Source organism: Gymnoscopelus braueri (genome assembly GCF_963280865.1).
Source record: "Gymnoscopelus braueri genome assembly, chromosome: 8".
Taxonomy (NCBI): Eukaryota; Metazoa; Chordata; class Actinopteri; order Myctophiformes; family Myctophidae; genus Gymnoscopelus; species Gymnoscopelus braueri.
Window position 1 is genome coordinate 21889967 of NC_137609.1, and position 72089 is coordinate 21962055.

The 72089-nt window shown below is 40.3% G+C and overlaps 4 protein-coding genes across 4 annotated transcripts in view; all 4 read left to right on the plus strand.

Moving 5' to 3' along the window:
- ripk4 (receptor-interacting serine-threonine kinase 4) overlaps window positions 1-13998 on the plus strand; it is a 16718-nt gene extending 2720 nt beyond the window's left edge. Inside the window, exons 2-9 of the mRNA XM_080435428.1 lie at window positions 1-363; window positions 3665-3956; window positions 6162-6310; window positions 6531-6580; window positions 8297-8455; window positions 9334-9440; window positions 10548-10788; window positions 11874-13998. The exon at window positions 1-363 is cut by the window's left edge and continues 37 nt beyond it. Coding sequence (XP_080291554.1) covers window positions 86-363; window positions 3665-3956; window positions 6162-6310; window positions 6531-6580; window positions 8297-8455; window positions 9334-9440; window positions 10548-10788; window positions 11874-13126 — 2529 coding nt within the window. The 5' untranslated portion in view covers window positions 1-85 and the 3' untranslated portion in view covers window positions 13127-13998. The remainder of the gene's footprint in view (window positions 364-3664; window positions 3957-6161; window positions 6311-6530; window positions 6581-8296; window positions 8456-9333; window positions 9441-10547; window positions 10789-11873) is intronic.
- An 11313-nt stretch (window positions 13999-25311) lies between these two features.
- cUnh21orf91 (chromosome Un C21orf91 homolog) lies at window positions 25312-47629 on the plus strand. The gene is made up of 5 exons (XM_080435251.1): window positions 25312-25415; window positions 27611-27759; window positions 42520-43008; window positions 43748-43810; window positions 45309-47629. The coding sequence occupies exons 2-5, from the start codon at window positions 27633-27635 to the stop codon at window positions 45476-45478; spliced, it is 849 nt and encodes a 282-aa protein (XP_080291377.1). The 5' UTR covers window positions 25312-25415; window positions 27611-27632; the 3' UTR covers window positions 45479-47629.
- Window positions 47630-52329: 4700 nt separating this feature from the next.
- On the plus strand, window positions 52330-59086 carry btg3 (B-cell translocation gene 3). Its single transcript, XM_080435493.1, has 5 exons — window positions 52330-52409; window positions 53989-54190; window positions 57140-57277; window positions 58130-58301; window positions 58542-59086. Exons 2-5 carry the CDS (start codon window positions 54009-54011, stop codon window positions 58722-58724), a joined length of 675 nt encoding a protein of 224 aa, XP_080291619.1. The 5' UTR covers window positions 52330-52409; window positions 53989-54008; the 3' UTR covers window positions 58725-59086.
- Window positions 59087-60239: 1153 nt separating this feature from the next.
- cxadr (CXADR Ig-like cell adhesion molecule) overlaps window positions 60240-72089 on the plus strand; it is a 45433-nt gene continuing 33583 nt past the window's right edge. The window contains 1 exon segment of the mRNA XM_080434893.1: window positions 60240-60407. Within this exon segment, the coding sequence (XP_080291019.1) occupies window positions 60356-60407 (52 nt within the window). The 5' untranslated portion in view covers window positions 60240-60355.

Sequence of the window (72089 nt, forward strand, 5' to 3'; positions counted from 1 at the left end):
TTTTCACCTGAAGAGGAGGGGCCACACAGAGTTAGACCAGAGGGGAAAACAAGGAAGAGCTCTCATATTAGCCAGGTTAGTGTGTATGTTCATTTCTAGTGCTGGTGTGTTGAAGACGACTAAAAGGAACTTAAACAGGGCTCAAGCTTTAAACAGGGCTGAAGTTTTTTCAAACAGGGAGATGGATGTTCAGGACTCCCCCCATGTTAACATGGGGTTATTGAGGACCTTTGAATCCTCTGAGTTTGGCAGCTGGGAAAAGATTGGCTCTGGTGGCTTTGGACAAGTATACAAAGTCCGGCATGTACAGTGGAAAACATGGCTGGCTATCAAGTGCCCTCCTTGCCTTCATGTGGATGACAAGTAAGTGATACAGCTGTTAATCTGCAGCTTTGGTTACATGATACAGTATTTTAAAGAATGCATTTTATTATGAGTTATGTGAAGGGTTATGCGTGGTTTATGCCTATATTTAAACTGATATGGTCACACTTCTGTGTACTTACACTAATATGTGCTTTGTGAGTAGCATATGATACATTCTCAACTGTTCCATCTCAGGCTTATTATTTGATCGCCTGTTTTATGACAACACAGACAAAAGCTTGTTTGTGGTGGTAAAGATTGTGGGGTGAAAAGTAATCCACTCTTACTGTGTCCTTGAACGCTACATGCATGACTCATACTCATTTCTAGTCAGAACACATAGTGATAGTGCAGCAGTGAAGTTGAGAGGCAAACAAACTACTGCTTCTAGATATTTTGTAATTGTTTCAAATGTTTCCTTTGTTATTGGAATTATTGAGAGGATTCTCATTTCTGATTTAAGAGAAATGAAGTCTGCATTGCTTGGGGGCATTGTTATAAATTAACATTTTCAATGCACCTAAACAAGTATGGTTCAAAGGAGCTTTCTCTTATCAGACATGCAAACGTGTAGCTTTTCAGCTACAATAGCCGTTTTGAATCCAAACAGGACAATTGTGTGACACCTGACCTGAAAAAAAAAACATGTTGTCACCTTTTTCACCTCGGGGCTGTTTGCATGCCTGATCTACAAAGAAGTTAGCCACCAGCTCGGCCCCCGGGAGGGTCTCCCTTAAATTAGGGATTTAAATCAGGGAGCAAGCCATTCTTTATCTTTAGGCAACACTACACATTGCACAGCACTGTGGTATGCTGTAACATGCTGCAATGGATAATGTAGGATAGTCATGAGTATGGAAAACATTTGTTACTGCTTGCATCTTGTAAAATGGAGCATATTTTGGAATTGTGGTGAAATTATTAGCTTTCTTTCCTTTTCTGTGTGTGGGGGGGGGGGTGTATGTCAGCTGCAGGCTGACCTGTGTCATATCACATGTACGGTATGTGAACGAGTATCAGGAACAAGCAGAGAATGTCAGAGGGTCAGGGGCTGACTTTTCTAAAAGGGGACTTTTGTCGAAAATGGCAAAAAATTGCAGATCTACAAGCTCACAACGCTTGTGAGCTTTCAGATCGGCTATTTGCGGTGCACGACCACGCTCAATTAAGTATAATCAAGCCTTTACAGGAGATGCAGTGAACGACATGGATTCCTACATAGAGAGGGCAATTCTTTCAACATAAAATTCTGCACTCAAGTTCATGAGAGTTGGGAAAAGGCAATTATCTCGAATGCTGCCTTCGGGTGCGGCATGCCAAGGAAACATTTGCATTTCTTTACACCATAATAGTAAAAGCTGCATTCAGTCTGGAGAGAGGGCACTTTTTACAGACTGGTAAAGGGGCAGGGGCTGAAGCCCCTCTCAGCAGTACGGTAGACCTGTCCTCAACCCTCACCTTAATAGAAGTTTCCATTCACCATCAAATCTGGAATGTTAATTTAATCCTAAAACGGCTAAATTAAAGCCATCTCAATAATCAAATTAACTATTATTAATTACCTTGAGAGGTGACATGAACTAATTGATGGCAGAATGCCCACCTTTTAAGAAGGTCCTTCAGCACGGTCTAGCTCATAGATATTTGAGATCTTTTGCAGAATTGAAAACGATTAAGTGGATCAGGTTGCTTTTAACCTTCCTTGCACTTCAGGCCACCTTCTCTCAGACGGACATGCAGCCCACCGCTCTGTTTCCTCTTGTTCATTACGTAGTCAAATAGCATAATTTGTCTTTACCTTTTCTAGATTTTTTTTAAAAATGTTTCTTGAAGTTGTGACAGTCTTTTGTCCAACCTTGCTTATCTTACAAAACAAAACATTGATGAAATACAACTGTTAGACTGACTGAAGGCAGATGTAATCTTCCTCTAAAAGAGGTATGCCATCCTTCCCTAACCTGTGGCTCCACTCTTTGCATCCACTGAACCTGAACCAGAGATGTTATCTTTTCCAAACATCTGCAAACTAAGTACATAGGCAGTAAACTGCCCCCTGGACGTACACACACACACACACACACACACACACACACACACACACACACACACACACACACACACACACACACACACACACACACACACACACACACACCACAGTGACTCAAAGCAACCTTTGTCTGCTTGGGTTGGAGACAGCCGCTGTGTCACAGAGACAATGACTGAAGTTGTAAAACCGGTCTTACCGGGCCTCTCTGCTAAAGACGGGGCATTGTTTGGTGCTGAGGAGCTGCTGAGGAGTGCTTCGGGTAAAGCAGGGGATTTAGCAAACAGTGCCTGCCCACTGTCCTTAATCCACACCTTTGATTACTGCTGGATGTAATGACGTGAATGTGCTTCATTTGGTTTTGTAGAATCTGAGGAACTAAAATGACAATTGACCGTCCCATGAGTGAGAAGTCTGACACAAAGTGCACATTGTGACCGTGTCAGCTTTCTTTATGGTATAAATCATGTTTTACTTCTCAGAAACGGTGGAATGGTGCCCACGGTTGCCCGTGTCTGCAGTGGGCTGCAGTTTGCAAAGCATACTCAACCTCTTTTTGTAAAGTAAACTCCCGTGAATGCAATCATTTGCTGATCTGTCTTGCCCCAGTCTAGGTGAGACCCATACCGTTGTGTTTGTGTTACCTTTGTTGTGTGCCAGTGCAGGTCTGATAAAGGGAATTGTGCAAAGGTTGAGCAAGAGGCCTGAGAACAAGAGGTCTGTTCAAGTTTACTGATGCATTCCAGGCATGGTTGGGATATAATTAAGGCCTTGTTTTTATCAAGCAGTTGCACAGTTATGCTTATGGCCTGCATATTTGGGGAAGCACTGGTCAGGCCTTTATTCGTGTTGACAAGGGTCACTTCCTACTACCTGTAACATTCCCTGTAGCCAACATTTTGTATGCACAGCTGGTTTGCTGAAGCTTGGTCTACACAGTGTTTTAGCATTTGGATTGAATCAAAAGGTGTACAGAATACTGCAAGTCAGTGAACACGTCTTGACTTAGAAACCCATCGTTGAGATTTTGTAAAAGGGTCCATGTATGAAACATTCGATTTTAATCATTTTTTATTTTTTTAAAGTCTTAATTTTTAATTAAGTCTATTGTTGGTTCTAAATATCTGTTTTGATGTATTTTGGGTCCACTCCTGGAGCTTTTTTTGTGACTTTCAAATGCACTGTTCACCTCAGACTCAACCTAAAGCTCTGTAGAGCCTCAGCCTGAACTAACATTGGTGTCCATCACAGGGAGCGAGAAGAGCTGCTAGAGGAGGCTAAGAAGATGGAGGCTGCCAAGTTCCGCTATATCCTGCCTGTGTATGGGATCTGTGGAGATCCACAGGGCCTGGTGATGGAGTATATGGAAACTGGCTCTCTGGAAACACTGCTGGCTACTGAGCCGCTGCCCTGGGAGCTCCGCTTCCGCATCATCCACGAGGCAGCCGTGGGAATGAACTTCCTGCACTGCATGAACCCACCCCTGCTGCATCTAGACCTGAAGCCAGCCAACATCTTACTGGACGCACACTATCACGTTAAGGTAGAGTCGGTTTGTTCTAAATCATTTTATTGAATTTTATAGGTAGGTTTACAAAGTATACCGTATTATATAAAAGGTGCGCTGGTACAGCCTGGTAGATGACCGGATAGTGTGTCAGCCACATAATTGCAATTGCTGCTGGTACGGTTCTGGCTGGAGACCTGTGTGATGCATGTCATTCCCTCTCTCTACCCCCAGCTTCCTGTCTCTACTCACCCTCCTAACTAAATATAGCTAAAACAAAAGAAATCATCACAAAAAAAAGGAGTGGATTCGTATCTCTCTCTCTGGGTTCTTGCCTATGTGTACCGCCGAGCTAGAAACATGGGAAGTAGAGTATTGCATAACAATGATTGCTGAGGAAGAAGATGCATTAGTTCCTTTAACCCGGTGTTGATTTCGTTGACTAAAACTATGACGAAAATTTTCCGTCGACTACTTTTTCACTCACAAAAACTAAATAAAAACGAAGCTATGGTGACTAAAACTAAGACTAAATATATTGACAATTTTGTCAAAAAAATAAAAACTAGACTAAAATGTTAGGGAGTGACTATTGGAGAAGAGATCCAGTAGAACTAAGACAAGTCATTTTATGTTTGGTTGTGCTCGGGTGTTGCGCTCTGAAAATAGCCGATCTACAAGCTCGCAACGCGTCGTGTTGTGAGCTTGTAGATCGGTTATTTTCGGCATGCAACCAAGTGTAAAATCAGTCATCAAGTCATTACGCCATCAAGGCACCGCCAAAACACATTTTAGTTGACTAAATCCACTGTAGATTTATTTATTTGTAGACTACAATCTTATGATATTTGGTCGACTAAAACTAGACAAACTAAAACATTTCAGATGACTAAAATATGACTAAAGCTAAATGGAATTTTATTCTAAATACTATGACTAAATCAAAATTTGCTGTCAAAATCAACACTGCTTTAACCTCCAAAACCCTATATTTCGTTGTCCCCCAGGGCTCTATACTAGGCCCCCTCCTATTTTCTTTTATACAATAAATATCTTTGCCGAAAATAGCCAATCTACAAGCTCACAACACGACACGTTGTACATCTGCTATTTTTGCTAAATGTTTGCCACATAATAGGGACTAGGGTTCAAGTTGTTAAGCTGAACATTTAGGGACAAGCAGAGGAGACGGAAAAAAAGTGAATCACTCGGTTGATATCTATGAATGAATTGTCTCAGTGATGGATTACCTCATACTTTACTGTGTTGAGTCATGCTCTTGTGAAAATGTAACACTTATGAAATGGAGGAACGTAGAGTTTGGCTGTGTTTTCAAAATGACTTTAGACTTCAGGGTCCAGCTCTACTTGATCCTGCTGTAGTAGTGATGTTGCTGCATTCACTCGTGTGATTAAATTGGGCAGTGGGCACCGATCCACATTTTGCTTTGCTTTTATACAAGTCCTTAAACCAGTCCAATGTCAAAGGGTGAATAGTGTCCTTTACAGCAAGACGGCTGCAATCATTTTGTTATATTACTGGTCAATGCCATTTAAAATGGAGGGTCAAATATTGAAAGGGGGTGGGGGGGGTTCTCTTTTGAGTAACAACTGACACAAAACATAATGCATTTCTCGTGAAGTCAATGTAGGGTTGTAGTGTTTTACAACCATATCTCTATAACACTGGAGCGAAAGCTTTAAGCCCACGTGAGCCTACAGTACCTTATTCTACACTGGCTTAGAATCCGTTTTTAGAGCTCCTTTAAAGGGAATCTCAGCTGTGAGGTGGTTTGTTAAGCCTGCACATGCTCTGGGCTGAAAGGTGTCTCCCAGCCTCCATCCAACCTCTAAATAGCTAGAAGGAGCTGTAGGGAGAGCAAAGAGGGTGGGAACCATCATTTCTCTACTTTAATACCTGGATGTAAACACCTCACCGGGACCTGTTCTGACAGGATTCATACAGGCCCTGTCAATTCCCTCCATCTGTGGCTATGTGCGCACATGCAAGTGTGTGGGTGTGCACGCCTACACAACTTTGGAGGGCCTCTCCTTTCACAAGAGGAACGCATCTACAGGCTAGGACATGGCTGGGTTGCCCTCATCATGTCACTGGGTGCATAAAATGAGGGCTTAGCCGCTGCTCACAGAACATACAAAATTAGTCATCATTGTCAATGCTTTTATGGGAAAGCCAGGATTTCATGTGTTTGAAGGTCTTATCTGATCTCCTCCCTCACAGATATCAGATTTTGGCCTGGCACGGTGGAATGGGCTGTCGCGGGCTGATGACATCAGTAGAGATGGGTTCTGTGGAACCATTGCCTACCTGCCCCCAGAGCGCATCATCGAGAAGGACAAGATTTCTGACACTAAGCATGATGTCTACAGGTTGGTCTCAGCAGTATGTGGTAGTATGTATGTATGGAAGGGCCGTGCGGATGCATGCGTGCGTGCATGGTACTGTGTTGTGTGTGCACTGTGCACGCATGTCGGTGTGATTGTGTTTAATACGACTAAATATGAAATGTATCACATCAGTCACATGTTGATTTGCCATCAGTCATTTCATATTCGTCTGAATAACTGTATGATCGCCCACTTGTTGCAGCTTCTCCATTGTCATCTGGGGCATCCTCACACAGAAGAAACCTTACCAAGGTAAGACGTGGGAAGAGAAATGATCCTTGTAAGAATTTTAGACGTACACTTGGAAGCATTTTTACAGGGTGTTATCTCATTATTTTAGTTTGAATCTAGCTCTTAGTTTGAAAGTATTTCTTTATTTCTTGCTTGCTTCTGTTATTGTTGGCTTTTATCTTTGTGTTGGGGATTATTCTGTCAAGCACTTTGTGACATTGTTCTTGAAAGATTCTGTACAAATAAATATTAGTATTATTATTATTATTAAGAAAGTGCATGTATTTGACAATGCAGGTGTGTGTGTGTACAGCTGCTGTATATGTGTTTATCCAGTAAATTCCATGGCCGACAGGTGGACAGTCAGGCATAGTAGGCGGGCAAATGGAGTGGTTTGTTTCCCAGGGTTATCAGGTGGCATTACAGTTAGAGGAATTTTCTTCCTTTTATGAAGCACACGCTGTGGATCATTCAGGGAGGGTAGCCAGGATGGCATTGGCCAACTTCTGCTGCTCTAGATTTAATGACACAGTAAGAAAAAGGCCCCTTGCGTCCGGGTGGCACAGGGGTCAAGTTACTGCCCACCACCACGGAGAACAGTGGTTTGAATGCTCCACGGTGCATTCAGCTTGGCCAGGTGTCCCAACAAACACAATTGGCCGTGTTAGCGGGTGGGAAGCCAAGTGGGAGGACGGTTGGTCAAGGGTGCCTGTTCAACGTGGAGCGAAACTGAGAGGAAATGTGTGTTCTTCTGCATGTGTTATGTGCTCATGATAAAACTTCTCACAGTCAGGTGAAATATGTATTGGAGGAGACACGTGGTTGTCTACAGTGTAGACTCTACACCCTCCCACATGGCCAACTGTAGGGGTTGGCACTGGCAGTGACAAACCCTACACATCAGGGGGAAAACTGGAAATTGGCATAACAACTAAACTGGGAGGAAAAGGGGAAAATGGAGAAAAAAGAAAAGGGCCTCTTAACTCAACCCTTAATATTTTCTGTCTTCTACAAAAGGCTATTATGGCTATAGAAGGAGCTTAAGTACTTGTTATTAAGCCCTCTCTACCTGCTTGCTTTGAATTACTGACACGGCTGATCATGCAGCCCGATACAGAGGAGCCAGACAAAAAGCTTTTCCACTGCTGCTCCCGTGGGAAACCACATACACCCTTATCTGAACTCTCAGGACGAGGGTGATAAAGCTAGGCCAGATGGATGGTCAATATTGATGCTGGACCCTCCCAACCCCTAGTTTATGTTGTCCCTCCATAATGCCAATAGAATTAACATTTTATTTGTGCATGGCTTTGTACACAAACTGTACACGATTCAAATATCATTACTGTTGGGCAGAAACCTTGTATCTCCATTTTTTTTACTTTTAATATTTTTTCCTTAATTGAATGCCCTACTTCATTGTACAAGAAGTGTTGCACAAATTAAGCGAAAATAGCAGATCTACAAGCTCAAAACGCAACACTATTTTTGCTTTGAAAGATTTGGAAAGTGACAGTGAGTGTTTACTTCCGTTAGTTTTCTTAACCAATCAAAAGTGTGAGCTTGCGACTAAATCATATCTACAGTGGATCCATTGGGACATAGGTTTCTTTTTCCCCATTTCCTGAAAAGTAACCGTTTTGGACATTCCACCCGGGAGCAAGGATAATATGTAATTATTAATGTAACTCATTGAGTTTCTTAGCAATAACATCAATCTCATCTTTTTTGTCTTAGGAGAGAACAACATCCTTCAGATCATGGTGAAGGTTGTGAAAGGGGTGCGGCCGGACCTGGCTGCGGTACCACGCTGTCGACCCCTGACCTGCACTGGCTTCTTGGGTCTCATGCAGCGCTGTTGGGCGACCTCCCCTGATGCAAGACCTAGCTTCCAGGGTGAGTAGTAATTCACCACACTGGAAGATCACGAGTGTTCATTTAACCCATTCAAACCGGGAACACATCCGTGTAACCGTTTTATCCATATTTTATACTTTGGCTATTTTTGAAAAATCGTGAAAATGTGTGCAAATCTTTGAATATATATTTTTTGAAAGCAAACATTTTTAACTCAAATCTTTGCTTCCGGGGGGTCCCTGGAACAAAACATTTTGAGATAGGCGTCCGCGGCCAAATACATATCATTTTGGGGGTCCTTGACATGAAAAAGTATGAGAACCACTGATATAGCAACATAAGTTTTTTTCAAACAACTGAGGATTTAGAAGAATATAGTATTTGTACCATAGCTCATAGACCCCTTCTTTGGTATGAATTAAGCCACAGACCCCATTACTCTGATGGTGTACAAATGTTTGTACACCGTCACAGTTACAAACCTGAGTGTCCATTTTGGATCCAAAATATCAATAATTTTGCTGGGGACCCCCTTGGAACCCTTTTAAGGACCCCTGCGGGTCCCCGGACCCCACTTTGAGAACCACTGATTTAACCAATAAATCCCTAGACTATGACAAACAGCGATCTACAAGCTCACAACGCAACACGGTGCGATGTGTTGTAAGCTTGTAGAACTGCTAATTTAACTATTTTTGGAAATGTTTAATATTTATTAGAAACGTTCTCCTAATATGACATGCCCGAAATAGGGACAAAAAAATAGGACCACCAAAATGGTCAGTTCAAATTTAGATGAATACTGCGCATTTTATTATTAATTTATGAATCATTCTAACACAAGAATGAACACACATTGTCAAATAGACAGCATTCACAAAAATTGCTAAGAGTTGCTAATGGTCATTTCCCCACAGAGATCACATCTGAAGCTGAAGAGCTCTGCTCCAAACCTCAAGAGGAGCCCAAGACTCCAACCCCAGAGACGGAGCACAACCTTTGCAATGGCCTCACTAATGATCAGGTATGACATATGGCTCTTTTCCACTATGAAGGGTAAACTAGAACCTTCCAGAACCTGTCAAGTTCACTGATTACCTTTCCATTATAACCAGAACCAAATCTGTGAAATACGTTTCACGGCACAGGTCACTTGGTTCTTGTAGTCAAAAAGAGCATATAATGGTGACCACTTCATATCCCTGCTATTCAATGAAATCCCCATAACTCCGAACAACATTTTATAATCGCAATAATGAGCAACTTGGGAGGGAGGGCCAATGGCTCTGTGTTTCTGAAAATACTGAAGTTATTTTAAGTGGTTATCATCATCATTGTTATTGTCATATCATGCAACCTTGAAATCAAGCAAGGAAATCTTAAAAACATGATATTACATGGTGTTCATGTGATGGCAGCAACGTCTTAGTTGTTTTTCTCCCCTTTTAGCTGATTACCCCTTTATTTTCATACATTCATAGCAGCATGCATGTGCTCCCATCAACATCATATAACTATGCAAACTCGCAGTAGATTCTGGCTGCTTATCTCATATGGTCATATGTCATATGGTAAATGTTTGATCCTGACAAACAGTTGCATCAGACCTGAAGAATGCAGACCAGCGGGTTCAACCTGTGCTCTTTGCTTTGCCATATCCGGTGTGTTTGTTGTACGTGACTACAAATGTTCACTTACAAGAAATGGCAAGTGTTCCTGAAGGACACAAGGAAACAAGGAAATCTTAATCAGTCAGTTCACAGACAGTTAATAGTTAATCTTCAGTTCATAGATGATTTATCTCAATATCATCATTGAACACCCATTGTAAGTTGCCCTCACTCATGTCAGTCATGTATGTTACATTTGGTTAACGGATCAGACAAATGCCTAAAATGTAAACATAAAGTAATTTATGTTTCGAGGAGGTGATTGCACTTTGGTCATACAGAATAACTTAAGACCGCTGAAGCGGTGCTCAGTCCTTGGAATCACAATAAATTAAAAACGAAAAGAACAGGTTCAACAAGCTGCCGTCCTCCTGAGCTTTTTCTTTTCTTTTGTAATATAAAGTAATTTATATGAAAAAGCTGTTTGTTCTAGTGTTCTAATCTAGATCTGTGCTCTACAGGTTAAAGATAACAAGCCAGTGAGGCCCAAATCAGCCATGTTGCCAGAAAAAGACTACAGTTTATCGGAGCTGTTGAGTCAGGTGGATTCTGGGATCTCCAGGAGCTTTGACCGCGTGAAAGAGGACTGCTGCCATAGCAAAGAAAACACCTCCAAGAGGCTGTCGGGAATCTCCTCAGTAGATTCAGCCTTCTCCTCCCAAGACTCCATTACTCTTTCATTTGAGAAAGAAAACACATATGGTAAATGCTGTCATTAGACAAAACCAGAATGATTATCAATTCCAATATGAAAATATAACTTAACAAAGTTAGATCAACATGAGTTAGTTTTCTTATATGTTCCTGTGTGTTTGTGTCAACGTAATCCGTGCTGTTTATGGTGTTTATTTACTCCATGGAGAGGTTTTGTTCACTCGCGAGTCGCAACGTCAATGTCGGTCGTGTGCACGCGTGCGCAACTGGAGTGCCTGTGATCCGTTCGCTTTGCAGGTTGCAGATCCGGTCTAGAGCGGATACGGAAATAGCCTTTGTGCGTCTCTATGTGTGTGCGTGCAAATTACCGGCTACAGTAGGCAGACCTACACCGGATCAGATCAATGAGCAATAAATAGATTACAGCAAAAACAGACGTGTTTGGAAAGGGTGCGTTTGATTTATTATTCCTGTATTATCGATTATTTCCCCCCTCACAACCAAACCACACACTCTTGACATCAGGAGCACTGGTAGAGACGAATTAGCCTAAATTTCATCAACACACTAAACATTTATGTGAGTTATAATTATGTTTAATTTCATTTCAGACAAAAGACTTTGAAGTTTTGTGTTAATTTAGTTATTTTTTCTTTACATTATATCGTGCTTTATGTGCTTGTCATTTCAAAACAGTTTAATTTGTAATTTCAAACAAAAGTAACATTTGAGTTTCATATTGACATATGGAATGTTTTTTATACATTTTTTTTGTCTAATTGTTGAGTTTGAAATGATATTGAGGTTTTGTGTCAACATTAATACATAATTCTGTGGTACACACCATTTTATATATTTTTTAAAAATCATGTGCTTGTAATTTCTAAACCATACTGTACAGGCATAAATAAATTGAATGTACAGTATGTGTTCAGGGATGTATGAATGTGGGGGGGGAAAACTAAAAACATGAAAACATGAGCAGCTGAAGGTTGGGGTATACATTAATCACAATTACACTAACTGCATCCTCAAAAACTTTAGATGACATCATATCATAAATGTGTGATGGGTAAAGATTAGTATTTGTGATGTTTGCTTTCAATCTATCCCCTCTCTCACCTTTTGTCTAGATTCTTCTGAGGTCCAGAAACGGAAACTGTGTGAGGCCATCAGGACCAAAGACATTGCCAAGCTGATGAAGATCCTCCAGCCTCAGGACGTTGACCTTCTGTTGGACGGAGGAGGCAGCCTGCTCCACCATGCTGTCACCCTGTCCAATGAAGAGGCGGTCAAATTCCTCCTCATGAACAACGCTAACCCCAACCTGGCCAACGACCGTGGCTCCACTCCGCTCCACCTGGCCACCGAGAAGCAGCTGAAGCCCCTGGCGGAACTTCTGCTGGGCAGACGCTGCACCAATGTCAATGCCAAGGACGAGGACCAGTACACTGCCTTGCACTCTGCCGCCCAAAACGGCGACGAGGCCATCACGCGCCTGCTGCTGGACCGGGGGGCTGCCATCAACGAGACAGACGGCCAGGGTCGCACGTCCGCCCATATTGCCTGCCAACATGGCCAGGAGAATGTAGTTCGGGTGCTGTTGAGCCGCGGTGCTGACGTCCGAGTCAAGGGCAAGGACAACTGGACGGCGCTTCACCTAGCTGCCTGGCAGGGTCACCTAGGTATTGTTAAGCTCCTCATCAAGCAGGCCGGTGCCGACGTGGATGGGCAGACGACAGAGGGGCGCACACCTCTACACCTGGCGTCCCAGAGGGGGCAGTACAGAGTGGCACGTATCCTCATTGAGCTTGGGGCAGCTGTCCACGTGACATCGGCGGGGTTGAACACGCCCCTGCATGTAGCGGCTGAGACAGGACACACTAGCACCTCCCGTCTCTTGGTCAAACACCGGGCAGACATCCAGGCTCAGAACTCCCACGGTCTCACAGCTCTTCACCTAGCGTCCCAGCGAGGCCACCTGCCCACAGTCAAGATGCTGATCGAAGAGGGGGCAGACCCTTACAGCACCAACCAAGCTGTACGGACCCCTTGCCATCTGGCGGCAGAGGGTGGGCACTGTGAAGTTGTCAAAGAGCTCCTCCTACACTGTCCTGATGGTGGAAGTGGATTGGACGAACAGGGCCTAACGCCTCTACACTTGGCAGTACAAGGTGGTTACACGGACATTATAACTTTTCTGCTGGCACAGGGAGCGAAGCTGCCACAGGACTGCCAGGACTCTGATACTGAGAGTATGGAGCCACCCGTGACTGACGACCCCAAGCCACCGGCAGCCAGGCAGCTCCAGCGGAAAGTTGTTATTCTCAAACTGACAGAGCATGAGAGCAAACCCAGCTCACTGTACGCCTCAGCCCCGTGCTGAGGATAACACAAACATTATTGACGTTGTACAGAACTTGCACAATAAGGTCCTGAGTGTGAACTTAACTCTGAGAGTGTACAGATGTAACCAAACGGACCCATAAAGGTCCTTTTGGTTACATTTGCACACTATCAGAGTTACTAATGTATAAATTCAACATGGAGGATTTTACTGTGTATTTTTTTTTTAACTTTTTTATTCAATGTCCCATTTGTGATATGGGGAGGTATTCCAGACCAGAAAAAACAGCTGTTTAGCTTTTTGTAAATATTTTTATTGTGCTATTACAGCAGCCAACAATCATTCATTGGTAAATGGTATGATTCTACTGTACAGTATGATGTGGGCTTCCAAAAGCCAGGTTAGCCAGGCCTTTCATCACTATAGTGTTATTATGAGATGGATGTAAATATGTACACTGTAAATTCAACATATAAATAGAGCAGAGTAGCCTCTCTTCTTCTGGTAAAGTGTGGATATGTTTTGCTTTTACTTTTATAATTTACAAGCACATTTGTGGTTACCAGAGTTGTAACTTGTCATTTGCCATGACCCGTTTTACCCATGTAATTCTTTTTTTTAATGTAACTGTTCATAAATTATATTTAAACAATTGGAGAAAGAAAAAAAAAGATTTGATGGTAGCACAAGCCATAGTGTTTAATACCTGTTACACAGCAGTGTTACAGAGGCCTGCAAATATTTTTTGAACCATTTAAATTAGTTGTTTTCACGTATGCTCACAGGAAATGGACCTCCAAATGTTTGGTAGGTACAGTAACACAGAAACGTGGTACAAATTTTAAAAGCTTTCTTTTTTTTTTTCTGTTGACATAAATACTGAATGACAATAAAAATTTCACTTAACAGAATTTGTGCATCGTGTCATACCAGTATAACCCTACCATCTATCTCATGATTGTTTTTGTCTAACTTTAAACATTAAAGGGATAGTTTACCCAAAAAAAATCTTTTTTTCTATCGATTAGTGAACAAAATCAATAGCCAAAAACGATGTAAATTATTTCCAAACATTTTCCAAACCTTTTCCAGGACTTGAAAACTGTTTTTTGAATTTCAAAATATTTCAAGGAAATTCATGACCGTGGGAACCCTGGTACTAATTTTGTTCAATGTAGCGTCTCAGGTACATCAACTCGAAACATATTCTTACACTAGCTATAAATATTGACAAATGCCCGAATTTAAATGGATAGCTCACCCCCAAAATAACTTTTTTTTTATCGATTGGTCACCCCATGGAGACTTGAATTCATGGATACTTTTTAGTTTTTATCGCATTCCTAAGCCAATAATTTGATGACCGGCAGCGGTTCCGGTAGGAGACACAAAGAGTCTCCTTCGTGTCTCCTACCGGAACCGCTGCCTACCGGTCCGCTGGTCAAGTCTCCATGGGGTGACCAATTGGAAATTCTGGGAAATATTTTGAAATTCAAAAAACTGTTTTCAAGTCCTGGATAAGGTTTGGAAAATGTTTGGAAATAATTTACATAGTTTTTGGCTATTGATTTTGTTCATAAAAACATGTCCCAAAACATGTCTAGCATTACGTGAAATACGTGTGGCCTAATGTTTGCAGGACGTCACGTGACAAAAATAACGTTGTTAGCTTGTAGATCTGTTTTTGTTACGTGATGCCTTTGCTCAAGTCTGTCTTGGGGCATTGATAACACACTTGTGTAAGAGCCTCACTATTGCACCATTGCTTTAGGTCTGGAAATGGGGTAAAATAGTTTGGAAAAGTTTTGAGAAGTTTTGTTAACTAGAAAAAGTGCTCCTCGGAGCACAGGTCTCTGCCAGGTCAGGTAGGTTGTTGTGGGGCAGCAATGTTCGAAATTCGCCAATCAGGATGGAATATGACAGATCCATCTTGATCACATGACTATAGAGATAATGTGTACCGATTTGCATGATGTTTGGACACAATCTGTAGGAGTAATATAAAACAATTTGTTTAGCACAACTCTGCCTCCTGGTTGCGCTATAACAGGACAATGTGAAAAGGCCTAGTGGGAACCGACGTTGCATTTATGATTTGAGGCATTTTGTTCAAAACAAGCCACTCCTGCAAATTTTAGATGCCAATCTGACAGAACCGTATGGTTTAATAATGACTGAGATGAGAGATACTGTGTACCGATTTACGTGATAGGAGTAATATAAAAAAATATGTTTTGCAAAAATTGGCCTCCAGGTGGCGCTGTAACAGCCCAATCTAAAAAGATCGGGGCAGATGTTCTGCTGTTCTGGCATCCAGGGAGTGTGTGTGCACAGTTTCGCTGCGATCGGGCTAACGGTGCCGGGGATTAGCTGCTCACAAACGGACATACTACACACACACACATGCAAGCACGCACGGACGGACGGATGGGGTGCAAAACATATATAGTCTTGGCCATGCCTTCGGCCTGGCGGAGACAAAAATGTGTGGGAACCCTGTACTTACGGCTCATGTATGAATGTGTGCGTGCACATGCATGCAGACAATAAGTATGACAAGTTGATGCATACATGCATGGATTATTATTGTAAGTATGTGTTTCAGGTGCTATGGATACCTGAGGTGCAGCTATATTTTGCTGGTCTTTAGCTGTAACTCGAGCTTTTCTAATAGAATAGAAAACAATTGCTCAGTATATGATTGTGTAGCAGGAAGAATGCTTTGTTATGTGCAAACCCAAAATGTTAGTGTATGTTTAGGCCCTAACTTTTTTGTTTCGTTTTTTAAGAAAGGGGGAGTTCTGAGGTTTTCTCGATTTCTGCAAAAGAGCCTTTGCATGTCACTGATACACCTGCATGTGTTTAAGATCTGCCTGGCTTGATGCCAGGCCGAATCGGCATGTCTGCATCTGTAGCGTTTCTTTTAAATGTTATTGTTATGTCTCTGCCCCAGACCCCAGTGAGCACGCTCAGATTGGCACAGTCCATGGGAACTGCCCTCAAGGGGGATCGCAGGGTGAACGATGATGGGCGTGGAGAAGGGGGCTGATGTTCTACCTGCATTTCCAGCCTGTTGGCTAATTCCTTAGACCACTTTAGCTTTTCATCACTCACTAAACCAACACGCCATTCTTGACGCCTGAAGGGCTCATCTTTTAGTAACCCGAGACTTGAGCCCTCTGAACTGAGTGCTGGTGGTACTTGTAATCACCCTGTTTTCATAGCTAATGTTTGCAGAGACCCACAAGATGACTGCCAAAATCTCTGTAATCAGAGACCTGTGTATTTGTATGCAAAGTGCACTCTCACTTGCTGCTTGGTGATCCTTCATGTGGAAGATAATATGCTGCTGTTGCCCAATCTTAGGTCTCACTTGTCATGGCTGATATATGGCTTAATAGGTGGGTAAGGGAAGAGTACTTTATATAGTGTCATAGCTACCCTGGTCTACTATTGTCATTTGTCTTAAGCGAGCTTGTTACATTCAACACTTTAATATTTGGATCAGGATCATTGTGTGCTAGAAGAATATTTTTCATGGAAGAGATTCACTGTCATGAATCATTTCCTTATCTTGTTACAGCTCAACCCTTTTTCTTTCTTTCTTTCTTTTAAATAGTTCAATAATGAAACCTATATAATAACCATTATTATTATTATTATTATAGTTGTAAGTAACCATTTAATATCACAATGCATGTTAAAACATTGTTAATGACAGTAAAACGTATCAAAATATGACTAAATGGCACATGAATAACTTCATGTACAGTATAACTCCAATTCTCCATGGTGCCTACAGGCCATTCCTACAGATAAGGGTCACCCTGGAACTGGGTTGTCTACCTCAAGGACAAAATCCTCAGGCTGGTTTGTGTTTGAGTCACTCCTGATCCGACACCACACCAGATGCTGCACCGAGGCCTTCATGTTCTCAAAACTGAGTTAAGCACGCTGGTGTCATGCACGGAAAATCACAAACGAGGCACTGCAATGCGCTGAGCTTCTAGAGCTTCTAGTTTAGTTGTGCGACACTGGCGCGCAATAAAACAGTCATTATGGTGCCGAGAAGGCTCAGTAGCTGAGGCTATAAAAGTGAAGTGTTCCATAAAATATAGGCAGTATGACTATGAGATATTAAGTTGTTCAGTGAGACATGTGTTTATGATGAGCACTCTTTTTCATCATACTTGTAGTCTGGGTAGGATCAGATCCAGTCCCAGGTTCCTGTTTGTTGTCCTGGGTTCTTTCGAAAGCGTTCTCACATACAGTGAAAGACCTTCATTGCTTCATACAGGCTCACCACCACCTCTGGGAAGATGTTATTTTCTACAATCCTTAGATCGGCCTAGTGACGTTTGTCGATGAGGCAGTAGAACAGTAAAATCCTCATTGTTAATTTAACTCTGGGAGTGCAAATGGACCTGTAACACGGTCTGATTTAAATTAACAGTGGATTTTACTGTGCAGAAGCCAGGTGCTACTGCAGGGCCCTAGCTCATGCCTCCAGGGTGCTGATGGGTTGCCACACAGGTGCAGGGGCCAGGCTGAGGAATTTGATTGCGAGTTGCCTGTGGCTTCAGCGGGATTTGGCATATCCTACTGCTGCCCTTGGTGCAGTGGTGGTTAAAGTCACTTTTTAGTGTTACTGTTGGGCATGTTGGCCTACTGTGTGTCACACATTCTGTGGGGCATTGTGGGCGAGGATGTGGTAATACAGCATGGGTATAATGTGGATGTTTGAAACTGTTGCATTGAGGGCCCTGCATGTCAACTGGTGCCCAGTACAACTGAAGAGGTTGTTTTTCTCATGGCGTTCTATGGACACAAAAATAATGAGTAACACTGTAATATTTTTGCATACCCATTAGCAGCTAGTGCAAACATAGTATGTTATTGTTAATCTGATAGGGAGTGTTGAATAGTATGGTCTCTGCAAACAGTAATGAAATAAACTTTATTTTATTTTAGACAAATGTTGAAATGTGACAGTTGTTTTCAGAAGGAAAAATATAATGCAGTGTTTGGTGGTGATTCAAATTGCGGTTTCTATGGCAACCAAATTCCATTCATGTCTATCTATGGAATCCTGTGAGGGTTGAGAAGTTTGGCATGTGTACAATAAATCAAATGGATCTCCTGCCAGTTTATAACTTAGATTAGTTTAGGCTAAAACAAAAATATTTATGTTTAAAGGTGCTGTAAGTGATAATTGTGATATGTGTTAAATATATACTGATTTAGATTTAGTAAACAGAAATTAAATGTTCACATCGGGATACCAATCTGATCAGGAGAGAGAACTCATACAGGATACCAGACAAACAAGCAAAATTGGAAGTGAATAGACAAATAAATTAGCAGACAAAAGTGGAACTGAAACACAAATTGACAAATGATCTTTGTAGGGTACTCTCTCCTGACTCAATGAAATTGGTGACCCACCTGAAAATGTACCTTCTGTTAACTATAGAGCTGGAGACCCCTGTTACTGAACAAACAATCCATAGCAGTGATTACTATCAGGATATAGAGCTTTAACTTTTTAACACAATTTTTTTTGTTTTTAACAAAACAAATCGAAAACACTTACAGCACCTCTTAAAGTGCATAGGAAATAAGGGGAACTTGTTACAGATATGTTTTCCTGGTCTTAGATATACCGTAGATATCATTGTCTGCGTGACTATCTGGTGAGGTCATGGTTTATGATTGTCTCAAAGGTTAGAAGACTTCCCTGTTAGCAGAAAGGTTGCCTGGTGGCTCCTGTGTACCTAACAGGGACTTTTCAAAGCACTGAGTCATACCTCACAGCTGAGTGATCACCCATTAAGCCCTCATAAAGTTGAAAGGCTGATGTGAATCAAAACCCTTGTCATCGTCACATCAAACGCTGCTCTTAATTGTTACACATGGAGTGGGAACTGTCCACAGACAGATGTGCTTTGATTGAATCAATCATTTCATGGTCAGATTATGTGAAACGGCGGCAGTCAAACGGTTACAACATCTGCTCTATTCTCATTTACTGGTTGCTTCCAGCACAGATATCATAATCACAGAATGCTGCAGGCTGTTTTTCTTCACACTTTTTTTTCTCTCTCTCCTTTTTAACCTCACATAACTAGTCGAACGAGATCCAAGACCTTGCATCTGAACGCAAGAGGCAAGCTGCAACCTGTGGATACAGGTCCTCAGAGCTAACATGTGGATGTGGGCATACTAAAGTCAGCCTTGACTTCTTAGATTGATGACCAGTTATTTACTGGATAAACACACCATGGAAAGTTACTCATCCATAGACTTGAGAGGCAGAGAAATCAATGATGGGGTGTTGAGGATCTTAAACACATGCAGGTGTATCAGATTCAGTGGCATACAAACTCTTTTACAGACATCAAGAACATCTCCCCATTTCTTAAAAAAACTAAAAACTAAAAAAGTTAGGGCCTAAACACACCAACATTTTGGGTTTGCACATAATCACTAGTTTCGATTCCCCCTCTCAGTTCCTGTCACTCTAGCCTACTATTCTAAACAAAGCGAAATACAAAAAAGAGAGAGAAGAATTTGGTTAACATTCATTAAGTAATGTGTTAAAACTTGACTGGAGTCCTCCAGGGGTCTTTCATAGGCCCTCTCCTGTTTAGTGCTTGGTTTATTGTTACACTGGGAAAAGCTGTTTATTTGTATAGGCTACATAATACAAAACTAAATGAATGAATGAGAAATAATAATAAAAAATGATATAAAAATATGGTTGTGTAAGGTGTTAATAAAGGTTAAGCATACATTCGTCACTGTGCCAACAGATCCCTTTGATCCTTTCAAAGGGCCGTTCACACTGAGCACTATAACTATAACGATAACTATAGGTCACCATTGTATTTTTTTTACAGTGGGTGTGAACTCTGCCATCCACTTGACTTGATAATGATTTTTTAAACTACGTTTTTATAGTTATAGTTATAGTGCTCAGTGTGAACGGCCCTTTAGGCTGGAATTGCAGGTAACTGCCTCTGATGAATGATGATGATGATGATGATGATGTGTCTGTATGCACACAGAGAGCTCTTCAAAGACTTGAGAGAGATTGGGTAGATGTCAACAATGAAGCAGATTCAGGACTATCATTCACTGAAGGGAAAAAGTTCTGCCAGCTACCACTGCCAACTTCATAGGCAATATATCACACAGTATAGCCGTAGCCTACTCCATAGATGGTGCCAAATAGCACATGTTTTCACACTTGGACCATTTCAGCCCCTGAAGTGGACTCAGACCATGACTCAGCTATTTTTTCGTACGTGAACCCTCTAAAAGGACATACCCCTCTGAAGTGAACCGGCGTAAGTATGCCGGCACAGTTCACTTTTGTTTTCACACATGGACCGTTTCAGCCCTCCATACGAACGTAGGCCATTTAGGGAGAACTTTTTGCACATACGTATGTGAACACTCCAAAAGAACTCAGACCCCTTTGAAGCGAACTGAACTCAGACCACCTTGGGAAGTGGTCTGATATGTGAAAAGGCCCTATGTGTTGTGGTTCGCATAACCTGTGCGTTGAGAACACAAAGCAATCCAGATTCACTTTGCCGTTTGCCATCGTATTGTAGCCCTCTAGGCTTGCCGTAGATCGGCTCATTCGCCTGTGCCAAAGTAGCATATTTTGTCGGATGAAGAGAACAGAAGACTCTCCTCACTTATAGGACTCGAGAATAAAAGACTCTCCTCACATAGGCATTTTAGCGTGGAAACTTGGGTATACAGCTGTGGTCAAAATACCTCATTTAGAAGGTCAGAACAGGTCATGGTGACCCTGTCAGAGATGGAAACACAAAGACAGATGGACAAAAGTGGAGCTCCCTCCAGCACAAATTACATCCTTGTGTGCTGTGTCCCACAAACTACTCATACTATAACTACTCAAATGGGCCTCATGGCTCGGCAAGGCTTGTATAATATATAAACACATCACATATTATAAGTACACAAATACACCAAAATAACTACAGTATAGTGTGAACAGAAAGAGGTCTGAGGCCCCATCAGAGCTGAAGTTGACCAGAAAGATAATTGAGTCCTCTTTCACATTAATACTAGCCTCGGAAACCCATGCCTTCTTTTTTTTTCAATACTGACAAACGCAAAATAACTATTTACTGTTGGTCCGCTTGGGTTTCACACTTGGACCCAGCCCCTGAAGTGGACTCAATAAATAAAATAAAAAAAGACCATGACTCAGCAAGTCTTTGTGCATACGTATGTGAAAATGCGAAAAGAACTCAGACCCCTCTGAAGTGAACCATTCTCAGAGTCTGAGTACGGTTCACTTCTAATCCACGTCGTTGTGGTTCGCTTAACCTGTGCATTGTGAACACAAAGCGCTCCAGGTTCACTTCTCTCTCTGCCATTGTGTGTTTGTCCTCTTTAACTGGACCATGAATGTTGTATCTACAAGCATTCAATGTAGCCTCAGAGCACAGACCCTCTTCCATCAGGAGTTCATGCACACTGACTGATTGATTGATTGATTGATTGATTGATTGATTGATTGATTGATTGATTGATTGATTGATTGATTGATTGATTGATTGATTGATTGATTGATTGATTGATTGATTGATTGAATGAATGAATGAATGAATGAATACTGGACTCAAGTAAGGGAAGGGGGAGGGGGTTGGGTCCATTGTACTCAATTCATCATCATGACATTGACATACAATTATACATTAGGCTACATAATATTTGGATAAAGATATAAGAGACAGACAGATAAACACACTGCTATACAGAATGTCATACAATCAGCTTACAGGTTGCTGGTATGAAGAGTGAAAAAAAAGTACCAGAGAAGAAAGATAAATGGGGGGGGGGGGGGGGTAGGGGGGTAGGTTAAGACTTAGACAGGGGCCATTTTCGAATTGCAGCCTCCTGAAGGTGTATCTTTAGGGCAGTTTTGAAAGTGAGTAGGGCTTTACACTCCTTTACTCCTTTTGGTAGGGCATTCCACATTTTTGATGAATAGCATAAGAACGAGTTCATTCCCTTTGTTGAGCCAAATCTGGGTTGAACATGATTAGTAGAGCTGCCTCTGGTGTTATGATCGTGGAATTCATTAACATTTTGGAAGTATTTAGACAAATACAGGGGGATCCCAATGTTGTGGTGTATCTTGAAGACCAGGCCCATAGCAAGTTTCTGTACTCTGTCCTCAACCCTAAGCCATCCAATCCTAGCAAAATGAGCAGGGGTTAGATGGGTTTTGTGATTGAGGTCAAGAAGTAGCCTTACTAGTTTGTTTTGGGATGTTTGGAGCCTTGTTTTTAAGGCCTTGGAGGTGTTGTGATACCATGAAGTGCATGCATAATCATAATAACCTTGTATGAGGGCCCCTGCAAGAATCTTCAGAGTATTCTTACTGACTAGACGTCCAATCCTATACAAGAAGCGTATTCTTTGGTTAACCTTTTTGATCACTCTTTCGGCATTTTTGTTACCAGAGAGGTTTGCCTCCAAGATGGAACCCAGGTAGGTAATTTCCTCCTTTCTTGTGATAACATCATCACCCACTTTGATCGTGAAGCTCTCAGCCTGGCTAAGGTTAGAACTGGACCCAAAGAGGATGGATTCACTGACTATCCCTTTAACAAATTGCCAAACATTTCACAAATTAATGATTGCCCATAACCTACTAGTTCCAGCCTATACTGGGTTAGACCCAGTTGTGTTGTTTTTGTCATTGCAGCTCCAGTAATTAACAGGTCTTGTTTTTTAGATGACATCATCTTGGGAGAGATTTGATGCATTATTGAAATAAAAGCTGATCTGTCTGTCCAAGATTTTAACAGCATTATGCGAATTCTGGTTACTTTTTATGTACATTTTTGGTACAGCTATGCTAAGTGGGTGCAAAACTATTGTGCAAAACTATCATCATTACTAAATTATATAATGAGACTGTCACTGCAAACACACTTTGTTTGCCCATTTGCCCATTGCCCATTTCTCCACCAGAGGGGGCTGAAAACGCGTCTTAGATATGCACACCTGTAATATTCTTTTCGTTGATTGATTGATTGATTGATTGATTGATTGAATACTTTATTTAGAAAGACATGGTAAAAGTACATGGAAGTACAATTCACAATACAAGGTCCTCTAAACTGGATCGCTCATAAAAGCACTTATACAATTTAAAATGAGATCCCCATGCACTCAAATCATGATGACATTTAAGAAGACATACAAATATACACTACTATGCAGAACGTCATACAATCAGCTTACAGGTTACTGGTATGAAAAACAAGAAATATGTACAATAGACGTTCTCTTAACTTTACCTGCTGCAACTGGACCACAGAAAAATGGGAATGGAAATATTCAATTATTGATTTTGAATATTTGATTTGATATAGATTTTTTAGGTGTTTGTGGAAATTGATTGATGACCAAAACATATTGTGTGGACATTGCTTACACGTATAACCTACTAATTTTCATGTTACATACAGACACTACTGTCCTTTCGCCAGGAGATGGCCCTACAAGCCTATCATTAATGTTAATGACCTATGTTTTCTTTCAAAAATGATAAGCACAACTTACAAGATTCGTGACATAAGAATATCTACAATAGCATTTGGTCGGGCTAGCTAGGTACATTCTACGATTTCAAGGAAAACTAAATATTACATTTTGTTACATTTGTATTGTATGTGAACTTTCAATACCGTAGGCGTAACTCTCTACCTCGAGTAGCCGACATAAAACCTATACCTGGTGTATAGATTTTAAAATTACAGTTCAGTAAAGCACAACAAAGGATACAATGCCTCTTGCATAATGCTGGCACTGGCAGCCTCATTTGAAACATAAACAGCAATGTAGCCTATTATAGTCTGCTGCTAGCTTACAAATACTACTTGATCATTTAATTACCACTAATTATCATGTCCTTGGTGTTGAAAAGCGCAGACATGTTGTAGGTCATTGATTGGGTATCGATTCTATAGGCTAATCGTTTGCATGTTTAAGACTTAAAAATAACAATAACAATAACAATAACAATAACAATAACAATAACAATAATAATTATAATAATAATTATTATTATTATTATTATTATTATTATTATTATTATTATTATTATTATTATAACAATTACGTCGACATTCTGACTTTTGCCTAGGACTAGGATATAAATCATGAATCCAATCAGTTTTGTTTTCCACCTTGTTATGGGTTGATTAGGTCGCGGGAATTTCCCACGCGTGCGTGACTCACTTCATGTGAAAGACAGTGAAAGGATCAGGAAACATCATGGTAGGATCTATGGGTATTATAGGTTGGAGGGTGTTGAATGCTTGTGTCTTCAATTCAAAACATCCCATAGAAAACGAGCTTTCAATCAGATGCGTTTATAAACCGTAAAATATCAAATATGTATCTCTTTTGATCTGTGTAAATGTTTTGATGACGCCAAAAATACGCACCATCTCTTGACTATGGGGGATATACGAAAATATATTGTTTTGAGTACGGGTAATATCGTCGAATTATAACTTTGTGCATAACAAAATAACGTTTTACATTCTTGTGCTTTGTCACAATATTTGTTTTCCTCATTCATTTTGTGTATAATATGTTCTTTATGGTGTATTGATGTGTCGCTGCACCCCTCTGGTAAACTAATGGGTCATTCCAAAAAGAGGTGGCACTTGTTCCGTGACGCTCGTCGTCATCCTGGCCAGCGTTGCCATGTCGACGTATTATAAGCGAATTTGGGCTTGTTTTTCTGTAAAGTCACTTGGTTGTGGGTTGCGTTTAAAGTGTACTTGCTTATTTTGGGCTTGTTTCCTAATGTTGTTTAAACCAGTGGTTCTTAAACATTTTCATGTCAAGGACCCCCAAATTAATATGTATTTGTCTGCGCCTCTGCGGACCCCATCTGAAAATATTTTATGCCAGGGACCCCCATACAAGATTTGTGTTGTTAAAATGTTTCAAAACATATTCAATTTTTTTGGGGGGGAAAATACCAGATCTACAAGCTCACAATGCGTCGCATTGTGACGCGTTGTGAGCTTGTAGATTGGCTATTTTAAAATAGCCAATGTATTACGTTTAAAGGGCGATGGGCTGGCTTCTTTTGGGCTTGTTTTCCTAGACATGGTTCCTTGTTTCTCTCACACAAGCTGGCAACACTGGTCATCCTGGCTCACATTATTGATTTGGCTTCCTACGGGAGGGAAGGACACGAATCGTTGGTTCGTAAGGAACCCCAACCTTTCTCTGAAAAGTGTTAATATATTTTAAGGTAAGTGTGAGCTTTTAGTCGATACCGAAACCATGTTTGACCTGACACTGGCATTTAGCTGGGTCTTTCTTTGTGGAGTATCGCAGAATAACGGGTCACGAATCAGTCAGAAAGGCAGTCAGCCTCGCTAGCTTAACTTCATGTATGGTTTATAACTGTTAACGTCGTCGGTTAGTGCGTGTTGAACTTTCATATTGAACTGGTTTATTATACATATTCATGTTCATAAAAGACACGTTTCACACGGAGTTTAAATGCCTGCTGGGGGGGAGAAGTGTACCTCTTTGGGGGACATATGTTAGCTGACATGATGGGCCTAACGTTGGTTGCATGTGTGAACAGAACAGAGCAGAGGGAAAGTTAGAACGCATGTGCTCGTTGTTGTTGGTCTTTGTTGCAGGTGACAAACCCCGCAGGGGTCCACGGCACCCCACAGGGGTCCACGGGCACCCCACTGGGGTTCCACCTCCAAACACCTTTGACTGACAAAATGATCAAAGCAATTAACTTCTAAAGAAGATCGTGTGTGTGTGTGTGTGTGTGTGTGTGTGTGTGTGTGTGTGTGTGTGTGTGTGTGTGTGTGTGTGTGTGTGTGTGTGTGTGTGTGTGTGTGTGTGTGTGTGTGTGTGTGTGTGTGTGTGTGTGTGTGTGTGTGTGTGTGTCAGCTCTAACCTTTAATTCAGAGGAACCAAGTCATTAAATGCTGCCCAACGGGAGGTAATCTCAGATGTTATTGCCTCCATTTCCAACCGTTTCAGATTGGCCAGATTCTGTTGCATTTGTCATGATGTATTGTTATCTTGGTGCAGACCGTCTTCTTGAGAAATAGACAAAGGTTAAAGCGATTATTTTTGACAAAGCAATCAAATGAGCTATCTGGCTGCAACAGCTCTGGAAATGAACCCAACCTATGTACATTGGAGTAGGGTTAAATCTACACTACAGTATCATGTGTAAATATTGTTCCAAGTTTGGACAGCCTTGCTGTCTTTCTCTGTAAAGATAGCTGTAGCTTTGAAACATGTCTGGAACTAAGCTAAGGATGGTGTTACATTGAAGACAATCTGGCAACCCATCGGCAAAAACAAAAACAGTGTTTCCCTTTGAATTTGCTTTAGTTGCTGGCTGCTGAATCTGTTTTGAGAGATTTTAGGCATACAGTAGTTGCTTATGTATAAAGCCAAGGATGACAATCTTTAAAAAAAATTAAAGGTAGGGTAAGTGATTTACTTTGGTTAAATTAAGTGTTAAATAGCTATATTCTGATAGTACTCATTGCTATAGAGTGTTTGTTAAGTAAAAGGAGTCTCCTTGTCTCTCCAGCTCTTTATAAAACAGAAATGCATTTTCGTTTCATTTCCAATTTTATCCAATTAGGATAGAGAACTCAATCAGGATATAGATTAAACAAGTGAAATTGCCAGTGATGACACTAAGAAATGAGCAGGCAAAATTTGAACTGGAACACTATAAAAATGGGTACTTTCTCCTGATTGGCTGAGATTTTGACACCTAGCGGAAAATATATTTTCCGTTTATTAAGGAGAGACGGGGAGACTCCTGAACAAACACTATAGCAATGATTACTATCAGAATATAGTGCTTTAACCTTTTAACAAAATACTTTTTGTTTTAACCAAAAAATATCACTTACCCTACCTTTAACTGTGCATTATCTGTCAAAACATAAATTACATATACTGCATACAAATGTACATGCATTTACTGCATGCAAATCTATGGTAATATACTGCATACAGTATATTACCATAACGAGTACTGTACATTGGCATAATTGGCATAAGTGGGAATTAAACCTTATAACTGTAACACAGTAAACCACTAATGTCCCTTTTCCACAGTGAAAAATTCAGCGTACATTTCGTATCTAAGCTCATAATGCGAACTGTTGTGAGATTGTAGATCTTCTATTTTTGCCAAAAGGATTTGGTGTTTTGTGCAAATTGCGTGCACCTCCTAGGTTAGATCAGCTAAGTATATAGGATTTATGCTCTGCTCTAGGCATACATACTTGTCACATGTCAACTGATCATGAACCAAAAAACATGTAGCCATTTTGGATTTTTATTCTCTGCAAATTGAGGCATAGAATGGACTGTTGATGAATTAATGAGTTCATTCATGAGTGTGACCTAGATGCTCACGTCTTGCCATGTGCTCTCTCTCTCCTACAGTGTTGTTTTTCCCAGAGACACTATGGATGAAGAGGAGCAGTTTGTGAACATTGACCTGAATGATGACAACATCTGCAGCGTCTGCAAGTTGGAGACGGACACTGGTACCATGTCCTTCTGCCATGTCTGCTTTGAACTCAGTATTGAAGGTACGTAACCTGAGCTCCCTCCGTCTCCTGTTTGCTCACAGCAGCAGCGAAGAGCAAACAAAGTGATCTTGTGAGCCAAGCGTGCTCTTCACATGCAACTGATGCATTCGTGCTAGCTTATGTTTCAAAGCAACGTGCAGGCTGTAGTCTTTGGCACACAGAGGGCTGTTTTCTTCCAACTCGGTGGTGACTATTATTATGATAATAATAATAATTTAGTCCCCTTTGAAAGACCTCTATATTCCTGCGGGGGGATTCAGTTTCAGCTTCACCCACCTATTTGCTGCTCAGATGGTTATGAAGAGCACTTCGGGGGTTAAGTGTCTTGCTCAGGGACATAGCCGGGGCCGGGGGGCGAACCGGGGAATCTTGTCCCGCCTCTACCAATTCAGCTATTGTCCGCCCTCCTTGTTGTTGGGATATCAATCACTGTACATTTGCACATACATTATGTGAAACTTGTCCTCTGCATTGTAGTGCCAGTGGATGCCATTAATATGGCGTCTGTCTCAGGGACACTTCAACACGTAGACAGGGCGAATTGTTGACCTTCCGATTTCCAGGCGGCCTCTCTACCCACTCAGCTACTGCTGCCTATGAATGAAATACTATATGCTCTTTTTAATGTCTTATTGGCAAGTTTGCAAAGTAAACGAGCACTCGTCAAACAACAGTCTTTTGCCGGATACACGGTTCAAATAAAGTATTTTAATAATCACAAGATTTTGACGTGAGCCCTCCTAGCATTTGAGATGCTGAGGAAGGCTCATGCCGAAACCTGTGCTGCCTGTGCCTAATTCAGAAGATTTTGAAGTGAGTGCTGGTCATCTTGCTTTTTTTATTGGCAAGTTTCCCTTGTGCTAGAAATAATATTTAGCTGCTTAGATAGAAGATGTAGGCAGCGTGGCAAACTGTTGTATAACACACTTAGTCTTTCGCATTTTCCAGTGACTTGGGTTGTTTAAGGTTCTTGTTCTGCCAGTTTGCGATGGAATGAATCCATAGAAAGGAATTGAAGGTTATTGCTGGGGATGTGGCTTGGATGTCAGTACCCCCATTGAACACCCATCACTGTATCTGTACTTTAACCATGTGTGAACTGTGTGTTGTCTCAAAATTGCTCACGCCAGTTGATATCATAATGGAGAGATTTGTTTTTCACCCGCTCTCTCTCTCTGCTCCTCATATCCTCTCCTGGAGGAATATGTCAGATTTCTGTGCTGAATAATTGGCCGCCTGAAAGGCCTGTTGTCGTCACCGGGGCATGCTACTATGCTGGCTCCCGTTTGATGTGTCACTCTAGCACAAGCGCCTGTGTTTGAAGTGCCTTTTTCTGCTTTTAATTAATGAGCAGCCTATTTGAACTAGTGTAGTGGCTCTGAGGGGATTAGATATGCTTCTCTCTCACTATTTGTCTCATAGATCCACAAGAGCTTTTTTTTGCGATTTGAGAGCAAAGCAGTGCATTTACACAAAAGGAGTGGGGGGAGATTGAAAATGGTATCATATAGGCTAGGCTAGCTGAGTAAATTATTCTCAGAATCAGACATCATCATTACCCTTGATAAGGAGAGGGAATTCATGCAGCAAATATTTACAGGACTAGAATGGTCAGTTATGACAAAGGCGAACTGAATGAGGGAGTATGGATTGTTTAGTCTGGCCTTTGTTTGCTTTTGAATTATTATTATTTTTTCTGATATATTTTAGGCTTTACGTGCTTAACCTTCTATATTTTTGTGCCGATCTAATCTGCAATAGCATATACTGTAGATAACACACACACACACACACACACACACACACACACACACACACACACACAGTATACACTCATACTGTAGGTTGGTTTGTTTACTATTGAGTGAGAAGATCATCTGAGGACCCCCAAAATCATTTGGGGTCCCGACTCATAGGTTGAGACTGAGAATCACTGGTCTAGAGGTACAGTAGTTGTGGTTTTGCTGCCATGAAGTAAGACTTGTGCGTCACCAAAATGTATCAACTATACGTTTCCTTCTATTGTTAATTACTATTTGTAGTGTTTTGTTGCTTGTTTAATTTAGTTTCCCCCAAATGTTAAGCCTAATAAGCAGAGGTGTGTGATCAACTATATTTGTTCCGATTGGTAATAGGATCATCAGCAATTAAAGGGAAGATCACCAATAGTTTTTTCCTATGCTAATATCAAGGCGAGCCAAAAGAAAAAGCTTTAAAATCTGCACCCTAATACTGTGTATTTAGATATGTTTCTGGCATGGCATTTCCACCCGCAGAACCCTGTTAATCTTTTTACAAACCAGCCATTTTCTTTGGATATGAAACCACTAATATCTGTTCTCCTATGCCTGCATAGGAGCATCTCCAAAACGTTGCTCTGCACTTCATACGAATAGTTAACATTAAGGATATGATTTGGATTGTGATATTAAAGATAAGTTAATAATATTAAAATTATGCTGCGATATTGTCTCATCCGGCACAGACATAGACTTTTAAAAAGAGCCTTTGTTTGAATAGAGGAGACATTGTAATTATTACATCAATCGTTTTAATATTGCAAGTTTGGCATCTGGGTAAAAACCCATGATATTCCCAAATACGAGATGTAACATTTTTCTTAGTTTTACACTAAAGATTGTCCATGCTGGCATTCATTTCACTGTGAGCTCTATGTTGTGACTTAACTACTCCTGTAAAAGACTAGGCTTATTTACTCAAATATTTTTATTAAACTTTCTCAATAACTGGTTAACTCCAAGTCTCAAATAAATATCTCCCCCTCTGCAAGCCATCCAACTGTGTCTCAAAACACATTTTCAATTCCTTTTCCCCGTTACTGTAATTCCTTGCACTCATGCATGGCAAGTCTTTACCGTATATGACCGTCGCCGTATATTTTGTTAAACTGTAAAACATTAACCGTTTGACATGAGGACGATTTCTTTGTTTTCTAAACACCAGAATTCTAATTCAAATTTGTAAAAAACAAACCATGTTGCCATATACATAGCAACATCTAAAATGACACAGATGCTTTCCTAGATTGAAGGGTATAACAACGTATAGGCTTTCTAGGTCTAAATGGGTTAAATAAAATACATGTATACATTTTTGATTGATCCAGAATTACTTGACATAAGCCTGTTGAGTCATGATTCATCAGCACTCTCCACTTTTTTATGTCACATAGAGTATATAGGGTCTTATGTAACAGTTGGGCAGCAGAGTTGAGGGGATAGCGGACAAATGTGTCGATGTAATAGACGAGGTCTACCCGGGTGATAGGGACGATAGCTCAGCTGACTGTGCTTAGTTCAGGCCTTGCTGATAGGAACCCCTGGCCCTCTTATCTGCCCACTGACTGCACATGCATAATGCCCCCAGTTCATCATGTGCCAGGATTCATTAGGATAGAAGTGAAGGGAACAAAAGGCTGCTCACTGTCCGTGCAAAGAAGGCAGACGAAGCATGCTGAGCAGTACCTAGACTCTGCCCCCCCACCCCAAGAGACGAGTCACCATCTCCCTAAAACCCTTTTCTGGAGAAGTTGGTTAGAATGATTTATTTATTGTCTGTTGCTAAATGAACGTGCAGCGCCTGCTGCAATGCAAAGGACGTCTCAAATCATCATTCATTAAATCATTTATGTCACATCTCCTGTAAATGGTGTAAAGGAAATCTGCTAATGATTACAGGACATTGGTAAAAAAAATGATAAAGGCCATTTTTACATGTGTCCTGGTTGAAACTTGAAATTAAAAAACAAAATATTTCCCTCGCATAAATATGTGACTGAGTGAACGCACTCAACTTCTTCTCATTCACCATTTTCCTTACCTCACTAATCTTTATGTATTACTGAACATGCATTGTCAAACTTGTATTGTTTTACTCAACTATAAAGTTTAATCTGTTATGTTTATATTACAAAGAGCATATTTAAAATGTGACGGCCGCAGACTATGATCACACATTGAATTCTGGATGCACACTTGCCAAGAACAGACCCAGATTTCACCATTTTCATTTCTACGCACGACCTCCCCTGAGGCCTTGCTCAAAGGTTTACATGAACTAGTGATGTTCACACGTGTATGTTTACACGTGAGCTGCTGACATTATGCACAGCTGAAGTCAGTCCTTACACCAACTCGAAAGCCTGATTTATACTTCATTGCATGCTGGTGTGGCATGCCGAAAATAGCCTTGTGAGCTTGTAGATTGGCTATTTTTGACACAACGTGCGGCTTCATATAATGAAGCATAGCAAGAAAAGACTGTACACTAGAGTTTTGTATTTTACATTAATCTAACAAAAGGCTTATGTCAACAGGATATGAAGTAATTTCTTTTTGTCTTGCAAATGGGAACATTCACCACCCGCCCATTAACCACTTGAACCCTGTATACTACATTGACCAGTGTACCCCCGGGACAAAAATTGCCAGTCTACAAGCTCACAACGCGTAACGCTTAGTGAGCTTGTAGATTAGTTATTTTTGCCGGACGTTCGCCCCATGAAAAGGGAAGCTAGGGGAGATTTACAGTAAGTAGAGTAGCGAAGCACTGCGTGGGGGGTGCTGTGTGTTCCGGAAGCACAGCCTTTGTTACACTGTAGCTGAATACTGTAGCTGAAGTGTTTCCTGTGGAGACCTGTATCCTTTTTCTAAAAGTAGCTTTTCAAACGTATGCATGACATGAATGGCCGCAACACTTTGAACAACAACAATGTGCTATCTGTTTATTACCCCGTTTTCACATAGCCAAAGTGCAGGAAGTATAGTGGAAATCCAACTCATGTGAAAACGGGCACTGATCTTGTTTGGTTTGATCTTGTTTGGCAGAGCAATAGATAAGAGCCAGCATGCTTTAATGCGGGTGCTTAATAACGAGACGAGAGGGCCTGTATACTCGACTGTAGCCAAAAACTGTTCAGTGACAAAATGCTTCAGAGCAATGTTGACAATAGGCTATGAGGAAAGATGAAACTTAAATATGTTGCATGAAGATGGCTTTTCCAAGATGTAAGTAAAATTATCTCAGTTTATAGGGAGAGGTTGGGTGAGAGCGAGAGAAAAAAGAGAAAGGCACACAGACACACTGAAGGGGCTCACGAAAGGGGAATCACTGCAGCGCACACACAGCTGTCTGTAATCTTAAGAAGTGGCTGTTTAAAAAGCAATGTTGCAATGTTGAGCAATGTTGACATTTCAAGATGTGTCGTCTTGGACATGAGATTTTAAAACTCCTCCTGTTAACCCCCGTGTCCCCGTGATAATGAATCATTGAGAGAGAGAAAAAGTGTGAGAACCATTTAGCTTATCCTCTGTTCTTCCGATGGATTAAAGTTACAGTCTTGCGTGCTTACTGTCACCTCTCGTGCGAGTATAAAGTACTATACTGTTAGAAAATATACAAATGAAAACGCTTATCAGGCAATACCAGCACTTATGCTGCCAAGGAGGGCATGTTAAAACGGTCTCTCCCATTGCCATTCCAGCATGTTATGCTAATTCGTTTGACGGTACTGCAGTGAAAACAGTCTATTGTCGTCACATACTAAAGCATTATTCATCATTATCATTATTAGTAATAATGTACCAGGAAAAGTTTAGGAAATAATAAAACCCCCAAAGTTTTTTCAAAAGTAGACAATATACAATCTCATTCATTTTCGATTAATTTGAGGATTGAAATGCCTAGTCTCCAGTGGTGGACAGAAACCTGCACCATGTACAGATATCAAAATGACTCCCAATATGTTGTACCAATGTAATGATGCATTCATTATGTGCCAACCTCATTGATGCATTGATAGGAAAACTTAAATTATTAGTCTCTGAAAGTGACAACAAATTTGCCATTTCCATTTAACTGTTCAGCTTCTACAGTTCTGCTACAAATCTGATTAACACAACATACTAAACGTGACATGATACACACCTATGACACACACACACACACATGCGTGCATGTGCACCAGACAGAGAGAGAGAGACTGCGCATGGGAAAGAGACATCATTCAGTTAAAGCCCACATCACAACAACAAAACACTAACATGTCAACATACCTGACCGGACCCAGAGAGAGAAAGCGAGAGAGACGCATTTTGACATTACTGTGTCAGACTGTGTAATTGAATATTATTATTGAGGTGAGCCTCTTCAGTGAGTGGCCCTTTTTAAGTCAAATTGTATGATGCCCACAAAAGATTGGAATATATTGCTATTAGTGCTATAAGTATGATACTGTGTACCATAGTGTATTGCTCATTCTTAAAAAAACATGTCTGTTGAGCTGCCAGATTCAGCTGAACCCAAACAGATTCCTCCATGTCCTTACATAATGCAAATGGATTTTTTTGCTGAGTCCTGTGATGAGGGCAGAAAATGCCTACAGCTAGAGGCACAATGCCCTGGAATGATGCTTTTGCCGCTGATGCTGGGCGCTGCTGTTCAAGACCTATTGTGGTGTGTGCTTAAAAGGGGCATGCTTTGTGGGTGAACTCTTCACCCCTTGAGTATACAGAGCACCGCTGCCCCTGGCAGCGTTATATGTCTGAAAACAGTGATGGCCCAGAATGTGCTGACTGTGCTACTGTATGCAGTGCTAAACCCCACCCAGCTGATGCTGAATGGTTCCCTGATTAATTACTGTCTGGGAGATGTTTGGTGGTCAAATATAATAGGCTGCTTTCAATGTTCATTTATCGTTGATTTAGACGTAGAGGCTCATTTTCCACTTTTACAACCTATGAAATGGGAATAATCTGATTTGTTCCAGTGATACAGCCATATTTAACTGTTTAGCTCAAGTTTAAATCATACCATGGACTGGAGCTTGGTAACCATTTATTTCCACCACACATAGTATCAGTTTATCACCAAGTACCAACAGATACCTTTTCCCCTTTCCCCCTAGCAGTATATTAATTGACCATTTACACTGCTGTAGAACCTGCAAGTTCATCCAATTCTTATAGACTGATAAGGAGCACACTAGAAGGTAATGTAAGCAGTGGCAAGGGAAAGCTATCCATCTGTGTTAGAGTATTGATTTGGAGGACTTAACTCTGCAGGTTGACCACTTTACCCTGCAGGTTGACCATGGAATTGGAATTTAAAGGTCATTATGAACGAGCAGCTGAGAAAATGTAGCTGAGAAAAGCTGCCAGGATTTTTCTAGTAACCAATTATTTTACCCCTTTTCTCTCCCAATTTATTTGATTTACCAATCAATTCCTCCCACTGCTTGCTACTGCTGTTTTACCCACTGGCTCACCTGCCAGAGGAACCCCCACCACATAGCACATCCATCCTACTGCTCCTGTTCAACAGTCATTATTATTATTACAATGCACAATTTCATTCTGCAACTTTCGTCGGCCGTAATCTCAAGATGGATTTGTGTGTTCTGGGTGGGGGAGAAGGATCGGGTGAACAAGGGAAAGGGGAAGAGTGAAATTACATTATGAAGTGAGTTTTGCAACTTTGGAATGATCCTTTTTATGACAACTGAGCGGGTTACGCAACTGTAGCATGCTCTTCTTATTTAGAAAAACAGCCTTTATGTTGCTTGCTTACTTACTTGCTTGGTGAAGGAAAATGCTTTGTGCGGTCTGCTACAATGTCAGTCCATTTTGTGCAGGTATTATTTTGAAATAAACAATCTTGTAAATTTATGCTGGTTTCTCTCCTGTGTCAGAAGTGCAGGTATTGGTTGAGCATCTGTTCACGTGAGCTCTGTCTGGTTTAGAACCAAGGCATGCACAGCTGTCAAACACTGCACATAAGGCTGTGCCAAGGAGCTCTATTTGGACACCGTAACCCCATGACCTCTGTCCTACTTGTACCAACTGTCATCCCAGGCTCCAGTAAAAGTGTGTCAAGGATCAAGTGTCCTTGCCCAATGTGCACACAATAAACAGATGAAAGCAAAAACAGAGGTCTGCACAAGGAGTCTGAAGTGTGCATCTGTGGCAGATAGATATATCTTGCCTGGTCTTGCACTGGAGTGGAATACGCAACGTTGTCTGTAGAATGTTATTTGTTTATTTTGTACATCTTGTATGATGCATTGGGTTTCTATCTATAAGGGTTTCAGATACCTGTTTTGTTTTCTTTTAACCAGGCCTCCTGACTATGAAAACCCTAGTGTTCCTATTCTGGCCTGGGCAAGTCGTAATAGGTGAACATTTGGTGAAGATAGGCTTGCGACATGTAGCTCGTATACAGGGTTTCTTTGGTGATGAGTGTTTAATGGAAGTGTATACATAACATATATGTACATAATATATGTGTATATATATTATAGGCCTAATGTTCCCATTATGTGGTTCAGCTTCTAACTATGCAAAACAAGACCTGACATAATTTGTCAGGTAGGTCTTGGGCTGCGCAAATACAATTATATCAAGTTTATGGTCGTTGTCAATAAGCTCAAAATGCCAGACCACCGGTATGGTCCTTTAACCATATTGAGTAGGACTTCATTTCCCACCCCGCACTATTTGACAGTGTCCACCCTTTCAGCTCCACGTCTACGTACATCTGTCAGCTCACAGAGTGATTATTCCTGCTTTCTTAAATGAATTTCTTGTCAAAGAAAGTTGATAAATGATATACACAGCCAGTGCCAGTTTGACTGGAATTAAAAATGCAGCATTTAATTTGATATGTTAGAGTATGTATCCTATGACAACATGTGATTTGGCTGTCGACATAGCGGGCTATATTTTTGCATTCCTTTAATGGCTTTGTTTGTAAACAAGACTGGAAGTACCCACTTGTACCAGTTTGTACCCATGGGCCATGCCTTTATATAATATTTGTCTATTAAATTAAATTAAAGTCCAAATTTAAGGACACATTTTGCATTAATTTAGTATACAGTAGAACTTATGGTCTGTGGAAAATTGCACTAGCCTAACTTTACATTACATTTATGTTTAGTTTTAGTGACGCCTACCTTCCTATACAGTTGACAAATTGCGTTTTTTATGGTGTGATTATTTTTGTATCATACAATTTGGCCAACAAAAACATGCATAGTTTCTGTAGGCTAGGTATTGGCAATAAAGTAGAAGGTAAAGCCATGAGGTAATGGGTGTTCTTAGGCTGATTCCTCATTGTCTGTAGGCTATAACACAGAAATGTAGTGAATAGTCTCTAGACAGGTGCTATACCAGAATGTTGCGTGCAGTACTTAACATCAGCAAGAGTACACATGTTCCCAACAAGAATCTGTATGATGGAATACCAGGAGAATGAGACTAGCAGGACACAGCCAAAAACATCAAGAGCTGCCAGACAGCAAATTGGTGCTGTGGGAACCAACACACGGGCACCGGTCACGAGAATGTCCCACATTAACAAGAAAGATGCAGGAGCGAAAAGCACCAACAGGCTGGCCAGATGTATGGAGAAGCGGGATGACTGGAAGCAACGATGGGGCACTCGTCTGACGACGACCTAGAGAGAAAGAGTATACAGTATATTGATCCTCTTGGGACTTTAGGCTACCTATAACGGCTGACCTCTCATTTATATTTGCAGAGCAGGAGATGAATACAGGAGAACAAAGCAGGCTCTCATGGGCATGAAAAGATACCCTCGGAACAGATTACATGATAAGATTACCGTTTCCATGACAGCAACCACTACAGTAGTAGGTCCTAGTCTGGCTGGCAAAATGTTGCTTGCTAAATAAAGAGCAGGATTTTATCAAATGAAGGGACACCAATCCCGCCTGAGCCTGGGGTTTAGTATAGCACCCCCCCTCACCCATTTAGTTGCCATGTTGACACTTACATACTACTTGTATACAACTCTTATGTGATGTTTTTTGTGGAGTGGATCCAAATTTTAACCAAAACTATTCTATAAGAAAATTGGAACAATGCATTTTTTCTGCTACATCCACACCAGCCTGTAGTGTTTATTCACTGTCCTTTACTTTGTACCACCCAAGTTGGAAATTATTTCAAGTCACCTGAATTGGCTCTTTAACTCTAATTAACACAATTACAAGAACTTGAAGGCCCAGGACGCTCACTTGGAAAAACACTGTTCTATTCAGTAGTGAAAGACAGTTAACTGTTGTACAGTAAAGAGGCTGTTCTTTAAGCGCTGCTGATCATCAGTGTCATGCTGGTAAATGTCCCTGGCTGCCACGGCAAAACAGTATTGAGTCAGCTCCTCTGAATTGTGTATGTGTGCTTGCCTGTCTGTGTCTGACAGTGAAATACAGTAATGCTAAGCTGCTTAGCTAGAATGGGATCTTTACCTGATCGTGTACTACCCTGGTTGCTGGTCCATGATGGTCAGCTAGTATATGTCATAGTCCAGGTCAGGAGCCGAGACTGAGTAGCTTATGAGCTGTTGGTTGATTGGGTAGAAAGATTATGAAGGCCCTGGCAGGCAGTATGCTTCAGACGGTGTCTTAAGCCTAATTGTCTCCGCCAGGCCGAAGGCATGGCCGAAACTATGTTTTCGCCCCTGTCCGTCCGTCCGTCTGTGAGCAGATAATCTCCGGCACACCGATTGGTGTGAAACTGTGCACACATACTCCTTGGAGGCCAAGTAAAAAACCTCTGCCCCACATTTCTCACATTGGCCTGTTATTGCGCCACCAGGAGGCAGATTTTTCCTAAACCCATTTTTAAATAATTCTACAGATTCTGTCCAAACATCATGCACATTGGCGCACATTATCTCTATGGTCATGTTATTAATACGTATCTCTCATATTTTTCATATTCCAATTTTCATATTCCATCCTGATTGGTTAAGATTAGCTTCCAAAGTTTGTAGGAGTGGCCCATTTGAACAAAATGCCTCAAATCATGAATGCAGCATCCGATTGCCTTGGCCAATTTTTTTGTTACTACTCCTACAGATTTTGTCCAAACCTTATGCAATTCGGTATACATTAAGACGTATCTGTCGCATTTATCATATCCCATTCCGATAAGCTTCCAAAGTTGGTGGTGACCGTTTTGCACCAAATACCACACATCATGAATGCATCGCCTGATTGCTGGGAAACTTTGCACGCACATTCCCACTAAGCCAAAAAGTTAAAATCTCCTCATGGTAGCGCTACAAGAGCCCACTTAACGTTTTGGCCTACAACTCTTGAACCATAGGTCATACAATCAACATATTTCTTCCCCTGGATTCCTTGGATCATCATGACACAATTTATAGGCCCTGTTTGTGCCAGATTAAATGTTCTGCCATAGTGCGTTTTCTTCAACCGATCCTTTTTGCTACTACTCCTACAGATTTTTTTCAGATTCCATTCCAAGTGGTTATGACCCAAAGTTTGCAGGTCCTGGGTAGACAACCCGGCCTGGCGAAGACCTGTGCTCAGAGGAGCACACTTTTCTTGTTTACTTTGTTGCGTGACCGTGTTGCTTACTTAAAATAATTGATCTACAAGCTAACAACTTTGTTTGTTTTGCATCCCTTGTAGATCAGTTCTTTTTGGCAAGCGACACCATCTTGCAATGGAGTAAATTAAACATAAGAGGCCAATATGCACACACACGCACATGTGCACAGATAGTGTGTGTCATAGTACCCCAACAAGATGAATCCACTGTAAAGATGTCAGGTTGTCTAAAACCTCAGGCTTAGAGTGCACATTCAACACACACAAGCTAAGAATAGATATTCCCACACATGACTGAGTCACACTCTTACAGCTATATAGGCTAGTTAGTATGTGCTGAGGCAAATGAGATGCATTCATGTTGACCTTTATGTAATGGGACAGTTTATTTGCTGCTTTTAGCTCTTTAATCAGCCAGTCCGGTTCAGACTTGCGAGCACAAGGACAAAAATGAACTGAAGATTATCCACTGCTGTGTTTTGTAGCTGATCCTGTTTAAAAAAGTAGCGTTTGCAAGGAGAGGTTCCTGATAGTCACACAGCCTAGCTTTTGGTGAACTTGGAGACTTCTTTCCAGGCTTACTGTAATGTAATGGTGAAGAAAATGCTAACATATTTGACCAACATAATATACGAATGGTTGATTGTCCTTGACTACAAAAAATAGTGCTAGTTGTAAAAAGAAAAGTGAATCACCTCAAATGTGTGGAGCATGATTGCAGCTTGATGTGCTGCTGCGTCCACACTAGTGACGGCAAAAAGCTACAAAACGACCAAACATGGCCAGTAGGGGTGTTGGGAAAAATCGATTCATGTAACAATCGCAATTCATATTCAAGGGTTTTTGTTTTTTTACTAACTCCAGTCACTTTCAGTTCAGCACAGTTGAGGTGTGTGTGTCACTGTCCAGCTGACGCTTGTTGACAGACACTCGTTAATGTTACTTGCATCAAGGCAATTATGTTGTGTTTCTGCATCAAATAGAACTACACCTTATCTAAGATTCCATCACAGCCAAGATTTTTTACACAACCCTCTCTGGTATTATATAAGTTTTAGTTTGAGCTAGACTACACTTGGTTGTTAAAGTCCAGATGAAAACAATATGACAATATCTTTTTTTTTGAGAATCGATTTTTTAAAAATCGTTTTGAATTGATTTTAATCTAATTGTGACCCAACAGAAAATCGGAATCAAGAATCGTTTTGATTGTCAGTTTGTAGCTTCATGTCGCTGGCTTTCATTGAAAATGACTTGTAGCCTGTAGCTTTGTTGCTGCTTGTTTGAACGCAGCATCAAACGCACATTTATTTATTAACCCTGGTGTACTTAATTTAGGCATGTCGATATCAAAAATGAACCCGGTGCAATGCGACGGGGTGTGGTATCTGCTATTTTCGAATAGCCGAAGTATAAAATAGGACTCAAGTGTTTAACAGAACTGGTGGTGAAGCATAGTTAGGGCGGGCACTAGTGCAGGCTATTTAGGACGTGTTATGTGAGTTGTTCTTTGAACACAGGCTGCTTTTGAGGCAGCAATCTGAATCACTTGCAAAGTTCTCTGCCCTACATTGGGCACAGCCCCCCAACCCATGGGCCCCAGTGCAGGCGCAATGGCTGTATTTTCTATACAGCTACGCCACTGAACAGCGCTAAATATTCCAGTAGTTTTGTATTTATTTTTTGTCGATAACAAATCTTCTGATAGTCTGTAATCAACTTAGGTGGCATTCTGTCAAAATAAATATGCAGAGATAAAAAGAAACAAAAGTAGGAATGTTATGTAGCAATACAATAAAAGCGTAGATGTTACTTTACAACAGAAGGTGATCTTAAATGTGTTTTATAGTTTTTGAAAAATTTCGGATTTTAGTAAATATTTAATTTCTTTAATGAGAAACGGCTGAATTTGGTTTTCTCTTCTTCCACTTAGATAACAATATTATACTTTTCCATTCAAATAAATATATTGACCACAAAAGATATTAAAGGTAGGGTAAGTGATATTTTTTGGTTAAAACAAAAAGTATGTTGTTAAAAGGTTAAAGCACTATATTGTGATAGTAATCATTGCTATAGAGTGTTTGTTCAGTTACAGGAGTCTCCCCGTCTCTCCAGCTCTTTAATAAACAGAAAATACATTTTTCGGTAGGTGTCAAAATCTCATCCAATCAGGAGAAAGTACCCATTTTTAAGCTTAATTTTTATAGTGTTCCAGTTCCAATTTTGCCTTCTCATTTCTTAGTGTCATCACTTCCAATTTCACTTGTTTAATCTATATCCTGATTGAGTTCTCTATCCTGATTGGATAAAATTGGAAATGAAACTGAAACTAAAATGCATTTTCTGTTTTATAAAGAACTGGAGAGACAAGGAGACTCCTTTTACTGAACAAACACTCTATAGCAATGAGTACTATCAGAACATAGAGCTATTTAACACTTATTTTAACCAAAGAAAATCACGTACCCTACCTTTAAATCATTGCATTAAAACATCCTGTGAAGTGACAAGTGCACCCCTGCTTCTGATAAAAGTACTGAGAAAACCATGCTGAGCTTCATTCTGTATGAATGATTGTGATTAATCTCATAGTGTTTGGTGCTTGCTACCTGCTAGCAATGTAGACTGAAGGCTTTCAAACAAAGCCTGAATAAGCATCTCTTTCTTGTCAGTCACACGCACACACGCACACACACACGTTCCTGTCCTTTCTCCCACTCTCTCTTCCTTGCCTCAGGTATTTATTGAGCTCTCTCATTAGCAAAACTTGCTCTATATAACCCAGTTTGCTGCAAGGTTGTTTTGACTTTGGCCAGTGTGGCTGAAAAGAGTGTCCTGTTTTTTCTTTTACTCAATCCTAGAAGTGTCTCTACTGTGTAAATTACAGGCGATCTGTCTGTTTTGGAAGGAAGTCTCAGGTAATTTAAGCCAAACTATAACACAGCTGCCCAGGTACTCTGTGTGGACAGAAGGTATTCTGTGAAGCTTCCTCAGTGAGACTTCTCACAATTTTAGATAATTTGTGTGCGTCGAGATTGGGTTAATCTGCTATCACTTCTCTCTCTATGCTCTGGTGGTTGATCCGTCGCACACTAAGCAGCTTACACAAGAGTTCACCGTAGGTGAATCTTCCAGTTTTAGCTTGCTTTTACGGAAGTTTAATTTATTAACTAACTTGAGTTCTATAGGTCAACCATTCTTGTCAGTCATTTCATTTCTAAAGAAAGATGCCAGATATGTTCTATCAAGTGTATTATTGTCCAACAATCCCTAAACTGGGCCCTCAGTTTGAGTTCTGTTCCTGTGACTATGCCTCCGGCCGCTTGTTGACTCAATGCTTTGTGTCTGTGTTGTTTCAGGTGTCTCCTCCTCCACTCTGTTACACTCCAAGTCCTTGCGTGGCCACAGGGACTGCTTTGAGAAATACCACCTCATCGCCAACCAGAAGCTGTCACGCTCCAAAGTGTCCCGCAGTGCCTATGAGGGCATGAAGCTGGCCCTCAGCCAGAAGCTGAGCCGCATCATCCAGTACGCCCAAAACAAAGACCCCTCGGATTCCTCAGAGGGCCCGGGCCGGCGAGGGAACAAGCTCCTCTGCTACAGCCAGCAGAGTGACTGTAAGCTGCTGCCTCAGTCTGACGCCCAGGTGCCCCGCTACGCACCACGCTGGGACACGGCCAACGCCACTGGGCTGCCCGATTACACCATGGGAATGTTGGAGTGCCACGACGAGGATGAGCTGGATGATGTTTGGGCAGGCAAAAGCAGGAGGGGTCTACACTGTGGAAGTCAATCTTCTGCAGGAGACCAGGCACAGCATGGACACCAGGGTCACAGCCGAGACGAACGTAAGCATGAACCGCCACGATAGTTATAGCCTAGATTTACTACATGAATGACTTGGTGGATTGTAACGGTAATGGCATTTTCAAGCAACACACATCTTAAAGCTTTTTTTAATATCTCTTGACACCAGTGAGTACAGGAAGTGAAAAAGACAGATAGCAGGCATCATTCCTTTCTTTATCTTCTGTGATCTCTGCTATCCAGAGATTCTCATTGCCTCTGAGCTCTCGCTCATTAAACGTGTCAGACAAAGCTGATGCATGACCATAAGTTCTACATTACTACTTAGAGTCTTTACCTTTCTTGTGGGCGTTCAGTTTGCAGAGGAAACTTCAGCTGGTCTCCCTCTACTACCCCAAAACTATAACTTTTTTTCTTGCCTTGTCACTGCAGCAAGGGTTGTTTGTGTTCACGGGACCCTGAAAGAAAACCTAAAAAGGCTTAATGTCAATTATGTTGTAAATTAAATTGTATTTTCATCCACACGTGTTGGAACATTTTGTTACACTTAATTTACAATTTACAAATTTCTATTTTTATTTGATGCAAATCACAGCTAGCTTCAACATGAGTTAACATTCCCTCCATTAATATTCCTCAAGATGGGAATGAGCAATAAGGTTATTTTAAAGTACATTTTATTTGTACACTCATGGAATATGTATGTACAGGTGCGTCTCTGATTTTGACAAACATGCTGTTCCTTTGACATTTTCTAATCAGAACCGTTTTTTCCCTTAGTGGTTAAAATGAGTATGGAGGAACTCCATCAGCTGAATGACCGGCTACTGTTGCAGATACAAAGTAAGGCACTGTTGAACGTATATGTTGTATGAAGTGGTATGATATCACACAACACTTAAATGTCATGAATATAAAACATATATACTTATAGTGTTTTCCTTTTCATGGCTTTACTTTTAAATGTTGTTTATTTTCTCTATAGCCATTAAAATGTTACCGAACTTAAATGAATAATTGAGTTAATCCTGGCTAAACATCATTGTGTGGTCTATATGTCATAGTTTGAATGTCATTCTTAAATCAAGCTTTTCTTTTAAAATCCGTTTGCACTTTAAAATTGATTAAATTGCATTGATAATGACTTTGAAAACAAAATAGAAAATACAACACAGAATGATACTTAGAATGTTGGATTGCAGCATATTATCTCAAGCTGCATGTTTATTATTTTCATACTGTACTGAAATTAACAGAACAATCAAGTGGACACAGCAATGTCAAGTTTACCCTGTCGTAGTCAATGAGCTAAACATGTCAAACCACCGGTATGGTCCTTTAACCACATGGACCCTAGCTTCCCTTTTCTGGTCATAATTGCCAAATATTTGGTGAAAATAGCAGATCTACAATTTCACAAAGCATTGTCGTGAGCATGTTAGTTTCGTTAAAGAGATTTGGTGTAGAGGGGATGTACAGAACCCTGGGGGACCCTTGTCAACAAAGTCCAGTTTAAGTGGCTAACAGTGCTTTTCACCACATCACATCTTGTGCTTGCAGAGAGAGTACAATACTATGGAGTACTCTCTGCCAAGTAGAGTTTTGGCATCATGGCTTCACTGAATGAAATTCAATTCAATAAAGGTGTGTCTAACACACAGTGTTGGCTTCTGAAGGACAGACAAGTCAAAGCACGTAACCAACCACATTGAATCAGACACTGTGGTGCGCTGGCTCATGCCATGCATACTGTACATGTTTACTGCATCCATCACCATTTTAAGTGCACTGCACTGTACTGTATGTACAGAGTTACAAAGACTCAAAGTAGGAGCATCTCACCGCAAATGGAAATCATTTGTGTGTGTGTGTGTGTGTCAAACAGAAGCTTGTGCTCATCTTATGCTTTCTATCCAGCCCTCTTGGAATAATTTGATCTGCTTGATTACAGTATTTTTTACTGGGAACAGATGTGTAGGCTATAGCTTTTCATACATTATTCAGGGCAGACCACATACGTGCTAAAATTTATGATCTGTTATTTTGGATGCATTTGCATATCCATAAACTTAGTAAATGAGTGTTCTTGGCTCAATCACTATGTCCTTGGCTGACATTATTCTGGCATTATACTGTATGTGTTTGTTTTTGCCTTCCCTTTTCTCTTATAAATTATGCGGTTTTCTGTCATGTTTTGCAACCTGCTTGTCTAACCAGATTTATTGATTTCCCTTCTGTTTGTTTGTTGTTCCTGCCTGCTCTGTCTGTATACGACTTGACCCCGTGTGTAAATTGACAGCTTAACTCTGATCCCTGTGTTTCTGTCACTCTCTCTCTACAGAGGTGTTTGAGCAGCTGACCGCAGGAGTGCAGGCGAAGGACTCATTGGCATCGGAGCTGCACGTGCGTCACATCGCCATAGAGCAGCTGTTCAAGAATTGTGCCAAGCTGCCATGGCTGCACATCAGCAGGGCTGGCGTGAGGGCCAGCAGCAGTGGCCCTGTGGAGTAAAGGAGGCTAAAGGCCAGCATCTTTGTCTTACCTTCCACTTAACCGTGCTTGCTGCAGACAGGCTGAAACAAGCCTTGCTGTGTAGCACTACTTTACTTTATACACAGTGAAGTTAAGCTTGGGGTTGAGAGAGAGGGTGTGGGTGTGCATTGGGTGATGTGGTTTTCCTCCACCAGGTTGGGCTGATGATGTGCAGTTGAGGATAATTTGGAGGATTTGAAGATTTTAATTGCTTGACATGGAACGCTAGTGAAAGTCCTGTTTTACGCTTTGTTCTGCAGCTCAGTTGATTGGTGTTTAAATCACTTCAGCTGATCCAGGAACATAAGCCAGGCTCCAGAACTGATTCTTCCATAGTCACTCAAACTAATTGCTTCCTTTTCTCTGTGTGAAAAGTTGCCCAAAGCAATGCTACGCATATTGACCCTGTGTGTTCAAGATTGAGGTGATCTTTCCACTGTTGCTGGACATGTTACCTCTACACAGACAATGGTATTATTTAAGAATGCCTGATTAGATGTACTGTATACAGACTTTGCAAATAATCTAATCTACATAAATGGTTGCTGTTTGTTTTATTTCATTTTTATTTCTGATGTCAGTTTTATTCATTTCACTAGTATTTTGAATTATCAGTTAAAAAGGAGAATATTCAAATATGGATATTGCACCAGCACCGCTCTATACCACTCTTCCATATTAGCAAATGTTTCTCTTGTTGCTGTGAGTTCTGAGTTACAGTATTTTATACCATGGGATTGGATGAATACTTGATTTGGACTGGCCTACCAGTGAACGTGTTACTTTTAAAAAATACTGTATGTGTCTATATGACCACCGCAACTTAAATTATTGACCCATAGTTTTTTTTATTTTAAGAATTTGAACTGTCTTCGTTTAATTCTTTCTTTCAAGTTCTGTGTGTTTGGATTTTTGCCTTGCCCTCCTTTATTTGGTGACCACTGATCTGCGAGGGCTAAGCTGATGCTACAGCAATATAAATATGAATGGATTCATACTGTTCCTCTTCAGCTCACTGGTTTTTGAAGGGGACATACTGTAAAGAAATATTGACATTACAGTTAGGGTGCACATAATGGACAGTGTTTTTAGCCTGTGGTTGGTTTATGATTGTCTTGTGCTTAATTTATACTCTGTCATACAATGATGTAGTTCACCAAAAATAGATCTACAAGCTCACAACATGTTGCATCTATCAGGCTTTAGATATTAGCCCATTCCCCTTAGGCAGAGCTGAGGTTTAGCCAGTCGGTGAAGGGTAAACGGTGAATCTTGATGTGATTATTCTATTGTTGGCTCTCCAAAATTGTAATGGCAATAAACGTTATATTAGGTTTTCCTGACCTTGCCAGTTGGGTGGGTGTCAGGCAGAGATGCTGGAACACACCCTTTTGGGAGGAGGAACAAACTAACAAGATGGCTTTTCGCTTTAAGATATATTCAGGAATCCTATGCAAGAAATAGACACTTTGAAATAAATCGGAAGCCTTATATGTGGAAAGGATATGAATAAATACTTTGTTTTTTCCCTAAGGTGGTCAGTTGGCTACCTAAATATAGTGCACATGGAAAAACCCTGTTATCATTGAATTGCCATTTTTAATTACTCATCTTTGTCAATGCATCCCATTTTATGCTCTTTATAAGAGATTACATATATTTGACCCCTTGTGGGTTGAGCTCCATTTCAAAACTTTTATCTTAATTTTGATTTAATTGATAAATATGTGTTTGGTGTGTGTCTTATCATGCAAGTTTATGGGTCCAGTCATTTTCACTCTCCATTACGTGTTAAATGAATTTTGAATCTGAGTGCTGTGCAGGCTTGTTAGCAGTGAAAACATGTCTTACTCTTAACCAATGTCTCTGCTCGGCAAACGATTCAAGCTGCCTGCCATTGGTTTGTCTGTGGTGGATCCCTTGATTTGTATCTGACATGTATGCATACCTGTTAACTTTCTCTTCTAGACTAGATTATGGACAGGTTCTTTTTTCCCCCTTCTGATCATTCATATGGCTGCGTTATATGCTGTGTTGAATTTTACATTGTATTTATTGTGTGTTCATGGAGCTTATCGCTGGAGTGATATGTTAACAGTTTGTATTTTTTCTAAACCATTTAAATAAAATACAATTATTTTTAATATTTAGATTGAGATGTATTTTCTTTATTTATAAGTTAGCATTTGCCATGTTTTAATACATGGGTAATCACTCGAAACAAAAGTTTGTCTAACCTTATTCAAATTCTGTTCACCATTAAAGGACATATCCTTTAATGCCTACCATTATATTATAACAAGTAACATTTTACTGGCGCTAAATTGATGTTGTATAGCAACTTAAATGAGTGGGAGAATAAAGTCATATCATCTACTTACCAAGCCACCTATGTATATAAAGGAATTTAAACTTCAGGACAAGTCATTTCAATATAGTCAAACAAATATTAATTAATTGATGTACTACTGTACATCCACTCCTGATTGAATGGAAGATGGAGATTGAGTGCCCTCTAGTGGAGAAATGGCACTAATAAACTAATTTGTCTACTATTAAACACCTGTTTTGATCAGCTGGGATCACAAATCTGAGTTGAAATACATTTGAATAATCACATTAATTAAAAGTAAAACATTATCGGTATGTATTTCATTTTGCATAGTGAAATGGTATTATCACAGCAATACAAAACAGCATATCATTATCAATATGAATAAACACCCATGGGTAATGACACGAATCACTGTAAATATTGGGTCATCTATTTTCTTACATACCGTTATTCTTGGAACTTTTGTAGCACATTTAGGAGCAGTAAAAAATATGTTTAGAACTCAGGAGTAGGTGTCAAATATAACAAATGATAACATTTCCGCCCTGGCTTTGTTCTATGATAACTATGAACAAAGCCAGGAGTGGAGCAATAGGCTACAGTCAGAACTATGATGGCCTAGGTAAGAGATACTGCACTAGACTCCAGATGTTATTCTACACTACAGCTCATTTGGCATTAAGAATGCATCCTACTTTTGTCTATAAGATTATCAAACCGATGTATGCTAGGCCTATATAAGAGTTTAAGTTTAAGAGAAAGCAAAACACAAGCCCATAAGCATAAATTAACATTATTCTTGAAATGGGGGGGTGATGGCCAGGTTACACTATGCCATACTATGATATTATGAACTGCATATTTAAATTATTACATGATACATCACTAGCAGCATGCACTCATTAACAAGCTAACATTTATTTGGTACATAATTTCGCCTGTAAAAGCCAGAGTAGGCTACGCTTCTTAAAGGACGACTTCACTTCATTTTCATGTAATTGGTCATCACTAATGCTGATGATAATATGGTACTATTTTTTTCTACTCGGCCTGTGTCTCAGTAGCCTCGGAAACCCATGCCTTTTTTTTTTGTGTCTCAGAGGAAGGCTGTGGACAGTTCCGAAACCTGCCTACCAGTGACATCATCGTTAGGCAGGTTTTTGTTTTTCAAACAAGATTTCAATGTTTTTATTTTATTGTCAAGGTTAAAGCCCACTCGGAGCCATGGATGAACACGGACATGTTTAAAAAACTGAGCGCCATACAACAAAATAAGGCCACTGGCCACGACAATTTCCCCTCCAAATTTCTGAGACGCAGCCGCCTCTACTGCTCTAATCATTGCCCACATAATAAGCCTCTCCATCAGCCAGGGGCACGTCCCGCAAGATTTAAAACTAGCTAAAGTAACCCCTCGGTATAAAAAAGGAAGCAAATTAGACCCTGGCAACAACCGCCCTATTCTATGTTCTATCTCGAAGGTTATAGGGAGGTTAGTATATGAACAGGTCGAAAAAAAATCTAATGTACAAATTCTAATCTGGCTTCAGAACATCTCATTCCACTGACACCTGCCTACTCTATTTGAAAGACTACATCAAACGTGAGGTGAACTCGGGCAAATACTGCGGCATGGTCATGCTGGACCTCCAAAAGGCATTTGACACTTTGACACTGTATATTACTCTATACTGATTGATAAGTTGAAGGCAATCGGTTTTGATTAGGCATTAGTGAACTGGATGAAATCTGGAGATCGGCATGTAACTGCAATTTGCTCTTGTTCGCGGATGACTCTGCACTCCTGGTCTCGGGCAAGGACAAATTGCAGGTTGAAAAAGCCCTTAGCTCTGAACTCGGTAAAATCTGCACCTGGCTCGCTAATAACAAACTAGCATTACACCTGGGCAAAACTGAATCCATTATTGGGTCCAAAATGAACCTCTACAAGGCCAAAGACTTCACGGTCAAAGTGTTGACAATGTTATCACAAGGAAAGAAGAAATTACCTACCTGGGATGTATTATACGTATATTACAAAAGTAATCAGGAAAATCAAGAAAGAACAAGATTATTGAACATGATCTCCTCGTTGGTCAGTAGGAATACACTGAAGACACTAGCTGGAGCACTCATCCAATGTCATTTTGACTATGCATGCACCTAATGGTACTCTAGCACTGAGAATGTGTTCAAAGGCATTAAAAACAAACTGGTCAGGCTGCTACTTGGCCTCACACCTAGAACTCACCTAACCCCTGCTCATAATGTTAGGATGGGATGACTCAGGGTAGAGGACAGAGCACAGCAACTTGCAATGGGCCTGGTCTTCAAGATACTCAAGAGAACAGGGATATCCATGTACCAGGCGCGTATCGTCATTGGGGCCAACGAGGCCATGGCCCGGTCTGTAAACCCAGCTTGTCCCTGTGTAGGGGCAAGATCCGCCAGGGGAAAAAACTAAAAATCAACATTAGCAGCCCCTCACCCTATTCTGTTGTAGCCGACCACAGAAAGTCTCCTTTGTTTTCAAATGGGGCTCATTTGCATTCGGCGGAATTGTTAATGAGTGGCCATTAAAAAACAGTTTAGCCGTCAAACCGGTTCTGGCCCTGTCAACGTTAGAATCCACCAAACGCCACTGCCATGTACCTGTCAAACTACTTCAATAACGTGACACACACTGCCACAACACCAGAGGGAGCTACACACAGATCTCGTTCAACCCAGATTCGGCACAAACATGGGGTTAAATTTGTTCTACTGCTATGCCACCAAAATGTGGAATACCCTACCAATTTGTAACTGGTCCTAGAAAAGTCTGCTAAGCTTAACACCAGATGACCCCCCCCCCCACCCCAACTGTTTACTGTACATATATGTTGATTGCTACTAGGCCTGACCTCGACTAGTCGAATAGTCGACTAATTAGTCGTGTGGGGTCCGAGTCGACTGCGTGTCTCTTAGTCGAATTATATAAAAAAAAAGATTGGCCTAGTTTTTTATATTAATTAACTAATAGTAAGCCAAAAATAGGATATACATCATGATTTATTGGGAGAAACCAATAGTGTATGTTAAATTAGACACTAAGCACCCCTACAGCCCAAATGGAATGTTCCTCTAACATATTTTTTGCATGATTTGACTGAGAGATTGGCAGTCGAATCAGACTGATTCGACTGCCAATCTCAGTCGAATCATGCAACAATTGGGGGGGGTGTCCTTAGTCGACTGCCAGTCGACTATTGGCAATTAGCCGCCAATCAAATTCGACTATACAAATCCTTAGTCGGGGACAGACCTAATTGCTACTAGTGTTGATGATGTCTTGTATATTATTGTATGTCTTTAAATGTCTTGATGAATTGAATACACAGGACCACAATGGAAACAAGCTTTTCAACAATCTTTTAGCATCATTGTATAATTGTACCACTGTACTATTTACAAACTGTTAATAAAGTATTCAATCAAACTGTACTAACTTTACACGCACTAACTTTACAGGAACAGGATTCCCCATCGATGATGTCACTGGTACATGTACTCAAGTCGGCTACTGTACTTAAGTACAATTTTGAGGTACCTTTACTTTACTGGAGTATTTCCAATTGTCAATACCTTGTGAAACGGGACATTCTGTATAATGAGTACTTTTACTTTTGGTACTTTAAGTATATTTTGATACCAATTCTTTTGTACTTTTACTTAATATTTTGATTACCAGACTTTTACTTGTAACAAACAGAGTATTTCTACATTACTGTATTGATACTTTTACTTGAGTAAAATGTTTGTACTTCTTCCACCACTGTTTGTATGGAACATTCCAGATATCACATCATCTTATGATGAAGGATGAAAGGCATGCCGCATGACGCCGTTTCTGTCAGATGATAGACAGTTGACTCGGCCACTGAAAACTGAACCTGCTTGAACCAATGAGAACAATGAGAACGGCTAGAGGGCGGGATGGGTGGAGTAATGGGCGGAGTTGTCCATCACGTCTACAGGAGTGTTGCCATGTCCGATTATTATAAGCGACTTTGGGCTTGTTTTTCTGTAAAGTTGCTTGTAAACATAGTCATAGATGTATTGTTAACGGCTTGCGTTTTTTTGGGGCTTGTTTCTAAGGTGTACGTGTAAGTTGCTTATTTGGGCTTGTTTCCTAAATGTTGTTTAAACCAGTGGTTCTAAAATATTTTACGTCAAGGACCCCCAAATTAATATGTATTTGTCTGCGGACCCCCATCTGAAAATATTTTATGCCTGGGGACCCCCATACAACATTTGTGTCATTAAAATGTTTCAAAAATATTCCACATTTCTTCAAGATAAAAAAAAAAGCCGATCTACAATCTCACAATTGTGAGCCTTTTCCTGCTATTTTCAAATAGCCGACGGTTTAAAGTGCTCATGTGGCATGTCGCTTCTGTTGGGCTTGTTTTCCTCGGATTGCTTATTTCTCTCACAAAATTTGGCAACGCTGCAAAGGAAACCTCGTTGGAAGTTGGAACTTTTTCCCGCACCGTCCCGTCAAATATATCACTCACTCACATGGTTACACTGAAGGTAAGCTCAATTCACTTTGGCCTGTGTCGTATTCTATTCTATCTACACAATTATCTAAATGTATTCGATTCGCCCCATTTAGTTGACGGCTTTGGTTGATATTTTTCATTGAACTAGTCTGTCGTTTTGCTTTTTTTTTGTCAACAGCAAGTAGTTAGCACGTTAGCAATCTGGCTAACTTTTTTTGTCATATTAAAATAAAACGTTATTCATTCAGCACAGAATCGCTTGTGAACACGTAAACCTAGTAATTAATTTCACACAACTCCCATCATTGTGCCATTAATAACGCCTGGCACCACATGGATAACGGAAACATTGCGTCACAGACAGACAGCGGCGCGCTTTGCTGGAACATGTCCAGTGTTGCCAGGTCTAGGAAAACAAGCCCATAAGAAACTCAAACCTATCCTACACACACCGGCTATTTGAATCTTGAAATAAAATGTGGAATATTTGGAAGATTTGTTGAAACACTCCAATAACACAAATCTGGTTCGAAGGGCTCCCTGGCACAAAACATTTTCAGATGCTGGTTAGGGGACAAAGAGAAAAGACATCATTCATTTGGGGTTCCTTGACATGAAAATGAGAACCACTGGTTTAAATAATACAAATAAAAATGGGAAGCAAGTCAAGCAACTACACTTTAGAAATAAGCCCCAAAAAACCGCAACCGCTACCAATATTTATAAACAGAAAAAAGAGGTCCAAAGTCGACATGCCAACAATGAACATGTCTGACCACAAACAAGTCTGTCTGACAAGAGTCTGGACCAGCGTCATGTCGTCATTAGCAGAACGCACCCTTTTAGTCGTCAATCCACTATTTGGTCTGTTTTCAGCTAAATTAGACAGTAAACCAAGACAAAATGTTATTAAAGCTTCAATCCGTAACAGTAAGTTATATATTCTGCCCAAGATTCGAAACCGAGTGTCCTGCTGCGTGGGAGAGAGATTTACCCCTCCCTCACCCAAGAGACTGATGATCACCCACCCACTTGGTCGGGAAGATATTGGGCTTCAAGTTCAGTTGGCAGTGTTGCCAGATTGTGTGAGAGAAATAAACAACCACCTCTGTGAAAACAAGCTCAAAAGAAGTGACTAGTGAGCGTGTAGATCTGCTGTTTTTAAAAAAAATCTTGGAGATTAAAAGTGACACATTGACTATTAAAAAAAAGAAAAATTGAAACAAATCTGGTAAGGCTGTTATCAAAATACTTATTTTGAATATTATTTTTTTCACAAATCTGGTATGGGGGTCCACGGACAAATACATTTTGGGGGTCCTTGACATGAAATATGTCAAGGACCCACTGGTTTCACCACCTCCAACCACTAACAAGCTAGTTATATTGGTTATGTTGTATTAACAGGTTAAAATCATTCATTAAAATAAGTTCCAGATTGCAGCTTTAAGTGAACTTTAACAGTGTGCAATAGTAACATTCGTATTTTGGAAGACTTAAATTCGTCTTAAAACTTTAACTGTGGGATTTTACTGAGAGAAAAAAATTTATGATATATTCTGTTGGATAGAACTGCATCTTGTTTGACTGCTCTTATATTTTGTTCCCAGGCACTAATCACTTGAAATACATGTTAAATATGAAGAAAGAAATTGCGGCAGTGGTGTTTTTCTTGATGAGGCTCATCAAAAAGGGAGAGAAGTTGGAGTCTCAGAAGGTCGACCTGTTTATTGAGAGGCTGACTGTTGCGCTGCAGGAGAAATTCCGGGGACACTGGTACCCTGACAACCCAGGCAGGGGCCATGCTTTCAGGTATTGGTCAGATATACGTCTGAATATTGTAACTGGAAAAAAGAATCTGTGGTCCAGTGGATCTAATATGGTTATTATTTAATCACAAGCTCTTGTTAATACATTGATTAGATATTTATAAAGCCCACAGACAGCCTTGACCACCTCAACCTGGCATCCGTTTAGGGAAAATAGCAGATATGTAAGCTCACACCACATCACATTTAGATGCGTTGTGAGCTTGCAGATCTGCTTATTTTTTTGTTTCTACTTTTGTGAGACACTTAAGCCGCTTTTCCATTACACCTTAAGCACGACACTGTCCAGTACAGTCCAGAACCGCACCGCACCGCTTCAAAATGTCTTGCGTTTCCATTGCACAAAAGTCCCCACTCGCAAAATCCCCACCCTCCCCTCCCCTCCCGAAGGAAATCAACGCCCCTTTCTTTAACACACCAACTTAGCCTCAGGCTACAGGGTTAGCCTAAATGCTAGCGTGCTTCCTCAGAGCTAGTTTGGCTCTTAAGTTATTATTTGGCCATGTTCACCCTGACTTTAATCTTCGCTATTGTTGGGAAGACCTGTGTGGTGTCTAAACACGTTGCCATCACTTATATAAAAAACATTATTAGCGTGTATCGTCGCACATTCATTGTTGCCAGGTTTAGCAGAAAAAAATAAGCAATCAGGTCTATGAAAACAATCCCAAAAGAAGCGACTATCTACGGCTATTTGAAAATAGCAGATCTACAAACTCACAACGCGTAGCGATGCGACGCATTGTGAGTGTGTGCATCTGCTATTTAAAAAATATATATAATGTTGACAAATACATATTAATTTGGGGGTCCTTGACATGAAAATGTTTAAGAACCACTGGTTTCAACAACATATGGAAACAAGCCCCAAATAATCAACTACATTTTAGAAACAAGCAGTGGTGGAAAAAGTACTCAAATGTTTTACTTAAGTAAAAGTATCAATACTGCAATGTAGAAGCACTCTACAAGTGAAAGTCTGGAATTACTTGAGTAAAAGTACAAAAACTATTGGTATCAAAATGTACTTAAGGTACCAAAAGTAAGTACTAAAATGTTTGAAAATAGCAGATCTACAATGATGCGATGCGTTGTGAGCTTGTAGATCGGCTATTTTCAAATAGCCTAGGTATAAAATAGGGCTTAAGTGGTTAATGTATGTTTTATAATGTAATCATTTATATCTGAAAAGTAACTAGTAACTAGTAACTAATACGTTTTCAGATAATTGTAGTGGAGTGAAAGTACTACCAATATTTACAAGCAACTTTACAGAAAAATAAGCTCAATGTCGCTTATAATAAGTGGACATGGCAACACTGCTACCGTAGTGTTTACATTTTACAGAGACCTGAGTGGACAGACACAGCTGTGAGCCGACCAATCAGTAGCAGTCACAGCTTTAGCCCCACTTAGCCCAGCTCAGACCTACCCAAGACTGGGTACTTTTTAGGCACCAGTTTAGTACCACTTACACACCACTCTACCCACTTCATTGTAGTGGAAACCGTCGCTGTGGTGGGCGGTGTGGGGTGGGGCTAGGTAAGTCCATGTATATGGAAAGCCGCCTTTAGTATAGAAGTATAAAATAGGATGACCAATAGTATTATTTATGAAAGAAAAAAAACATACAAAGATTAAATATGGACAGCGACAAACGATATGTTATTGGTGTTTAGTATGAATGCTTACATGTTATGAAGCTAAATGGCTTTTCGTGAAATTATGTGGAAATACAAGGATTGTTCAATAGTCTCACATAGCCAGACGATCAGAGATCACCGCCTACTGATATGTCTGGCTCTGGGGAAATCTAAATTCAATTATGGGCTAGAACAGCGGCGAACAGCCGTTAACAAACCTACACCCACTGCTTTGAAAACAAATCATATTACCGTCCCAATATGAAGGTTCGTCCTTATGTCTTATATTGGTTCTACAATGCAGTGATAAAAAATAATTCTGAATCTCTCCACAGAGATTTAACCCTGTGATGTTGAACTGTTTTCATTGTAATTGGTTCCGAGAACCACAGGTGGTCATTCAAGTGGGTCCTAGGGAAATTGAATGTGTGTGTGATCCCCAATAAAATGTGTGTTTCTGACAAATAGTAGTTTTTAACTAATCTAGTAATCTTTGAGACTTTGACGTTATATTGTTACAATTATGGTTATATTCATGTGTGTGTGTGATCTGAAAATTTTACAAATAAGTCCCAAATTTGAAAATCTTTATTTGTAAAAGAAAACTATGTACAGATGTCACATCATCAAATAATAAACTAAAATTCTAATTTAAAGAAAAACAAATATAGAACATTAAGTATAACGGTGAGTAAAGTTATATAGAACTGTAGTGTCTGCAGTATCTTAGTATATCAGACAGTACTGTTTTCCACTCTGTATATGGTAGGCTAAGCTGAGGCAGCTGGTCATCAGAAGTAGACATGGGAGTAGAAAATATACTTGTCTTTTGGTTAGCAGCAAACTTCAACTTCTTTGGCATTTTGAGTCCTAAAGCTATTTTATACATCACTATGTCACAAATTATGTAGAGGAATCAGTGATTTAGGCAATTGCGCCGTTTAAGTCAAGGCGCAGACCATCACAATTCAGGACAGGTCCGGGTGTTATATTGTTATTGGTATATATTTGTTTTTACAGCAATGTTTCTATAGTTGTTCTAATATTATTTCAACACAGATTTTGTTGTTCATTACAAGTAGGATGCGTCCCCTGGACGCATCTATGGTGAGTTGAATGCGGCCTTTCCTGATAATATGCATCAGAGACGCGGGACATGCAGTGTTCAACATGACTGTTTGCCCATACATTTAATTTAGATGTCCCCAGGCATATCAATAAGCAGAGGTCGCCGCTGGCTCCGCAAGACTAGTATTATAATACCAAAGTCTTTTGTTTGTTGTTTGTAGGTGCATCAGAGTGAACAGGCTCCATAGGCAAGATCCAGAGTTTCTGCAAGCCTGCCAAGAGAGTGGTGTTCAGTACAAAGACCTGCGGCTTCCACGAGAGCTAACCCTGTGGGTTGACCCCGGCGAGGTCTGTTGCAGGTAATCATGAGGATGAATTTCTCTTCTTGTAGCATGTCCAGGCCAGGTCTGATTGGCAGCCTTAATTCCAGGTTTAATTAACAGGACTTTTAACACAAGAACTAATGGTAGCCAATAGCCAATAGATTGCACCAGCTGGATATATGCATGGGTATAAGAGGATGTTGGACTAAGGATGCAAACATTTGGGAATATTCAAGGTGTAAACTTTTCATTGGGAGTTGATGGGAATTTATTTTGTTGTATTGGCTGGTACTGTGTATACATCTATTGATCGATTGATGGATAGATTGATTGATAAATGAGATGTATATAGACACACACACACACACACACACACACACACACACACACACACACACACACACACACACACACACACACACACACACACACACACACACACACACACACACACACACACACACACACACACACACAGAGATGGAAGAGCCCATTATCCCTGCAAAGGCTTAATTTGACAGTTAAATGTTTAGGCAGAATGCCTGGCATAGCACATGGCATTCTGCCAAAGAACATAAAGAAAAAGATACCAACCGTCCATGAATGCAATCTGGAAGGAAATCCTATTCCGCACACTTCATTTGGAAATACTGGTACTTCAGCAAGGGGAAGAAAACATATGTATAGTATGTGAATTATGAGACAAATACAACACATGTATTTGATAAAGTAATCAGTTATTAACAATTATTTACATTCCTCCATTTCCTCAACTGTGATCGGGGAAATGAGAGGGGCACGGGAGTGGTAATTGACAATACACTCATTGCTCTGTAATAGAATTTATAATCTTATGCTGAACATAGCTGCACCTTATTTTCTCATTAGATATGGAGAGCAGAATCCATCTTTCTTGGTGGCCAGATTTTCTGGTGATGATGAAGATGACAAAGATGTCACGAAGAAGGTGACCAGTGCCCTGGAGAGGGTGACATCAGACTACCACTCAGGTTCTTCTTCGGATGAGGATACCATGCTCAGGGAAACCTCTACCCACCAGGTAAACCATGGGATTTTCAATAAACATGACCACATCAGTCTGACCTCTTAGAATATTATGTTAATTTGAAGTCAAAACCTTGCATATCATAACACTCCTGCTTGCCTGTTCAGTGTTGAAAGTTGGTGAGTCATGATTCGGGTTCGGTGCACTTGAAAAGACCGTTTGAAAAGGTTTTCTAAGGTTAGAATACTTTGTTTGTTACAGACAGTATAATAATACCTTTGTCTATTTGTCAAGGTGTTGAACCCTGCTGCACCTACGTGGAATCCCAAGAGGAAGACGGTGCATGATAAAGGTCCTCACTATGAGTGTAGACCTCATAGCAGACCCCCCCATATGTTGAGACATAATCTCTGGGTCCCACCTGGCTACGGAGGAGGACCTGCATACTGGGCCAGCAATCAGCACTGTTACAGTTAGTTGGGTGGCAAAAGTAATTCACACTGGACATTTGGGGAGCAAAAAATGAAAGGAACCATTAAAATGACTGACCAAACTGTTTTTCTTTTCTTTTTTTTTAATGGTGAAATGATATCATTTATTTTGATACTAATTGTTCTTTGCACTTTAGGCTATTTTAATAATGGGAGTCAAATTATTGTATTTGATTAGAAATATTGGAAGTATTATTTTGTACCCTTGAATTAAGTACTGTATTTATAGTATTGGAGAATCACATGTATGCCACCTACCGTCCTTTTGTTCACAAATGTTTTATTTATTCATAGTGTTGAATTGTGAGGTTCATAGACTTTTTATTATGAAGTTCATTAAACATGGATTCAAATCATCATGTTTGGGGTCTACTTATTCCTGTAAAGAACACTACACTCTGGCAAATGTTATATATTATGTAAATATAAATCTTAAGAGAAACAAGCAAAAAATTGCAATAACAGCTAAAGGTAGGGTGGGTATATAAAGTATGGTATGAGCAGTAAATTGCAACTCAGAGTACCAAAATTTGAAGATTCACATTCCTTTGAGACTTTAAGAACGCCATGTGCTCTCACATTAGAGAGTGATTTCATTCATTATCATGAACAGAATATATTTGCATGTCATTCTGACTTTTCAAGAGTATGTTAACATTTCTTAGCTTATGAAAACATTTAATAAGGCACACAGCCATTACCTAATGATCTACATATCTAGGATGGATACACAACATTAGGGGCACAACATGGAGTAAATATCCAAGGGGGGGGGGCAGTTGCTGAGATTGGCTAATTGATCGGCAACTGCCAACATGAGGAGACATTGATGCATTTTATGTCATTGCAGTTGCTCTCTGGTGGACCTCTACAGCCTATCCTGGTACAGTGGTGGAAGAAGTACTCACTTTTTGAACTTAAAGTACCAACACCAATGTAGAAATACTCTGTTACAAATAAAAGTCTGTTATTCAAAATGTACTTAAGTAAAAGTACAAAAGTATTTGCAATAAAATATACCTATTGAAAGTAAAAGTACTCATTTTGCAGAATGTCCCATTTCACAAGTTTCCAGATAAAAATGTCAAATGCTTTGAAAATAGGAGATCTACAAGCTAACAACCCATCGCTTTCAAATAATTGTAGCGTAAAAAGTACAATATTTGCCTCTGTAGTGGAGTAGAAGTAAAAGTATTGAAAATGGGAAACGCTCCAGTAAAGTAAAAAAAATCCTCAAAAGTACTTGAGTAAATAGTAGTTAATTACTTTACACCACCATACTTATAAACCACCCCGGTCGCGGAATTCAATTTACCAGGGTTTAACTAAACCCCATAATATCCCAATGTTAATGATCTACCACGTTTTGTTGTTGTTGTCGCTATCATCCAGCAGGGGGCGTCAGTGCACGTGTTTCGACGAGGAGCCGATCACGTCACGTGACCCCCTCCAGCTCCCTCATGTGTGCACCTGCCGTAGCCCGTGTCGCGGCGGAGGAGTGGAGTTTTGGATGCTACGGTGTGGACTGGTCTGCCTCTCTCCTTAGATTCAACATAATAAGTTCTACTTCTTCAAGCGAACTTCGTCAAAAAATAACTCTGGAATAGACCGAAAGAAATGGAGTTCTCGATACCCCACTTCAGCTGTGTGCTATTAAGTGTCTTAGCAGGTAAGTTTATTCCGAACAAGAACAAAGCGAGGAGCTATTTTAGTTTCTGTTGGCGAGAGAAACTGTGGTGGTCAATAGCAACCACCACACTCAGGAGCGGGCTATTGTAAGATTATGGGTAGTAAAATGGTTCTTTTGGCAAATATTGGATATTGTGCCTCGCGTTATAATGGAATGAAAAACTACTATGTTTGATTCGTATTTTCTTATTAAAGTTGATGATAATAGTTTACGTTAATCACTAACTAGTTGGGCCTATTAAAGGGCCATTCACACTGAGCACTATAACTATAAAAAAAAATCTAGATTTAAAAAATATTTTTAAAAAGTCAAGTAGATGGCAGAGTTCACACCGTATGTATTCAGTTTAGGTTAGTTTTACTATGTTCATGAGAACATGGTTCATGTAACTTAACTGTATTTATCGTGGGCTTTTATCTGTTCTATCTCGCCCTCTGGTTGCGATAAGTAACTAATGAATGAGACCGTAAAGAAAAAAAGTTTTCTAATCCACAACTTCGTCAGCAGTTAGCACGATAAACACAAATCAAGTGGATGTGGTAATCGACTTTAGTTCACGTACTCTATGAAAGATGATAGAGTAATTTGATCACCAGGTTATCTTTTAATAATGCCCACATGATTTTACATTTCACCCTAGGACTTTAACTATTACAATTAAGTTGACGATTAATTCCTACACCAATAATTGCGATTGACGATTTAATTGCGTTTTTGGCATTGAACATTGGAACATTTTTTTGTAATCAAAAGTTGCACTGGGCAGATATGACAAACAACTGAAATATATAAAGAAATTACTGACATATTTATTACTTTTTATACATAAAGGTTTTAAAAAAGGTTAACATAGTTGTAAGCTTGTAGATTTGCTATTTCTGTTTTTTTTGTAATGTATGAACATATTTCAACATGGAAACGATCATGACGAAACAATTGTGATTATCTCAAATAATTGCGATTAGACTATTATGTAATAGTTGTGACAAGCCTACTCTAGGTGTATTGAAACTGAAAGACCCCACAACAGTACCACTACCAACGTACCGTTACCACTTATATTGGCGAAGGATTGATCACAGCTTGTTTCTGTCGACTATGTTACTTTAGTTTTGCTATAGTAGTTATTAACACAATGGGTTTATGGCTTTTAAATCTGTATTAATGGACGTCAAACAAAGTGCTGCCTTTTTGTGTGCCACCTGCCAACAGTAGGCTACACCCTCAGTGTTCATGTCCATTTGTAACTCTAGAGAGTGTACAACTACAAATGTAACTAAGTGGACCCATCCGGGTCTATTTGGTTACATGTATACGCTTTCAGACTTAATGAAAACTGAGGATTTATTGTCTAGTCCAGTGATTCTCAAACCTTCATTTCAAGGACCCCCAGTTTACTATGCATTAAGGGCCATGGACCCCCATCACTCTGAGCGGTGTACAAATGGAACCATGGGGGGGGGGGGGTAGATTCAGAAGGTTTGCTGATAATTCGTGAACATTAAGCTTACATTAAGCTTGCTTGGTAGTCGTAAATCAGTTTCACCCATGCTACTCTTTGTTGAGTGTTGATGCATTTTATTGTATGGGCGTGTTTCACCCTCCATACAGTGCTCAGGAATGTCCACTGAAACTAGCAGGTCATTCCTGACGCTCAGTCTTGGCAGCCATGTGAAACAACTGTAGCAGGTGTTTTTTTGTGTGTGAATTTGTGGCATCCTTTGGCACTACTGAAATGTTTGCAGGGGGTTTGAGTGTGAGAAACAAAAGACATGGGGATGGTCAGGGGGCAATGACATTCCAGTCCAATGATTAATGAGAAATAATGAAGTGCTTTGTTTAGGCTCTACAGTCAAATCACTCCATGCTATGTTAGCTGGGAAAGTGAGAGTGATGTGTAAAGTAGTGTGTAGTGTGTTTAACCTACATTTTCTCATGCTACACAATGTTGTATGTATACTTCACAAGCTCATTACCATCTTAATAGCATCACAGACTTGTCATTTGGGCACTATGTTCCACTTCAGCAGGCAAGAACAGCATTTGTCAGGCTCGTTGCATTCTTTTGACATTCCTTAGAATAAAACAATGTGCTAGCCCCACTTTCAAAAGGAGAAACGGATACCATTTAGTATTTTCTGTATAATATGTATATTTCAGAGGGAAACTAACATAAAAATCATAGCCAATTTCTTAAGCTGTCTGGAACTACAGACAGCCTTGAAGTAGCCATTGCAACATTGCATGATTTAAATGGCTGGTAATTTAATAATGCAATGTATTAATTGTTATATAATTGTGCCAACAAAATATAGTATCCAACTTTATTTTGTAGATGCTGAGATAAGAGTCTTTTACACCCCTGAATAAAAAAGGAAAAGGTGAGATGGGACAGGTGCATAAAGAAAAGTGAATCCCTGCCGGAAACGTTGCTTTTCAATAAATGTTCATTAAGTGTGTCACTGTGTGTGTGTGTGTGTGTGTGTGTGTGTGTGGGTATTCATTAGACTTGGATTTTGTTGACGCTATCATTGAGATTATGTTATGTAGTTTATCGGGGGCCACTGCAAAATTAGATAATAGGATACAAGTCAATGTGTTGGTTGAAATTCTGAATAGAAATTATGTCAGCTTCTGCAGGGAACTTACTACTAAACATCACCCCCAACATAATCCTTTATCCAAGACTTGTTAAATATGTATCTGATTACCAGCCGGTAAAGCGTAGCTGGTATTGTTTTCTTGTGGTCATGGCAAAATGTGGTCCTAGAGAAAACTATTGTAGTGGAAACTACCACAGAAGTGGTTTTCAGTACTTTGTTGGTGTACATCTGTGGACAGTGGAGTTTGTCACATTGATAGCATCACAAACTTGTGTGCAAGATTAAGTCATTAAGCTTGGCAGGTGTGATGTAGAAATCACAATGAATACTGAGTTGGAAGATGGATGTGGTCTGAGCAAGGGTAGCTGGCTAGCTGATACCATTTGTTTTCATTAGCAATGCTACAACATGCTAATAAGTTTCCAGTAGACAAGTCTCAGTAATTGTAGTGCTGATTTTAAAAATGGGTTTCAATTCAATTATTTGACCAGTACCCCAGACATTGGTCTTCCTCTGTCTTCCCCCAGAGGTCAAGGAGGTACATTACTGTAACATCTCTTTTCCCCCTTTTTTTTGGTCAGACCTGAGGTATCACCCCCCCCCCCTCTCTTGACATGATGGTTCACTCATTAGAACCCCCCTTCCCTGGAATTGGAATTAAGCAACCATTCTGGGTCTTCTGTACATATTCTATGCGAAATATTTCAATAAAACACAACATGTCAGTAGTACTAACATAGGTTAAAAGGTAACCATGCAAGGATAGGCGTATTGAATAAATCGGGCACAATTTACCCGCTTCACCAAACTAATGTGTTTGGTGTCATAGTCATGTGCTACATTGCACCATACACACCGATTTGGTGTCATGGCTGGTGTGATCCCCTTGTAAGAGCAAGTACAAGGCCCCCTTCCAGTATACTGTATAGGTCCAGTTCTAGTCTTGTCAAACACCAGCCAGTCTTTGTTTGACCTGTGAGGCCAGTCAGGCATTATCTCTGAACCCTATAGTACTGGCTTTGATGCTCTCCTAGCCACTGACCTGGGGTATGGTAAATGTGATGTGAAGACGCCATGAGCAGGCTCACAGTGCTGTTACCTGATAAGCCTACACTCAAAGGTCCCTGACGGGAGTTGGTTGCTAGGATACCTTTTGAAAACAGACACACAGATCCTGGGAGTGTATTGCTCAAGTAAACCCTCCCCCATTGCTTGAAATTCTCTTTGGAGTCCTTTTTTAAAGCAGAAAGTTTCCCCCTATTATATGGTGCATAGTTACTATGAACATGGTTTCACATAGCCAGACTTTCAGAGAGCTCCGCTTACTGACGGTTCTCAGGCGGAGTGGGCAGAGGAAGGTCTAGCTATGTGAGTCTCCTATGAACATGTACATAAAGTGATGAACTTTGATAGAGCTCTGGTTTGGGTTGATCCCTGGGCATAATCTTAAGTCCAAATATTGCTAATATCTTTATCTGAGGTTCCATGAGTGAGAAATGGGGAGTAGAGATTTATCTCCCCCCATTCACTTTCATTACTAGGCTGAAACGCGTCTCAAATCACACTTTTAGCACATTAATAAGCGGTTTCTGCAGAACAAAATGTTAAATATGTTTTCATCTACATGTAAACATACGTTGTTGTCATTGTTGTGTTACACCGACATTGGTGACCCATCTATTCCTGTGGCACTAGAGATCTTCTTTCAAGACTAATATAACATAAATACAAAAAATTGACATTCCTAAAAATAAATACTAGGATTATTATTGTTTTAACATTTTGGCAGAATTCACTCATATTTTTCATTTATGTTTTTTTACCATGCAATAAGAGTTAATGGAGACAGAAATCGGATTTTTGTTCTGCACTCACAGAGTACAGAAGCCACTTATTATTTAAACCCTGTATTTGTATACTTAGTTGGTCGGGGCCCACAGGGCTCTGTACTTGGTCCCCTCCTTTTTCCCTCTACATCAAATCTCTGCCAAAAATGGCCAACCACCCCAAATGAAAAATGTATATTGTATTAACATACTATATAGTATACAAATTGGACAAAATAACATTTTATTCACAAAAAAAAGTTACATATTACGGCTTTAAGTATCCAAGCATCCAAATTAATCATTTGTACACTAATGTGAACCAGCAATGTAAAAAAAATAGCGATACAGCTATGCAGATAGATGGTGGTGACGTGAACTGTTCAACCTGAGCTATTGTCATTGTACACATGGAGACAGCTTCGCCTTGAGGTCATGATTTCACATTCAGTTCTCGTGACATGGCTGTCCCATCCCTCCACTTGTTTCCTGTCGGCACTAAACACACTCCGGCAACAGCTTCACCTCCACCCCAGCAGTCGACCCACTCTGCCTCGAGCCCCCGTCCTTGGAAATAAAGCAAGAACATGTAGAATCGGATTACACTCCGGGGACGCCGTTTTGTCCTCCACAATGTGATGATGAGGACGACTGCCCATGAATATTCAGGTCCTGGGCTGTTAATATTTTAACATGCCAGGGATGTACAAGCCCAGTGTCGACTCCTGTTCCCCTGTATGGCACTGGCAGTGTGAAACACTGATCCCAGTCTGAGACCAAATGCACCAGCTAACCCCTTTTCATATCGCCCTTTCCTATAATTTATACTGGGAGCAGATTACAATCTCGAAAACTGATAGTGATAATGATTGATAGTAGTAGCCTATTTGTTTCGTAGGACTGTTAATAGCACTGGAGCCACTCTGTATTCAGAATCCATTCCTTATTGCCAGGTAGTGGGGGAGCTAAATGTCGGGTCCTGGGCCTTCTGCCAAAGCATTATGTAGAGAGGAAATATTAGGAACGTATTACTTGAATGCCTGGGTCATAAAACCCACTTTATATTGATTTGTATTTGCCACTGTAGTGTCATTTACCAGGTGCTGATCATTTGAGAAAGGTCATGGCATGGTACTGTACACATACCTTGGAATTGGTCTCATAGTGAAAGTGGTGGAGTTTAGAGTTTTTATTTGTTTACTTTTACTCACACAGCCCATGTTTTTTTTATTATCATTACGTTATGGTTCAAAATATTATTGCCCTGGGTAAAAGGGCGTTGTTCTTGTAGATGTTTGCCATACAGACATCCTTGAAAACGATATTAATTCAATTGTTTGACTAGAAATACAGCTATTAGTATTAGCCTCCCTTTTATTCAGTCCTTTACTCAGTCTATACTTGATTTAACTCGACTTTTTGTACCTTTTTTCTTATGCCTAGAAAAACTTTCCAGCCATAATTATATGTATTTTAGTTTGTTTCCTTTAAGCCATTCTAGTGCTTCAAGGTCACTTGAATGCCACCTGACCTGGCTGAGACCAGCTTTCTCAGGCAGACTAGGTTCTACTGGTATCAGCTCTCCAAAGAATTACCTAAACTACAGTAAGGGTTTGAATTTACCACCCTCAATATGTCAGGGTTAAGTTTGGAAACTGAAATTTGTGTACAATGAAATGTAATATTAATTTCAAATGGCTTTGAAGATTCAGATGGTGCTCCTGAATTTGCAAGATTGCATAAATGCCTACTCGCCACCAAATTAGCTGTTGTTGACTTATACTACCACAGTTGGGTGTAAATTACTGTATATCTGTCTGAATTCTTATGTTCTGTGCCCACTTAACATGAGGTTTTGCCTTTTATGAAATAAATACCATAACCACGGGAGGCTTACTCTAGTCTTTGAAAATTATAGTCTAAATGATTAATATAAACACTTCTTTACATGTACTACTCAAGTCCCCACATCTGCTTAATTAACTTTTAATGTTCATGTTACATTAAATGGGCGGCCGAGAAAATAGAATATAGGTTCAGAGTGAGACAAGCATGGCAATACTTGAGCATCGTTATAAGGCTGGTGGACTGGGGACTGTATCGAGTGAGGAAGTATTCCCATGTAAGCCATCAATAATAACAAGGTCACCGCGTTGCTGATTCTCTCCATTCTCTGATCCCATCGGTCATCATCAACTCTCTGCTCAGTAAGAACGATAAACACAACCAACACATTTATCACTTAGCCACTTGATACCCAGACCTGCGTGGTCCCACAATGCCCTCTGCTCTTAATGGGGAAGAATGGGGCTCTTTGACAGATAAACAATTTCCTGTGATGGTAATAGTCCAACACATACATATCTCTAATATTCATCATGCAAATGGCCCTCTGTCTGTAGATGAGCTATGGGACAACCACACATGACAATGACTCTTATTTGTGTCACAAATTCCATCATGGTCTCTGGGGTTTTTTGTCACACTTAAACATGTTATTTTAATTGGAGGCGTTTTTACATTACATACAACAGGTTTTACTGTCCATATGCAGGTATTTTAAAGCTAGGTTCTCCCTCTCGGCTGAGCTTGAATATACTTAAAGGGATACTTCACTCTCGGGCCGGGGACACATTTAAAAAAAATATTAAAAATAAATGAAAAAAGTTATGGAAAATTCATGGCCCCCTCACGCATTAGAGTGTCCTACTAATGCGTGAGGGGGCCATGAATTTTCCATAACTTTTTTCATTTATTTTTAATAATTTTTTTAAATGTGTCCCCGTCGGGAGAGTGAAGTATCCCTTTAAGTGTATTCTGGTTCCTTCTGCATAATATCCTCACGGCATGTAAACCGGCCATCCTTATTTGAGGATACACAATGTGGCAGACATGTCCCCAGGGGGCTGCATCTGCAGGTGCTGGTAGGCTGGGTCTGTTGCTTCAGTCGCTACCTGCTAGGTAGGTGTCAGCTCCACTCTGTACACACTGGAACCTCTGTTGTGTAACAACAAGGATTCTGTTCAGCACTAAGCTGTAAGGGGAAAATTGTTGGAAAACCTGACCATTAGGGGCGCCGATGGCCGAGTGGTTAATGCGCGTACCATATATATATATATATATATATATATATATATATATATATATATATATATATATATATATATATATATATATATATATATATGCGCTCTGATGCAGCCTGACAACGAGTCCCAGGTTTGATTCCCGAGCGCTGCAGACCTTTGCTGCATGTCACTCTCCCCGTTTCCTGTCAATCTCCACTGTATTATAAAAGCCCCAAAAATATATTTAAAAGGAAAACCTGACCATTAATTCTGTCAATAAACATTTGGTTGACACTGCAATACATTTATTAGGCTATGTTTGAGATAAGCATGATCAAATGTAAATGTACATACCACATCATTAACAAAACCATGCATACATCCATTCTACTCTCTTACACGAAATGGGGCAGTAAGAATAAGATCAGCTATACTGTGTCTTTTGCTACACCCCACCCCCACATTAGAACATTACAGTTGATTGCATGTCTAATCTTGAAAAATATTATGGCTCAGAAAATAAGCGGCAGAAGGTGGGGCTGCATTTGAAAAGGGGTAGATTCAGGCAGCTGTTGAGCCATTTTTAGCACCTTTATCTCATTGCAAAACATTACACATTGTAGGCTCCAGGGATGTAGGGAGAAAAGGAAAATAAGCGTAGACTGTTAAAGGGATTGTTGATTCAGTCCCTCCCTCTTGTGCATCAACCCTGTGGCATTGGTACTCAGGTCTATCCTTGTCTAATGTTTGAATCACCACGCCAAATCAGTGATTGCCTCTCATTATGTCCATGACTGTTATGTTATGTGTATGTTATGTGTATAGGAAAAAGGGATTTGTGATTGTTGATATGAATCGTTTCTTTTTTGTCCTTTTCTGGAGACTTCTCAAAATTGTTTGACTGTCTCTGCTCTATCATACTTTTTCAAATTCATAGCCCCTCCATCGTTATATGTTAAATACATAGCCCCTCCATCGTTATATGTTAAATACAGTGATACTCGCACACTGATGGGCTCCATTTTAAAGGAAAGCAAATGTATAGCACCCCTAAAGTGCTGTGACGTTTTGGGTTCACATGCCCTTCATCAGACTAAACAAAAGTTTAGTCTATTATTTTTCGCTTAGTGTGTGGATGTGCACGTCTTTCCTTTCTTTTCATCTTAAATACAGCAATGAACAGTAAGTGACCACTGAAACACCCTTTTTTTGGTGTGCAAGCTTTATCATTTTGTAGTATTCCTTCGTGAGAATCATTTCAAATATAATATTGAATCCCTCAAATTTGACCTCAGGATGAAATGACCAGATGATCAAGAGTTCAAAAAAGAATTCTGAGCTGAAACACTCATGTACATACAGTAGGTATGAGCAGAATTCAGAGCCAGATAATACTTTAACTTTTAGCAACTGTACCTTGTTTATGTGTCAGAATTCTTCATCACCCCTGTATTCCAGTTTATTCTGTTTACACTTCAAGACCACTATAATGACTGCTAAAAGATTAACATACATTATATTGCTGGCATAGGCAGGGAATAGCAGGGGAATCTGCTATTCACACCCCTTAGCGTCATGTGATGCCTGTTCATATTGTTACCAGTACAGTGGGTACATAGTACTTAAGTTTGCGCGAGAAGTGACTGTAAGCATGTGAGACTAGGAAAGAAAATAATGGGTATGGAAAGAACAGAAACAAATATCCATCTGCAGGCTGGCACACAAGCTAATTTTACTTTAACTTACATTATGAATTAACCACTTAAATCCTATTTAATAGTGAAAATAGCAGAGCTGCAAGCCAGGTCACAATGTGTCTCATTGCGACACGTTGTGAGCTTGTAGATCTGCTATCCTCACTATTAGTTAAAAGGGTTTATAAATTAACGGAATTATTTCGATTCGGTTTAATAATTTCTGAAAATGTTTTACTTAAAATAAATCTTTTGAAATAATCATTTGAAAGAAATTGTAGGGGGAAAAAACATTTACCGGTACTCATGACCCATAAAAATGGGTCCGTGACCTACAAATGGATCCCGACCCACTGTTTGGTAAACACTGATCTAAACGGTCTAAGACTATGGGAGTAATCTGTCAATTCTTTCTTTGGGGAGGATATTCACAGAGAATATGTTTTGGTGCAGAGCATGGATGTATGCTCCACTTACTAGAGCATATACTTGTACTATGAATATTTAATTTAAGCTCTTAATTTGTCTACACATCAAATGATGTGAAGATGCTGACTCTGGTTTTACAACCTGGTGTCTTGACAACAATGTGGCCGTCTGCCACCTGCTCTCTATCTGCTTTAACCTCCATTGACCACATGACATGACACATTTGACTTCATACTTGGATGGGTGGGGGGGTTATAACTTATGATGAGTAAGTATGAAGTATGAGTATGAAGTGAGACAAAAATGGACGCCACATATGGTCAATTAGGAATGCCCTTTCCTTCCCACTGATACCTAGTCTATCGCTGTTGGGCGGTTGTTGGCCATGCATCTAAGACACAATGACGAAGACATCTGCTCAAGTCTGGTCTGGGGTAGGGCTGAGTGCTTGAACCACAGCAAGGTCAACAAGCCACCACAGACATTTAATTACTGTCATGCATTTCACCGCCATGTGAGGAAGTCAGCAGCTGCCCTCCCAGAGAGATGGTATATCGAACTGAAAATAGCCCAGTGATTGTTTCGTTTATGGTGGTCAGAAGGCACATTATGGCACAACCTTAATCACTAGTGCTCCTGTTTTAATAAGCAGGCACCAAGGGGCGGTCAGCCTGCAGTTCTTGCTGGGATATAGAGCTCCTGGGGAACCAGCTGTTAAGTGTCTTAATGGTTTCCGTGTATAATTCATGAGCGCGCACGCATAGCTTGCTGGCTGGCTCATAACTGGAGAGTGAAGTGTCCCCACTGTCAAACTGGCACAAATGGCACCCTTTTCCTTCTGCAAGGCGTGGAGGAACATCATTGCGTTTAATCCCTCTGAGACACCATGTCTGGCAACAATAAGAAGATGATCTATTGTCTCCTGCTGGAACTGAAACTGTAATAACACCAGCCTCAGGAAATATTGTAACGGTTAGAATACGTATTTAGTGACCTGTGGAAACACGTGCACACAGAGGGCAGTCTGATACTGTCTATATTGTCTCCACCTTGAATATATTATGCCATTTTGTCTTATTAATGAGCCTTGGGCTGAATTGCAGCTTCTGTAGTTCCCACAAGATATCGTTAAAAGGATGTGACTGCTGAATTTTGGATTTTGTAGAAGAGGGAAAGCCCCTTGATGATAAACAGTGAGTTTTGGGGACACTGTGATGAGAAAAGATTTATTGACAACAAAGCTTCAATGACTGTCTGGTGAACCCATCAAACTTGACATTCTTTGTTTTATGCTAGCTTTAGGCTTTGTGCACATCATTGTACTGTGTTTTTACGAAGGCTTCTTTATAATAATAAAAAAAAAGCCTGACGCAATTTTTAAATAATCGCTCATTATGATTTGCACCAGTCTGTTATAGACTGCCCTTCCGTCTCTCTTAAAGGGCATTTAGACAGTTTTTCCCCCCTGTTCTGAATGGACTGTGAGTAAAGTCTTGCAGTCTTGGTTCCACTTAAACTCTTTTTCAACACTTTCACTGAGATTATGTACTAAGTTGGCACATCTATATTGGTCTGATCTATAAGTCGTGCTTGGTTGTCTGTATGTTTGGCCATTTGGGGCTTAGCCCTTTTAAATATCATTAGAGCCTTGGTGTAGTCTGCTCGTGTGGGAGTTCTCAGGCAAAGGCACATTGCTATGACCACTAAATATATCCTCCCTGGCCAGGTAGCCTGAGAAATCACCTTTCAAAACCTCTTTTAGGTGACATTGCAGGTTGCAGTTTTTTTGTATCATGGTCACTTTTCCTACACTTGCTATTGGTATAGAATGAACCGCATGGTGTGAATTTAGCCCTCTTAGCAACTTAAATGTACAGTTTAAAGCCTTGATTGTCGTTTTAATTGAGGTACCTTTAAAGAAATGTTACTCCTGAACCTGTACACAAGACGTAACGATACATACCACGGCACGTTTAACATGTTCCCTCTACGTGTCAGACCACATGTGGCTGGAAATTCAGGACTTGTCTTCTAAAGACTT

Excerpts from the sequence above, each read along its gene's own strand:
- cUnh21orf91 (XM_080435251.1), top strand. The coding sequence starts at position 27,633 with ATGGATGAAGAGGAGCAGTTTGTGAACATTGACCTGAATGATGACAAC. Across the intron at positions 27,760-42,519 it reads CTTTGAACTCAGTATTGAAG|GTGTCTCCTCCTCCACTCTG; the intron begins GTACGTAACCTG and ends GTGTTGTTTCAG. Across the intron at positions 43,811-45,308 it reads GCTACTGTTGCAGATACAAA|AGGTGTTTGAGCAGCTGACC; the intron begins GTAAGGCACTGT and ends CTCTCTCTACAG.
- btg3 (XM_080435493.1), top strand. The coding sequence starts at position 54,009 with ATGTTAAATATGAAGAAAGAAATTGCGGCAGTGGTGTTTTTCTTGATG. Across the intron at positions 54,191-57,139 it reads GGCAGGGGCCATGCTTTCAG|GTGCATCAGAGTGAACAGGC; the intron begins GTATTGGTCAGA and ends TGTTGTTTGTAG. Across the intron at positions 58,302-58,541 it reads GGGAAACCTCTACCCACCAG|GTGTTGAACCCTGCTGCACC; the intron begins GTAAACCATGGG and ends CTATTTGTCAAG.